The sequence below is a fragment of the Humulus lupulus genome, chromosome 5 (genome assembly GCF_963169125.1).
Source record: "Humulus lupulus chromosome 5, drHumLupu1.1, whole genome shotgun sequence".
NCBI lineage: Eukaryota > Viridiplantae > Streptophyta > Magnoliopsida > Rosales > Cannabaceae > Humulus > Humulus lupulus.
Window position 1 is genome coordinate 42,326,078 of NC_084797.1, and position 72,089 is coordinate 42,398,166.

At 41.6% G+C, this 72,089-nt stretch overlaps 1 protein-coding gene, 1 long non-coding RNA gene and 1 other non-coding gene across 5 annotated transcripts; 2 read left to right on the forward strand and 1 right to left on the reverse strand.

Moving 5' to 3' along the window:
* Positions 1–24,334: 24,334 nt before the first annotated feature.
* On the reverse strand, positions 24,335–24,440 carry LOC133781233 (small nucleolar RNA R71). The gene has a single exon (XR_009870020.1). It is a non-coding gene; the product is annotated as a small nucleolar RNA R71 (small nucleolar RNA).
* A 6,163-nt stretch (positions 24,441–30,603) lies between these two features.
* Positions 30,604–35,801, forward strand: LOC133834784 (uncharacterized). 3 transcript variants are annotated; one of them, XR_009893433.1, is made up of 10 exons: positions 30,604–30,792; positions 30,892–30,959; positions 31,262–31,336; positions 31,485–31,576; positions 31,676–31,908; positions 32,182–32,372; positions 32,455–32,543; positions 32,837–32,899; positions 33,492–33,558; positions 35,735–35,801. It is a non-coding gene; the product is annotated as an uncharacterized LOC133834784 (long non-coding RNA). The 3 variants fall into 3 exon arrangements; XR_009893432.1 differs by having other exon boundaries at positions 31,715–31,908; positions 32,833–32,899; XR_009893431.1 differs by having other exon boundaries at positions 31,715–31,908.
* Positions 35,802–36,222: 421 nt separating this feature from the next.
* Positions 36,223–38,799, forward strand: LOC133834783 (uncharacterized). The gene is made up of 6 exons (XM_062264532.1): positions 36,223–36,319; positions 36,413–36,490; positions 37,398–37,459; positions 37,964–38,057; positions 38,182–38,322; positions 38,426–38,799. The coding sequence occupies exons 2-6, from the start codon at positions 36,437–36,439 to the stop codon at positions 38,450–38,452; spliced, it is 378 nt and encodes a 125-aa protein (XP_062120516.1). The 5' UTR covers positions 36,223–36,319; positions 36,413–36,436; the 3' UTR covers positions 38,453–38,799.
* The last annotated feature ends 33,290 nt before the right edge of the window (positions 38,800–72,089 follow it).

The window sequence follows — 72,089 nt, forward strand, 5'->3', positions numbered from 1 at the left end:
TTTATGGTGTGGAACGTTGACCTAAACTTTGAATTCTCTCACTTTGAAGAAGTTGTATTCCAGCTTGTTGTCGAATGGGCTGCCAGTTTAGTGTGGTACTTTCGTAAGTCCGTTTCTTTCTTTTTTGTGAGTCCTTTTTTTTTGGGAGAACTTTTTCATAAGTTCTTTTTGGTGAATCCTTTTGTTTGGCTGACTGTCTTTATTAAGTCTGTGTTAGCCCTTTGGGCTTTGACCACTCATTTTTACTTTTATAGTGGTTGTGAGGTTATATTGGCCTCCTGAACCTTTGTCGTCCTCTTTTGATATTGCATGTAAAGAACTTTGATAAGCCTTTCCTTTATGAGAAATTGATTATGTCATTTTGACATGATGACAATAGTCTTTTTGGTGCACCTTGACGACATTTTCTTTTGTAAGGACATGTTAACCCTTTGAGTTTTTGTTGTCCTTTTATAATTTTTGCGCTCTCTTGTTATTTTTACAAGTGTCTTTTTTAGGACCTTTTTTGGCTAGATGACTTGGTGGCCATTCTAGACTTATTGGTGGTCGTTGTCCTTGAGGCCTAACCCCTCATGGAGGTATTAGCCTCTATTAGGAGATTATCCTTGTGGAAACTTTGGCTCCATTGATTGTTAGGACTAATGCCCTAAAAGCATGTAAACACATTTTATTGGTTTTAAATAAAAATACAATTTTATTATATTTTGTTGTTATAATTATTGTTAGAATTAATTATATGATAATATCGAGAAAATTCCCAATTCATTCATGACTAAATGATCTTGTTTTAGTACGAGAGAATTAAGATCATATATAATGAATAAAATAGTCAATAACATATAAAAGTATGAAATCTTTAATAAATGGTTACTAGTACAGTTTGTTAAGCATTCGAGATTCGAGTAATCTAGATTCAGATTACTGATGTGGATAGACATCTTAGTAAATGTGTTGTATATAATAGAGATTATATCTGACAGGACCGATGAGAATTAATTATCTTTATAAACTTATCGTTTGACATAAAGATTTAATTATTATCATGATAGACTATCATTTGTAGATCAGTCTAAATCCTGAGTATTCATTAACTCTGTTTGTGTTTATTGGATCTTTTGATTGACTCGTTAAGGTCTCTTAGAATAATGAGGCTAAATACGTTTGTTTTGGAGAATCAATATCATGGATGACTGGGAACATGAATTACAATATTGGAATCCATGCTTTCCTAACGATTCGAATATTGGTTCTCTTAAGGGTTCATTATGGAGTTACATAGTTATTGAGCTCAAATCTATAATTAGATTATAGATTTATTATTCGTTAGTTAATTGATTGTACTTAAGGATTAAGAGGAAATTAGAGGGGTAAAATGGTAATTTTGACCAACTCTAATTAACAACCCAATAATGGAAGACATAACTACATTTATTGATTTATTATTCATATTTATAGTTGAGTAATTATGGAATCAATAAATAATATTATTTGATTAAAGAGTTTGATTAATAATCTGGTTTATTGGGGCTTCATATTATAGGTCCATGGTTCCCAAATCACCTCTTTCCTACACTGTCAAGGGTAAGGATGTCAAAAGAAAGATTTGTAGAGAGAATGACTAAATTCCAAAGGAATTAATTTTCCAGAGCAAGGAAATAATTATGTGATAATTATGAGTAATTTTTTTACATGTGAATTAGTTCATTATTTAACTATATAATTTTTATTTTGAACAGCTATAGGTTAAAATTAATATTTTTTTTTTTGGAATAATATCAAGTGAGAAAATAATAAATATCTTATTTAGAATATGATAATTATTTATTCAATTTAAAACTAATATTTTAAGATAAAGTTGATTTTGAATGAACTAATATCTATGTTGGGATAAATATATTGTCTTAAAAGTTGATTAAACAACAAATGAAAAAATTAGGGAAACCCTAATAGGGTTGGGCGACACACACTATACATCATAGTGTGTGTCGCCAAACTTCGGAATTTTTATCCCTGGGATTTGAATTTTGAATTTCAAATAAATTTGTTTGATCATTTACTTTATTATTCTTTTAAAATATGACTTAAAGAAATAATTAAATATAAATATCTTATCAGTTTTAATTTGAATTTTACTTTTAATTAAATAAAGATTATTTAATTAGATTAAATGATTTTTATATTAGTCAGAAAGTGCGTGACTGTCAGAACAAGCTTTTAATTTTTTTTATGAGATTAAAAATACAGACTCTCTCTCGAAAAACGATAGTTTTCTCTAAACCTAAAAACTATTCTAAACCACTTCTCTTAGTCAAATCTCTAAAGATCTCATGTGTTAGGTACACCTAGAGAGTCAAATAACTCAACCTTTGGAATCCTACGTGCCCACACATGTCCTTGTGTGCTTGTGGATTGGTCTGGAAGACCAAGGTGTGAGCTTTCAAATTACTGGATAGGAAGATCATTGATTTTATACAAAAAGATTCAAGGACACTTGATAGGCTACAAGAGGTAATCATTGACATGTTCTGTATGTGATTTAATGTTTATATACGCATATGATCTTGGCTGATATTAATATTTATTAAAATGGGTTTGTATATTTTGTTGTGTACCTTTGATTTGATCATTTAATGCCAATAATTGGTACCAGAGCAGTATATACCTATATATTAAGTACTGTGTGGGTTTCTTGCATTTGTTATATGTTTGTTGATATGTATATTGAATGGATGGATATGTTTTTTGAATGTATGGTTGAATGATGGATCGTTAATTATATGGTGTTATTGGGTTAGGAATTTGAGTTTCTAGATCTTGTGTAAGCCATAAAGGGCAAAGGATTTTTTGTAAACTTTATTTTTAAAATATGTAATTTTAAAAAAAATTTGCACACAATGAAAAGGAGTACTCGAGACAAAAGCCAAGACAGCGGCCCAATCCCTCCCCAGCAACATGCGTGCAGGCACAAACCCGAGCCTCTGTACCCACGCCTTCTCCATGCCTGGCTGCTGCCTGCCCAACCGCAGCCCCGAGGCAACCTGCTGCACTGCGCCCCTTATGCGTGCCATCCATGCACGCATGCTTTGGCTGAGCTCCTGCTCCATGTATGTGCAGCAACTGTGACTCCTTAGCCGCACCCTGCCGAGCCCTAGTGGCCCCTCCATGCCGCTAACCCTAGTGATCTAGGGCACCATTCTTGGTGCCCAAGTTAGATCCGAATTTTAGGCCATTATCTTTTATTTAATTAATTTAAATTATTTGAATTTAAAAGTTTAATTATCTTGTTATATTTTTTAATAGAAAAATAAAATATCTTTTAGTTGGTTAAGACTTTATCTGAAGTTTAAATAATTATTTGAATTTGATTCTTTAATTATTTTAATTCAACTAAATTAAAAAGATGAGAAAATGGTGATTTAATTAAATTAATGTTGATGCTCAAAATCCCATGCTTGTAAATGATCCAAAGAACGTGGTTAGGCCCCCATGCACCTACACCTTCGTTAGATCCTCGGGTCGTCACCCTCTCGTGAAGCCATTGGGCGTGCCCAAGAGGTGAGCCACGCGAGGCCCTCATCCGTGCCCAGAAGGCGAGCCACGCGAGGCCCTCATCCGTGCCCAGAAGGCGAGCCACGCGAGGCCCTCATCCATGCCCAGAAGGCGAGCCACCTGAGGCCCTCATGTGCTTGCGCCCCCGCAAGGCCCTCTAGACATCACTCTCTCGCGAGGTCGTCGGGTGCACCCAGGAGCTGTGCCACGCAAGGCCATCGTGCGCGCTGAGGATTTTCACCACGTGAGGTCCTCGTGCGTACCTAGGGGACGAGCCATGCGCGACCCTTAAGTACATGCGCCCCCGCGAGACCCTCGGGCCATCATTCTTACGCGAGGCCCTCATGCGTGCCTAGGGGTTGTGCCACGCGAGGCCGTCGTGCGCGCCCAGAAGATGCACCACGTGAGGCCATCCTGCGTGCCCAGGAGGCGAGCCACGCGAGGCCCTCACGCGTGCCACAGAGATGCGTCGCGCGAGGCCCACATGTGATTGCACCTCCGCGAGGCCCTCGGGCCAGCATATTCTTGGGAGGCCATCACACCATGCCACACCACCAGGAGCACCCCGCAGGACCTCTCACGTCTAGCCCCCTTAGCCTGGCCAATAAAGTTTAACTTTCATGCATATCTTTTGGAATGTACTTGCAAACCTAAGGGAGTCAGCGTACGAATATGGTACCCCTGCCAGAAAAGTAGTGGGAACGCCAGGAGAGGGGGGCATGGCATATGTGTTTGTGGTTAGATGTCAGATTCGACACCACTACCACCTGCACCACTCCTCTGACATTCGTACGGTCGAGTAGTGGAGACATCCTCATGGTACCTAGCCATGTACTAGTACCAACACCACTACCTCTGAAACCACTCTCCTGACAGTGTACTTGCGTACTGATTGGTCCCCTGGACCACATTGTATCAGGGGCCACTAGAGCCCACTATAAAAGAAACACCACTTCCACTTGGAAAGGGGTTGGAAAAATTACTGTAGCATTGCACCATAATCAATACAAATTGAGTTCACCATTTTTCTTCTGAAATTATTCTTGGAGTTTCTACTTAGATTTCTAAAGCTTTTCTTTTGATAATCCCTACGTTACTGTTTTTATAACTTAACTTAGTTGACGAGTTCTCACTGTCAACAATTTGGCCCTGTCTGTGGGAAGAATAGATTGCAAGTCACTGTTCTTCTGTCGATTCCGATAAGAAAAAATGTCGCGATGTTCGAGATGGTTGACAGAGTGGCGTGAGGTGGAAGTCCACCTTGACGGAGATCAGCTAAAAGAATCCATGAGGGATCCTCCTCCACCTGCAAACATGGAAGCGCCAAGGGAGGTTGAGGTTCCTAGAGACAAAAGGGAGGCCTCGTCTCCAGCAGTCCCACCTAAGGATGATCGCCCAAGGTCGGCGACTGCCCTGGCAAGGGGCACCGATGAGTTCCTGCATCCAAAGCCGCCGCAGGTGCCAAACCACGGTCGACAGGATCCAGGCCCATCGAAGCATCGGGCTGACAAACACCATCAGATCCACTCCTTCAGCTCAAGCTTGAAGTCATAATTCTATGAGGACAAGATACGAGAACTTCACCGCAATAACCAGAGGCTAGAGACCACATTGGAAAACATGTAAGAAGTGCTAAATGGGTTGTTGCAAGGGAGATCAAATGTGACACTCCCTAAGCGCAAAGAGAGAGACTAGAGGGAGGCAGAAACCACTGTCCCAGTAGATGATGGAAAGACGCGACTCTCCACTAGTAACACCCCCCGAATGAAGCAACACAAACATCCCGGACAACTGAAGCAGGCCCAGAAACCAGAGCCGAAGACCAATGCTGCCCCTCGCAACGATGACGAAGTCACCTCAAAGAGAGCACCCTCAGATTTACGGGAGGAGCTCAACAAGAAGAGGGCAGGTAAAAGGACCACGCTCCCTATGGCGCCTCGAGAGGGCAAAGGAAAGGGGGATCTTAACCTGTCCGCTTTAAGAGACTCCCTAAGCAAGAGGAGGTAGGACCTGGACACAGAAATGAGGAGCCTGCGAAGCAAGATGATCACCGCCTCCGGAGGTCAAGCTTTTGAGGAAGAGTTTGACCACGAGTCACCCTTCATTAGGGAGATCCAAGCCATCCGACTCCCAGCACATTTTAAGGAGCCCCATATGACCCCCTACGAAGGAAGCACAGATTTGAAATACCATCTGGATGCATTTAACGATCTGATGAAACTAAGGGGAATTAGTAGCGAGGCCAGATGCCACTGCTGTGTTGTCACATTGAAAGGACCTGCGTACAAATGGTTCAAAAGACTTAGACTGGGATCCATCAGGTCCTGGCAATAGTTCTCCGATGAATTCCTCCAACAACACCATGCCATGCGGGACTACACGACTCCAGGCACCAGCCTTTCCAATGTGAAGCAAGGATAAAATGAGAGTCTAAAAAGCTATATGCACAGGTTCAACATGGAGGCAGCTAAAGTGGGGAGCCTGACCCGCCGAGAGGTTAAAATGGCCATCACAACTGGAGTGTGCCCAGGAAGAATATTATTGGATAACATGCTCAAGAGGGAGGTCATAGACATAGATGATTTCTACGAGCGGGCGCAAAAGTATATTCACGTGGAAGATGGTCACGAAAGCCTCAAGGCTGGAGAAGACCAAAATTCACGGAAGCCCTCATTCCGAGAGAACCAAGGGAATGCTAAGAAAAAGAGGGTCTATGAGGGGGCAAGGGATGATCGACCCCGAAAGCACCAGCGCTCATGCGAGAGAGCATATTTTCATTACGAACGAAAAGCTGGTCCCTTTCAGAAGGCCCCCACCGATGAAAAAAGATCAGTCTAAGAGAGACCCCAGCAAGTATTGCCAGTATACAAAGATATAGGCCACACAAGTACGGAATGCAACCATTTGAAGGTGGAGATTGAAGAGCTTATTCGTAGGGGGAATTTAGGAAGATATGTCTGCAAGGAGAACCATAGGCCAGAAGAAGGAGCATCCCCACCAAGGGCGCGAGAAGTAGCCCCAGAAGTGCAAGGAGAGGTCAGGACCATCTTTGGAGGACCAATTTGGGGGCGAATCGAGGAAGGAACGAGATAGATATGTCAGGGAGGCCAGGTGAAGCCCACCTCCATGCGTCCTAAGTCTAGAGCAGCACCCCCCGAAGAGTTTCAAAGGTGAAAATGACTCAATAATTTTCACCAAAGAAGAAGCTCGAGGTGTGCACTTCCCCCATAATGACCCCCTACTGTTGACAGTCCAGCTTGCTAACATGAGGGTACATCGGGTCTTGGTAGATAATGTGAGCTCTGTGGACATCTTGTATCGACCAGCACTGGAGAAGATGGGAATGAGCCTCCGCCACCTAAAGCCTTGCGCTACGTCTTTGTATGGATTTATGGGAGATTCGATACAGCCCCTGGGGCCAATCGAGTTGACCTTTACTATGGGAGAACAGCCTAGACAAACCACCATAATGGCAAACTTCGTTGTGGTAGATTGTGCCTCAGCCTTCAATGCGATATTAGGGAGACCTTCCCTGAGAGAATTGAAGGAGATAACTTCAGTGTACCATTTAGCTATGAAATTCCCAACCCCCAGGGGAATAGCATGCATGAAAGGAGAACACAAGGAAGCAAGGGAATGCTACAACACATCCCTTTGCATAGCCACAAAGCCAACAACACCTATGGCGATGGTTGTGCACGAACGCGCAAACCCAAGCGAGTTAGACCCACGAGTCATAGAAGAGCCTAGAGCTAAACCAGTAGAGGAAGTGGAGAAAATGACTCAATAACTTTCACCGAAGAAGACGCTCGAGGTGTGCACTTCCCCCATAATGACCCCCTACTGTTGACAGTCCAGCTTGCTAACATGAGGGTACATCGGGTCTTGGTAGATAACGTGAGCTCTGTGGACATCTTGTATCGACCAGCACTGGAGAAGATGGGATTAAGCCTCCGCCACCTAAAGAATTGTGCTACGTCTTTGTATGGATTTATGGGAGATTCGATACAGCCCCTGGGGCCAATCGAGTTGGCCCTTACTATGGGAGAACAGCCCAGACAAACCACCATAATGGCAAACTTCGTTGTGGTAGATTGCGCCTCAGCCTTCAATGCGGTATTAGGGAGACCTTCCCTAAGAGAATTGAAGGCGATAACTTCAGTGTACCATTTAGCTATGAAATTCCCAACCCCCGGGGGAATAGCATGCATGAAAGGAGAACACAAGGAAGCGAGGGAATGCTACAACACATCCCTCTGCATAGCCACAAAGCCAACAACACCATTGGCGATGGTTGTGCACGAACGCGCAAACCCAAGCGAGTTATACCCACGAGTCATAGAAGAGCCTAGAGCTGAACCAGTAGAGGAAGTGGAGGAAATAACGGTCATGGATGAGCCGTTGAGGAAATTGAAAGTAGGAATAAACCTTGCCGATGACATGAAGGAGAAACTAGTAGAGTTCTTAAAAGCCAACCTCGATGTATTTGCCAGGAGTCACGAGGATATGTTAGGGATAGATCCAGGGATCATGTGCCACCACCTGAACATCGACCCCAAAAGCAAGGCCGGTTAGGCAGAAAAGGAGAGCACTAGACCCAGAAAGATAGGCAGCCCTAAAAGAGAAGGTCCACAAGCTGAAGGTGAACAGGTTCATTCGAGAAGTGTTTTACCCACTATGGGTGTCGAACCCAGTGCTGGTTCCAAAGCCCAATGGAAAATGGAGGACGTGCGTGCATTATACCATCCTCAACAAGGCCTGCCCTAAGGACAGCTTCCCGCTTCCTAGGATTGACCAGTTGGTGGATGCCACAGCGGGACATGAGCTACTTAGCTTCATGGACGCGTATTCAGGGTATAACCAAATACCAATGAACCCTGCTGACGAGGAACATACTTCGTTCATAATTGACAAGGGGTTGTATTGCTATAAAGTGATGCCCTTTGGTTTAAAAATGGAGGAGCCACTTACCAGAGGTTGGTGAACAAAATGTTGGCAAATCAAATAGGAAGGAACATGGAGGTGTACATGGATGATATGGTAGTGAAGATGAAAAAAGCGGAAGAACTCACTAGCGACCTCCTGGAGATGTTCAACACCCTACGCAAGTACAGAATGAAGCTGAACCCACTCAAATGCACCTTCGGAGTTTCGTCTGGAAAATTCCTGGGTTTCATGGTGAATTCCCGAGGTATTGAAGCTAATCTTGAAAAAATCAAGGCCTTGCTGGAAATGAGCCCACCGCGGAGCAAAAAAGAGGTGTAGTGCATGACAGGGAGAGTGGCAGCCCTCAATAAATTCATCTCTAGGTCGACTGACAAATGTCTTCCTTTTTTCAACATCCTGAAAGGGAAAAACAAGTTCGCTTGGGATGACGAATGCCAGGAGGCCTTCACCAAGCTGAAGGAGCACCTTGGAAGGCCACCCCTTTTGGCCAAGCCAGAAAAAGGAGAGAAGTTGTATCTATATCTAGCCGTATCTGAGCATGCCATAAGTGCTGCCTTGGTCAAGGGTGAGATGAAGCACCAACACCCGGTCTACTATATGAGTAAGCGGTTAGTAGACGCGGAGACCCGATACCCGGGAATAGAGAAGTTAGCATATGCCCTGGTAGTGGCTTCTCGAAAATTAAGGCCCTATTTCCATGCTCATGCGATTGAGGTGCTCACCAACACCCCCCTGCGTCAAGTCTGGCACAAGCCAGAAACTTCAGGAAGATTGCTAAAGTGGTCAATTGAATTGAGTCAGTTCGACATCACCTACACCCCAAGGACCTCCATCAATGGGTAGGTACTTGCAGACTTTTTAGTCGAGTTCACAAAGGGGGGCGGGGGGAAATAGAGGAGAAGGAGCCAGCACCTGAAGAGGAGAGGCACCCCGAATAATGGAGTCTCCATGTAGATGGGGCGTCTAACAAAGGGGGGGGGGGGGGCGTGCTGGCATAGTGATGACAGGACCTGAAGGGCACAAAATGTATTGTGCCTTGAGATTTGGATTCGAGGCTTCGCATAATGAAGCAAAATATGAGGCGCTGCTGGCTGGCCTAGGACTAGCTAAGGAATTAAAGGTATCCCACTTGCATGTCTTTAGTGACTCACAGCTGGTGGTGTTTCAAGTGAAGGGCGTATACCAAGCCAGAGGTCCCAAAATGGCTGCATACCTTTCCAAGGTGAAGGAGTATTTGGACCAGTTCGAAAAATACACAATAGAACAAATCCCCAGAGAGCAGAATATGAACACCGATGCACTTGCGAAACTCGCCTCCACAAGAGATGAAGACACACTTGAGTCTATACCGGTGGAATATCTCCCCAAGCCAAGCATAGATGAAGAAAGGATCAACATGATCAAGAGCTCCGAGGAGACATGGTTTGCCCCCATTAGGAGGTACTTGAATGACAGGACCTCACCATTAGAAAAGAAGGAGGCCCACAGACTGGCTTACAAGGCCGTCCAGTACACCCTAGTAGACGGGATCTTGTATAAGAGAGGCTTCTCTACCCCACTCCTGTGGTGCATTGATAGGGGAGAAGCGTCAAAAATTTTACAACAGATACACGAAGGGGAGTGTGGGAACCGTGCTGGGGGGCAGTCCACAGCAAAAAAGGTTGTCCGCCAAGGGTACTACTGGCCTACCATGGAGAAGGACGCGAGTGACTTCGCGAGAAAGTATGACAAGTGCCAAAGACATGCGACTTACCAGCAGCAATCCCCAAATGAGCTGGTGAGCATGACTAGCCCGTGGCCCTTCGCTGTTTGGGGAATTGACTTGATATGGGCACTGCCAACAGGAAGATGAGGAGCCAAGTACGCGGTGGTAGCGGTTGACTATTTCACCAAGTGGGTGGAAGCGGAGCCCTTATTCAATATAACGGCTAAGCAGGTCACCACCTTCGTCAACAAATATATTGTTTGTAGATTTAGGGTACCCTACAAGATCATCTCCGACAATGGAACGCAATTTGAAGGAGGAGTGTTCGAAGACTACTGCAAGGCGAAAGGGATCAGGAGGAGTTTCTCCACAGTAGTACACCCCCAAGCTAATGGGTAGGTAGAGGCCATCAACAAGATCCTGAAAAGGAACTTCAAAACTAAGCTGGAGAAGTTGAAAGGGGCCTGGGTCGAAGAGCTCCAAGATGTACTCTGGGCCTACAGGACCACCCCCCTTTCCACCACTAGGGAAAGACCTTTCGCCTTGGCCTACGGCTGCGAGGCTGTCATTCTAGTAGAAATGAAGGTAAGGCAAAAGTTGGGATCCTGCCTCCACACACCATAAAGGGCGTGCTCTATGGACCTATACTCAATAGCTGTCTTATCCACCTCTAAGGAAGTGACTCTCTTCTACGACACGGCTACATCGGCCCTAGCAACCTCGAGTTTGGCCTCTAAAGAAGCGACTCTATCCTGCGATGCAGTCGCAATAGCTTTGGCACCCTGGAGTTCGCCCTCTAGGCTGGTAACTTTGTCCTACAGCATCATGGCTTTAGAAACCGCCTTCTGCTTCCTTTTTAACGAGATAGAAAGTTTTGCCCGAGCCTTTTTTAGCTTAGACTTTGTTTCACCAAGCTCTCTCTCGAACTCCTGGACCCGGGCCGTAAGGCGGTCCCTCTTGGTACTCGACGCAGAAAGATTGAGAGCGGAGTCGGCAAACCGTTGAGCCACAGTGTAGGCCTGCACAAGAAAGTTAACAACAGCAATGATAAGTAACAAAAAAAAATGTGTGTCTATGTATCTATATATAATAAGGTCGACACAAGATGCATGAACTCACCCAAGCAGTAGTGCGCGTTAAAGTCTCCCCAAGGTCCGACAGGGAAAAACTCCCAAGACCATTCCAGTCAGATTCAAGGAGGTCCAAGGAGATTTGGATGTACCGTCGCCCATAAGAGGTCGCCATGCGACTCACCCAGGGCGCCCCTTTCGAGCCAAGGGCACCTGGCTGGGTAAGGACAGATGACCCGCTGGCCGAAACGGGAGGAGGCGCAGGAAAGTTGGAAAAGTGAGGCCCCGGTAGATCAGAAGGGGGTGCAGGAAAATTAGCAAAATAAGACCCCGGTGGACCAGGGTCGAGGGGAGCCTGATGGAAAGCGCCATAGTCCTCGAGGTCGGGGCAAACAAAATGCCCCGGAATGGCATGCTGTTCTTGGGATTGGGAGGCTATGTCCGGGTCAAAAGAGACGAAAGGAGGGCATCCCCCAGGAGACAAGGACAGCTGGTGCGGTCCCCAGCATTCAAGGGAGGCTTCCTCCGGCACATCCTCAGCCCCACCTTCATCCGGCCAAGGCTCAGCCGATGCCGCCTTCATCTTCTTGGACCCAGGGATGGTCCATCGTAACCTTGGATCTACAACTAGTGACAGCTTGTGGAGGTTCAGATTTTCCACGGTGAATAGGTACGCAGCCTTTTTCATAGCAGGGTCAGCGTTGATAAGCTTATTCATAGCTTTCGCTTCCGACCCAGCAACTACGGGTTCGACGAATTGCTCTGCATAATCCACACCATGGTTGACACAAACATAAGTCATGAAACAATAAGTTACAAAAAAGAAGAAGAGAGAAAATGTGGCTTAGGATACTTACTGGGAGTGGCACGGAAGTGCTCGCGAACAGAGAGATGGCCTTTCACGAAGAAAAATTCTTGCTTCCAGGAACCCGGGTTGGACACTGAGCCCTCTATCAAAGGGACCTCATTATTGGCTTTTTGCAGGTAATAGAAGTCCTTGGACTTGGGAGAGGGCATGAGATTGTATAGGAAATGCACCTGTAGTGCCGTAGGAGCATGTTTCACAAGTTCCGCAAACGCAATAAAAAGGCAACTCAAGGTCAGCCAACTATTGGGTGCCAGCTGAAGTGGAGCAAGGTCAAAGTAGTTGATGACTGCAACAAAGAATGGGTGTAATGGGATGGTACCACCCGCCTTCAGGATGTGGTCACTAAGGGCCACGAAGCCGGTACCACAATGAGGAAGGTTCGCTTTCTTCAACATGCGAGTCGTTATGGCCCTCTTCCACATGTATGCACTTGTGTGCTCTATTCGACCCCTCATTGGCTGGGGACTTTACATGGTACTCGCTTTTTCCTGCTTTTAAGTTTGCATGGCCATCCTCCACGCGAATATACTTTTGCGCCCTCTCGTAGAAGTCATCTAGGTCAGTGACTTCCCTCTTAAGCAGGTTATCCCACAATTTGCTTCCCGGACGCACTCCGGTTGTGATGGCCATTTTTAATTCCTTGCGGGTCAAGCTCCCTACTTTGGCTGCCTCCATGTTAAACCTATGGATGTAACCCTTCAGACTTTCGTTTTCTCCTTGTTTTACATTGGCGAGGCTGGTGCCCGACATTGTATAATCACGCACGGCGTGATGCTGTCGGAGAAACTCATCCGAAAGCTGTTGCCAAGACCTGATGGATCCTGGGCGAAGTCTTTTGAACCATTTGTACGCAAGTCCTTTCAATGTGACCACGAAACAGTGGCATCTAGTCCCGCTGCTGATCCCTCTTAACTTCATCAAGTCATTGAATGCGTCCAGATGGTACTTGGGGTCTGTGCTCCCCTCATAAGGGGTCATATACGGCTCCTTGAAGTTGGCTGGGAGTCGGATGGCTTGAATCTCTTTAGTGAAGGGCGATTCATGATCAAACTCATCCTCGGTGGTTTGTCCTCCGGGTGTGATGACAATCTTGCTTCGCAGGCTCCTCGTCTCTATATCGAGGCCTTGCCTCCTCTCCTTCCGGGAATCTCTCAACATGGAGGGGTTGACATCTTCCTTTCCTTCGTCGTCTCAGGGGATAGTAGGAGGTGTAGTTCTCTTGTCTGCCGCTCCCTTGTTGAGCTCTTCTCGTAGACCTGAGGGCGTCCTCTTTGAGGTGACCTCGATGTCGTTGTGAGAGCCAACATTGTTCCCTTGCCTTGGCCCCTGAGGTGGCCTCAATGGTCTGGGATGCTCATGTGGCTTCTCCCTGGGGGTGTTATTGGTGGAGTGTCTGGTCCTCCCGTCGTTTACCGAGACAGTGGTTTCCTGACCCTTCTCTTTCCTCTTGGGCAGGGTCACGTTCGACTTACCTTGCAACAGGCCATTCAGCACCTCCTGCATGTTCTCCATGGTGGTCTCCAGTCTTTGGTTTTTACGGTGCAGCTCACGAATCTCCTCTTCATAGAAACGAGATTTAGAACTCGAGCTCACGGAATGGACCCGAGGTTGTTTGTCATGTCTACGCGTCGAGGGGCCCGGATCCTGCCGGCCGGAGTTCAATATCTGCGGTGGTTTGGGAGAAGGGAACTCGTTGGAATTCCCTGGTGGTGCGGTAGTTGTCCTTGGAGGATTATCACCGGACGAGATGGCCGGTGACGAGGCCTCCCTGTCATTCTCGTGAACCTCAGGGTCCCTTGGGGGCTCTACGTCTCGGGGTGGAGATAGATCCTTCATGGAGGCCTTCAGCTGGACTCCGTTTAGGTGGACCTCCACCTCTCGTGGCTCCCTGAGTCGCTTCGAATGTCTTGGCATTTCTTCTTGCCGGAAGTAATGGTAGAACAGTAGCTTGGTGCTTACGTTCCCACAGACGGCGCCAAACTGTTGACGGTGAAATCTCGTCAACGATTAAAGGTTAGAAAACTAAGATTTTTATAGTAAGGGTGGCTTAGAATCAAGAGGAAAGAACTTCAATCAATAGAAAAAACCAGAGCAACAATGGAACAAAGATCATGTATTTCTAAAATGTCCCCTCATACACTCAGTTTTCCAACCCCTTAGCCTGAGGGGTTAGAGCCTATTTATAGGGGGGGCTCTATTGGCCCAGGATACAAACAAGTCCCAGACCACAGGGACGTACACAGGTACTCTGATAGTGTAGTGGCTCAGGGCGTAGTGGTGTCTACCCTGATGGTGTCAGAGTCGTGGCCCAGGACAAAGTACTGTCGGCTCTGGCGTATGGTCGGGGGTGTCCAAGTGGTACCACTACTCTTCGTATGGGTCCGTACCGCCATTACTCCTCAGACGCAGATCATAGGGTCGTGCCTCTGTTCTCTCCACAACCGTACGCCCCGTGTCAGCGCACGTGTTCCGTACTCGGTCATCCTCATCAATCCCCTTTCAATGCTCCATGTTTGTTTAGCATATCATCAAGGTTCCTCCAAGTGATCCCGTGCCTATGTCAAGGAGGCTTCAACCTATGCATTTCCTGAGAAGTCAAGGCGCCAGGGGTCAGGGACGGCTTATGCGGATCGCATAGACACGAGGCTCGCAGCATGAGCATCGTGGCAAGGCCACACCCTCGCATAGCGAGGCTGGCCCTTTTCCCTCAGGTATAGGCATGGGTCGGGCGTCGCAACAAGGTAGCACCCTCGCATAGCGAGGTTGCCTCTCCTCCTCCCGGGTGCAGCGTCGCGAGGCTAGGGGCACGGATGCCACAACAAAGCCCCACCCTCGCATAGCGAGGGTGCCTCGCGTAGCGAGGCTGACCTTCTTCTCCTGAGTGCAGGCGGGGCTTGATGCCTGATGGAACGGGGCGCACGCGGGCGACCAGCTGGGGACCCTCGCATAGCGAGGGTGAAGTTTGGATTGGCAAGCGGCCGAAGGCCCTCGCCTAGTGAAGGTGACTCTCTTATCCCAACTCCCTCACCATCATGTGACGCCCTTTTAGGATGTCTCATAGTTTAGAGCTTCACTTGTGAATAGGATTCATAAGGGAGGAATTTCCACATTTACAGAAACCGCCATCTGCTTCCTTTTTAACGAGATAGAAAGTTTTGCCCGAGCATTTTTTAGCTTAGACTTTGTTTCACCAAGATCTCTCTCGAACTCCTGGACCTGGGCCGTAAGGCGGTCCCTCTTGGTACTCGACGCAGAAAGATTGTGAGCGAAGTCGGCAAACCGTTGAGCCACAGTGTAGTGCTTCACAATTTCCCTCAGTTTATTTTCTGACACATGTGACACCAGGGTGGATGCCATTGAAGGAGCATCGTCCGGTTCATTGGTGGATACCTGTCGTCATGCCCTCGACATATCTGCAAAACCAAAAGAAAAAGGTGAGGAAGAAACAGAACACTTGACCCTTAATTTTCTCTTCCTAGCAAGAGTCTTCAACCGGGGCACCGGCTGCGGAAGCGCTAAGCTAGGGAAGATCGAAACTAAGGGCTGAAGAGAAGCAGAAGCGGCCCCATGACAATCATCAGGTGAGGATGGGCCAGAGGGCTCAGGCGAAAGATGCCCCTCCATAAACTCCAACTCCCCCTGCAAATCTAAAAGGGTCACCCTAAGGCTCGCTACATGGTCACTAAGGTTAGGGGGGAAAGGTGCTCCGTCTCCTCTCAACACCGAGTCAATTTCACTCTCCACCACCCAAATTTTACGCCTAAGTTCAGCCATGTGCTCAAGATAATGGATACGGGCCTACCTTAAGGAGTCATAGTCTTGGTAAGGTTTTTCCTCAGGGGACTCTGAGTCTGAAGACAAGTCAACAAACTCAACCCCCGGAGGTATGCCGAACGGACCGTCACTGGCCATGAGACCTCCTTCCGAAAGCAAAAAGGGGTTCACGTATAAATGAGAGGATTGCTACAAAACACAAAGGAATGGGCTTAAAACCTCTAGATACAAACGCCCTAAATGATCCACTACAAGGTATAAACAAGGGGGTATGCCACTGGGTTAACTCATGGCAAGCTCAGGCCAAAGTACCCCACCCCGAGTAATGCTAATTTGGATCCAATGAACATAAGGGAAAAAGGAAATATACCTCAAGCAGGTAAAATGGGGCGTTGTCGTGGTCAAAAGGAGGTCGAGGGCAAAAAGAGCCATCACAGTCAAATGGAGGAAAGTTGTAACGACCCAAAATTGCTAATAAGGCTTAAGGGCCTTGATTAGTGTGCCAGGAGGGCATTAATGGAATAATTGTGATTTAAATGAGTAATTATATGTTTAGTAATGTTTATATGATAATTGATGATATTAGGTGGTAATGTGATATGGAATAAATATGTGATATATGTGAGAACCACATTATTATGTGGACAAGTTCGCAGAGCACGACTCGAGATGATTCTAGGGTCAGATAGCGGGAGAAAGCACAACGAAACTTAAGATATGACTTTGGATAAGTCGAGGGTATTTTTTAGATAGCGGGTAGCGATTTGGACTATCGGGTCATGAAAATAAATATGTGGAGATATATTTGAGGTTAGGATGTCTAGGCGGGAATATTGAGGGATTTTACCATTTTGGCCTCGGGGACGGTTCCGGCACCCCGAGCCTTGGGATTAACTTAACGAGTAAGACAGACATAAGGAAGTCTTTAGAAAACGTAAACCGACCTTATTTTCTCAGCCTTATCTCTCTATTCTCTCTTAAGGAAAATAAGGGGAAAACACAGAAATCTAAGGAGAATTTGCTAGAATTCAGCTGGAGTTTAGAGGATTGAAGGAGGGTGATTTGGAGGCTTAGCTCAAGGATTTATCAAGAACTAAAACAAGGTTAAGGTAAGCTTTTAATTTTTCTTCTCTGTGGTTAGAATTCTGGGTTTTGGTTAAGTGTTGAAGCAAATATGGTTTTGATGTTTTAAGGCAGGATTAAGGAGGAAACTTGGGGACTTAGCTTGGCTTTGGATTGGTGAAGTGATTCAACAGAAAAGGTAAGTTTTAACTCATGGTTTAGAGGTTTTAAATTGGGTTTGAATGGCTGGTTTGAGTGTCTATAGCTCTTAAGTTTCAGAAATTGAAAAGAGAAGATTAGTGTGTGTTAGGCTGTGTTTTCTGTGGAATTATGTTGTTTAAGTAATGCTAAAGGAGTTGGGATTAATTGGTTGTGAGTTGGGGAGCTTTGGTATGATTTAAGGTGAGGTTTGAAGCTTAGAAATGATGGGTTTTCTGGGCACAAATGGGATGGTCGCGGCTCTGTTCTAGAGCGCTGCGGCCCTAGGTTGTAAAAGGGCCAAGAAGGCTCGGCCAAGGGAGGGCGTCGCGGCGCCCAAAGCAAGGGCCGCGGCGCGTGTGTGGTTCAGCATGGATGTGGATCTGTTTTGAGGCTAGGGCTGTGGCTAGGCTTCGGGGGCCGCAGCCCTTGGTTGCACACATGAGTTTTTGAGGGTTTTAGGCACGGGAAAGTGGTCTAGTGTGCTCGGGTTTGGTTTCACCATCATGGTTGGTAGAATTTGGAATCCCGGGAGCTAGTTTTGTAACTGGAAACCTATATTGGAGTATTAATGGAACCCCTATACTTTGGTTGTGACTAGGTGATAAAGGCTTAGGCTCGGGAACGGATTGTGCTTGAGAGGCGTTGCTCGTAATTCAATAACTGCATAGACTAAAGGTAAGAAAACTACACCTGTGTAGGTAGATAGGATGGGACTATGTGTTCCCTATATTAGAATGTATTGTTATGTGAATATGTTGGGACTAAGAGTTCCCTATAATTGTTTAAATGTCATGAGGTGGTATCATGCCACGAGGACAAGAGATAAGCGGCCTAAGGGTGCCTAAATCAATATTTGTGCACATGGCGCTGCTAGAACACTAGTATCCGAGGATAGCTTATTAATCACTGAGCTTGGTTAAGCTGGCCGGAGTTAGTGGGTATATCACTGAGATTGGTCTAAGCGAGCCAAAGACAGTGAATTTAATAGAGGGTGCGGCATGCGGGCATTAACCCTAGTTATTGCTTGGTATAGGTTCTATTGTTTATTATGGTGTATGACTTGATGAGTACCTGGAGTTGAATTATTGGTTATTGTCCAGTGAGCTGCCTTGAATGTATTTTATGGTGTGTTGGTAACTGATTAGTACCTTGTGATTATTTGGATTATGCCCAACAAACTGTTTAGCTGCTATAACTGTTATATTATGATGTTATGTTTTCTTGCTGGGCCTCGGCTCACGGGTGCTACGTGGTGCAGGTAATGCTAGTTGGTCATGGGTTGGAGAGCTCTGGGGGTGAGGTGTACATAGTCAGCTGCTCGGCCACCACAGTCGGGGGAAAAGTACAGGGACGGGAACTTAAACTGTGAATGTTGCCATTAGAGTGGCTTGCTGGTTTATTTGTTAACAAGAATTTTATATTTACGTTATTTAAACCCTGTTTTGGGATCCCATGTATCAAACATGTGTTTTAGTAAAACTTAGTTGTTTATAACCAAAATTATTTTTGACCTAACTTGCTTACGTCATTAGTTACACATTTTGAGTCAAATGACTTGACTAACAAGTCTTTCACTATTCAAACACACAGTGTAACGGTCTTGGTTATCCAGGGCGTTAGACAAGTGGTCGAAAGTACGTGTCTGCAAAAATAGACAGAAAAGATGTGTTAGCCTTCAAATATATGAAGGGACATAAATAGACCAAAAATTAGCCCAAACATATATAAAAAATAAATAAAAAAAGGGAGGAAACTATAATAAAAGTGAGGATGTGGGGGATTGAACCCCTTACCTCTTGAAAGGAGCAAAAGTCTAAGTACCACTAAGCTAAGAAGATTGAGTGTAACTAATAGACTTGGCATGGGAACCTATTTAGAAGAATTAAAGAGAAGAGTCTACCAAAGCACCTAAAGGTCCTCTCCTAGACTGGGGGGCAAGTGTTGATGCTTAAAATCCCATGCTTGTAAAAGATCCAAAGAACGTGCTTAGGCCCCCATGCGCCTACACCTTCGTTAGATCCTCGGGTCATCACCCTCTCGCGAAGCCATTGGGTGTGCCCAGGAGGTGAGCCACGCAAGGCCCTCATGAGCTTGCGCCCCCGCGAGGCCCTCGGGACATCACTCTCTCACGAGGCTATCGTGTGCGCCCAAGAGCTGTGCCACGCGAGGTCGTCGTGCGCGCTATGGAGCTACAACACGCGAGACCCTCGTGCATTCCCAGGGGGTGAGCCACGTGAGGCCCTCAAGTACATGCACTCCCGCAAGGCCCTCGGGCCATCATTCTCACGCGAGGCCCTCTTGTGTGCCCAAGGGTTGCGCCACACGAGGTCGTCGTGCGTGCCCAAGATCTGCGCCACGCGAGGCCATCGTGCATGCCTAGAAGCTACGCCACGCGAGGCCCTCCTGCGATCCCAGGAGGCAAGCCACGCGAGGCCCTCACGCGTGCCCCGGAGATGCGCCGCGTGAGGCCCACTTGTTCTTGCACCTCTGCGAGGCCCTCGGGCCAGCATATTCTTTGGAGGCCATCACACCATGCCACACCATCAGGAGCACCCCGCAGGACCTCTCACGTATAGCCCCCTTAGCCCGGCAAGCAAAGTTTAACTCTCATGCGTATCTTTTGGAATGTACCTGCAAACCTAAGGGAGTCAATGTACAAATATGGTACCCCTGCCAGAAAAGTAGTGGGAACGCCAGGAGAGGGGGGCATGGCATATGTGTCTATGGCTAGATGTTAGAGTCGATACCACTACCATCTGCACCACTCCTCTAACATTCGTACGGTCGAGTAGTGGAGACATCCTCATGGTACCTGGCCATGTACTGGTACCAACACCACTACCTCTGAAACCACTCTCTTGACAGTGTACTTGCATACTGATTGGTCCCTTGGACCACATTGTATCAGGGGCCACTAGAGCCCACTATAAAAGAAATACCACTTCCACTTGCAAAGGGGTTAGAAAAATTACTGTAGCATTGCACCAAAATCAATACAAACTGAGTTCACCATTTTTCTGCTACAATTATTCTTGGAGTTTCTACTTAGATTTCTAAAGCTTTTCTTTTGATAATCCCTACGTTACTGTTTTTATAACTTAACTTAGTTGACGAGTTCTCACCGTTAACAATAAATTAATTAGAAAGTTTGTTTCTAATTAACAAGATGTGCCTGACAAAGTTCCTAAAGATTAGCTAGAATGACTAAAGGAGAGGAGAAGCATTCATGGAGAGTCTTGAAAGCTATATAGGCTACTTTTGAAATTTTATTTCTATTTTTTCAGAGGTTGTAAATTTAGAAATACCCAATGGTACTCAGTTCATCATTTATAGTTTATTTATTTATTTATTCTATTTATGTAAATAAATGTTCATTGATGTTTGATTGATAACTAGAGCTGTAAATATGGGCCAGCTCGGCTCGGCCCACATTTTCGTGCCTCCAAATAATTTGGGCTAGGCCCATATTCAATACGTGCCGGTCCGGGCCGGCCCATTTTTAAAAGAGTAGGCCTAGCACTGCCCATGGGCCCGGCCCATGTCGTGACGTGCTCGTGCCGTGTCAGGCCCAAGTCGGGCAGGCCCACTTTCCTTATTCGGGTCGGCCCACTTTCTATATTTGGGCCCACTTTTAAGCACATTTTATTATAGCCAAAAAATGTGAGGATGGGGATTTGAACCCTACACCTCCTCTTTAACAATCAATGGACTTACCACCAATCCAAATACATTTCTTTGTTTAAATTATAATTTTAGATATTTTTATATTCATTTTAACAATACTTTACACAAAATTATATCAAAGATAAATATTAGAATTTGAATACCTACTAATAAATGCTAAAAAAATTAATTCACAAATCTTAAAATAAATTAATATATTTATAAAAATATAAACATTGAGAAAAACAGGACTTCTATTATCATTTTAATTTATAGATAAAATAAAATTTTATTTTCATTATTAATGTCAAAATATCGGGCTTTTTATCGTGTCGTGCTTTCGGGCTAGTTTGTTCGTGCTTTCGTGTCGTGCCTTCGGGCTTGTCTTGTCGTGCCGTGCTCAGGCCCATGTCGTGTCGTGCCTTTCCGTGCCAATTTTCAATTCGTGTTGTGCCTGGCCCAAGCCCATATTTTTTCATGTCGTATCGTGCTCGTGCCTCTTGGGCTCGTGCCTTGCTAGAAAGCCCGACCCGTATTTACAGCTCTAAACATGATCATGCATTAGTCCATTACATGCCATTCATGAAACCCCACACAGGTTCTCATTAATTATGCATCTTTTAGAAAATTGATTATTTAGGATTGTCCTATTTGTTTTTATGAATTGTTTTGGAGAAACCAATTGCATGTAAACTACTAAGTTTTAAATTAGTTAAAACTTGGTAACTCACACCATAATAAAGGCAATAGATTTTATAGGCCTTTAAGATAACCAACTTTATGTAAAAAGCATTTTAGTAAAGTTACATGAATGTAATGGGTAATTATCTAGATCACATTAATTATAAAAACATGTTCTTTTATAATTATAAATGTATTTTGTAATTAATTACATTCATAGGGTTATTAATAAACTATTAATTAATTTATTAGTTTAATAAAACACATTTAATTGAAAATAGTAAGTGGGAGAAGGTGAACATCTCAATTTGACATATGGTCTCCATTATTAGTACAACACCGTGAGATATGAATAGGGCCTTGAGGCAGCTTTGTTTCGTTCCCCCTAAGGATGGTTTCTAGACATATTAATACCAAGGTTGGCTTCTTACGAAGATAGGAAGAAGTGATGTATTTTAGGCTTGACCGATCCTAAGGCGGCACTCTCTAAGTTAAGTCATGAATTCTGAAATAATGGGATACACTTATAAAGATGCAATTAAACTTTTGCGGTGGATAATTGCATCTTGACCAATCCAACGGTACTTTATATTTGCAAGAGAAAATACGGAGTTATTTTATGTTTTAAATTATAAAGATAAGATTGTCTTATAAGCTATCTGAATTTAACTTGACCGACCCTAAGGCGACACTTTATTTGTTGGGTAGTTTTATCGTGGAAAAGTAAATGTTTGTTTATGTGTTTTAATTGTTGCATTCATGTATCATGTTTACTTTCCAAATAATTGATATTTTTCAAATAATAATATTATTGTATTTTATTTATTTTCAGTCATAAAATATTGCCACCCAATTATTTTTCTTTTATGTGCCCGATAATCCATCAAATGATAGATGATCATATAAGTAAAGTAAAACTAAGTGAAGAGGATGAAGGAGGATGGACATATTAAACATTGTTTGTCTTTCTGGAAAAAAAGCTTAAACATATTTATAATGAAAGACGACCTCCTCCTATCCCATCACGGGATGCAATGAAAGAGGAACATGAGAAATATGCTAACTCGATGAGATCAAATCATATCGAGAGATTTTACATTCTCAGAACCATGGAAGAAAAGCTAAGGGAAAAGTTCAAACACATTGAATATGCTTGTGACATGTGGGACGCTGTCTATGAGGATATACAGACAAGACCACAATTGTGAAAAAGGTAGACATTATTTACCTTTACCTTAGAATTATTAGTGGATTATAATATATAACATTCTGAATCTTTGATTTGGATAACTACTAATCATATATTTTTTTTCTTCTTTACAGACACTTGAGCAATTCAGAGGAACTTCCAGATGGAGACAAAAAGATGAAAAGGAAGAGAGGAAAGACATCTAGTTCAAGAAAACTTTGAAGAAAGTCCATTTATTTTAAAAGTCTTTAGTTTTATTAAAAAGAAAAACTTTATTGTTGTCTTAACAATGTTTAGTTTATTTTTCCTTTTAGTTATCTTGAATTTTATTGTATGTAATGACTTCAGAATATTTTATTTATAATTTGATTATTCTTAATTTATCTTTAGACATGCATTTGAATATTTGGACAGTAATGCTTGCATTAAAATGAACGAACGCTTAATAATTCAGAATTTTTTAAAGTAGCAAACCGCAAGGTAAGAAATGACAAAAAGTTTCGAATGAGGATGACACATATCTTTGGCATCTTAGACTTGGTCATATAGGTCTAGATAGGATAAGCTGGTTAACAAAACATGGACCTTTGAGAGAGATAAGAGTTAGAACTCTTCCAGTTTGTGAATCTTGTCTATAAGGGAAAATGACCAAACATCCTTTCTCAGCGAAAGGCAATAGAGGCAAAGAACCTTTGGAAATTGTACACAGCGATGTTTGTAGTCCAATATAGAATTGATTAATAAAATTAATAGAATGAAAAGTTGACGAAGTTAATACCCTTGGTCTTTTCATTATTGATTTTTATCCTTTGATTAATTTATTTGTTTTTAGTTAATGAAATTGTGTTTATAGTTAGATCTATTCATCTTGATTTTACTTGCCAAATAGAAATTAAAGAACGATTATTAGTAAATGGTCAATAGTCTATGCGGGACGATATCTGTTCTGCCAGAATTTATTACTTGACACGACCACGTACACTTGCGTGCATATTTAACAGATCAAGATTTTGGCGTCATTGTTCGGGACTTAATATCCAATATCAAAATTAATTATTTTCTATTTTAATTTGGTTTTTATATTTTACACTCATTCGGATCGAGGGTATATTGTGTTTTTGGAATTATTGGTATATGCGGGGAAGTAGACAAAAGGAACTCATATCCATAGAACTTGAAATTGAGAGAACGTACAGAAAAAACATAAAGATAAAGAAAAGGTTCGATTTCACCATGGCTGAGAACGCTAATAAGGGTGTGAACAACAATGCAAATCTAGGTAATGCAGCTGAAGCCGATCCGCCATTGAGAAATTATGTACTCCCTATTGTTACGGGGATACATTAAAGTATTTGTCCTCCAACTGAAGAGGCGAATCATTTTTAGAAAAAACCCTTGATCAAACGAGGATCCAAATTTGCATATTACCAACTTGTTAGAGCTGTGTGCAACATTCAAAATGAACAGGGTGAGTAACGATGTTGTCACATTAAGATTATTCTCATTTTCGTTAAGAGACAAAGCTAAGAGTTGGTTGAATTCATTACAAGCCAAATCTATAGTTACTTGGGAAGACTTGGCTCAGAAATTCCTTGGTAAATATTTTCCTCCTACCAAGTCAGCCCAATATAGAGGAGAGATCAATAACTTCCATCAGCTGGATGGGGAGTCCTTATATGATGCGTGAGAATGTTTTAAAGAGCTTCAAAGGAAGTGCCCGCGCCATGGAATAGAGAAATGGCTCCTGGTGCATATATTTTACAATGGTTTAGGGGGAAATACAAGGGCAATTATTGATGCAGCATTGGGAGGAGCATTTATGAGAAAAAACGTTAGTGAAGAATATGAATTACTGGAAGAGATGGCCATGAATAACTGCAATTGGCCCATTGAGCGTGAGAATAAGAAAATTGCAGGAGTCTTAGAGGTCGATCCTATTGCTTTACTGACTGCTCAAGTGGCATCTCTAACCAAGCAATTGCAGCAGAATAACCTCACCGCACCAGTAAGGGAAGTACAGAATGTCATGAGTTGTGAGATTTGTGGGGGACGACATTCTTATGAGCAATGCCTGAGCACTGCTAGTTGCTCGTACTACAACAAAAACCCATTTCCATAACACAAAAATTTAACACTTTTAAAAAAAGTATTATAATATATATAAGTGTATATGTATATAGGTGGGACTTATTGCAATTTTGCGCCTAATTTTCCCCAGCCCCCCAAAAATTTTCCCACGTCCCAATAGACCAAAAAGAAAAAGAAAAAAAATCCATTTTCACACGGTCCCAGTCGGTCCCTGATTCCTCTCTCTCTCTCTCTTGTTTGTCTGTGTTTACCCCCGCTCTCTCTCTCTCTCTTCGTTTCTCGACCAATCTGCCTAGGAGGAGGACGATTAAGCTTACTCAGGTACGTTTTCCTCTCTTCGTGTAAATGTGTATGAATACCCATTTTCAAGTTCGACATTTTCAAGTTCAATATCGTTAGAGTGATACGAACCACACCAACGATTGTGGTGAAACCCGACACCAAATATGGCAGCCACCAAGAACACACGAAATTGGAATGAAGAACCGCGACCCAATGCTTAGCCAAGCACGAACCTTGGTATGAGGAAGACGCCACAAACGGGGATGGGAATCCGTTTGATAAGTCAGGTTGAACGCCACAAGGAACCCCTTGATAAGTTCTAATAGTTTCTTCAAGAACTCAAGAAGAAAAACTCACAAATTTCATTTAATCATAATCTGCCTTTCCCAAACGTTTACAAGGCCTAATATAGTCGAAAATTACATCAAAGACAAGCCCCTTTGTCTTCATAATGAAAACCGAAAATTACATCAAAGACAAGCCCTTTGTCTTCCTAATGAAAACCGAAAATTACAAAAAAAAGACTATTGGACTCACACAAGTCAAGTGTTTGACTTTTCACAAAATAAACAAAGACTAAATAAAAAAACGTGATTAAAATAAAAAAATACAAGATGCCAAAATCCAATAAGACTCATTACAAGAAGCTAAATATTGATCAAGCTCCTAAACTGGTGTCCTCATCATTCCCCCCCTCTTGAGAAAGATTTGACCTCAAATCGTCACCTGCATCAAAAGGACTCAAATCATAAACATTAAAAGGAGCACTAACAGTATACTGACCTGGTAAATCGAGTCTGTAGGCATTGTCATTGATCCTTTCTAGCACTTGAAATGGCCCATCTCCTCGAGGTAGCAATTTGGAACGTCTTTGTGCTGGGAATCGCTCTTTCCTCATGTGTAACCAATCACCGAGATCAAAAACCTGCTTGTGACGACCCTTGTTAGCATCAAGTTGGTTAGTGTTTAAAAGAGCCTCCTTGTACATGAGCTTAACCTCACTTTTTTTTGCATAAAAATTATTTTGTTTTCTCTCTAATTTTCCCTCATTGATCGAACTCTTCTCTTTCTTTTCTCTCTCACTTGATTCGACCTTTTTATCTCTGTGTCTCTCTTTTTTCTCACTCTCATTCATCTTTTCACTCTCCTTCTTTTGCTCACTCAATTTTTTTTTATCACTCAATTTTTGCAACCTCACTTGGTCTTCATATACTTGCTTTGGCGTCAATGGAGCTAGAGTGATAGTTCGTTGACGGAACGTGAATGAGTACTTGTTGGTGAAGCCATCATGCTGGACTCGCCGATAAAATAGCCAAGGCCTTCCTAGAAAGAGGTGTCTAGCTTGCATTGGAACCACATCGCACAATACCTCATCCTAATATTTGCCAATTCGAAATGATACCAGAACCTATTTTGTAACCCTCACTTCACCACTATCATTCAACCACTGCAACTTGTATGGACAAGGATGTTTAAGCGTTGGGAGCCCCAGCTTCTCAACCATGGAAGAACTAGCAACGTTAGTACAACTACCTCCATCAATAATCATACTACATACCTTGGCTTTCACATGACAACGAGTGTGAAAGATGTTCTCCCGCTGCACCTCTTCTTCCTCTTCTTTTGCTTGCAAATTTAAGGCTCATCGTGTGACTAGTGCAAGCATCTCACCAGATTCTGGCCCATACTCTTCATCATCTATAGAAGCATCTTCCAATGGTGGCATGTCAGCAAGATCATCTTCATCTTCAGAATCTACCTCGCCATTTTCTCGAATCACCATAACTCTCTTGTTTGGACATTGGCTAGCTATGTGTCCTCGCCCCTGACATTTGAAACACTTTATCTCACTAGAATGGGATGAAGTAGGGGCTGTTTTACCTTGAGGGGTCGTGGCTGGTTTTGGTGTAAAGGATGAAGTAGGTTGGTCGTCTTTCTTTGGATAGTTCAACCTCCAAGGTGTTGTACTTGGATTGTGTGGGCTCGGTCTTGGCTTTGAACTTGTACTACCCTTCTTGAGCTGCCTCTCAACTTTGATTAACATATGCACCAAATCTTCCAATTCCACATAATGGTGTAGCTCAATTGGATTAGCAATCTCTCAGTTCAACCCATTCAAAAACCTTGCCATTGTTGCCTCCCGATCCTCTTCCACATTGGCTCTAATCATAGCCATCTCCATCTCCTTGTAATACTCATCAACACTCTTGTAACCTTGACGAAGACCTTGCAACTTAACGTATAGATCTCAATAATAATGAGATGGTACAAACCGTCTCCTCATCACCCTCTTCATAGCCTCCCAAGTGTCAATGGCACAATCTCCATTTCGCCTCCTGTTGATGCATAAATGATCCCACCAAACAATAGCATAATCAGTAAATTCAATGGCAGCTAGTCTTACCTTCTTCATGTCAGAGTAGTTGTGACAATCGAAAACCAACTCCATCTTTTTCTCCCACTCAAGGTATGCTTCAGGATCACTCTTCCCCTGAAATGCTGGAATTCTCATCTTGATATTTCCTAAATAATTATCTACCTGGTTCCTAGCTTCTCTATCCCGACCATACCTCCTATGGTTACCCGCTGACATCCTATCAAACTCTTCATCAGAAACTACCCCTTCCAAATCCCCTTCATTCTCATCCTCCCTTTGGTGTACCCTATGCCTCCGTGGCCTCCGTTGTGTTCCCTCTTCTACCCTATCCAACCTCTCATGTATTTGTTCACACTCCTCCCTCAACATCCTCCTCATCTCCCCCATTAAAGCTTCAATTTGTAGATTTAGAACTGTAGGTGGTGGAGTGTCATTGCCTGCATTTCTTTCTGTATTTTGTGACATGATTGAAAATCTGCAAAACAATAAGGTTAGAACAGTTATAGAAAAAGACCTCACCACACTCCCTCACGTGTTTTCACTAAAAAATTGTCACTCAAGTCCACTCGTGTTTCACTCAATTTTGATGGCTTTTACCCTCAAATAAGTTCACACCTCTGCCTTTTTCCACTCGTATTCTTCTTTTAGCTCTTTCAAAACTAATCAAACAGTAATATGGAGGATTCAAGCAGAAAATCCAACCAAACAAACCAAACGAACACCGATGAAAAATTGGTGAAAATGATGATTTTTTGGAACACTTGACTGGGGTTTTGGCAAAAAGGCCTTTAGACCATAGGGAAGAAGAATAGAACAAAAATTTTTAAGAGAGGTTTCTAGACTTTTTTTTTTTTTTTGGTCTCGGATCCTCTTGGTTTTCTTTTCTTCTTCTTTCTTTCTATTTTTTTTCCTCAAATGCAGGTACAAGACACAAGAAGAATCAGAATTGGTGGAACTACAACAATTAGAAAACAATACAACTCGGATTGCACAAAAGAACAAGAGTAACTCATGCAAAATTCAGATATTTCACAACAAGAACAAGAGACCTCAATCCCAATTTTGGATTTCACAATAAGAAAAAGAGAACTCAATCCCAATTTCGGATTTCACAATAAGAACAAGAGAACTCAATCCCAATTCGGATTTCACAGCAAGAACAAGAGAAAAAATTCGATCCCAATTCAAATTTTCACAATAAGAACAAGAGAAACTCAAAGCCCTAATTCACGTTAAGCACCCTAATTCACGATTTCAGAGAAAAAAAACATTTATATAGATTTTCAACAACCCTAATTCAAACGCACCAATTGAACAAAGAACTCTATGAAACAAGATTTGTGGCTCGGATTTCACAACAAATAAACAAGGACAAAGAACTCAAAACACGACTAGATGATGATTTTTTTTTATTTCAGCAACCCTAATATTGAAAAATGAATTGAATAGAAAACACAAATGAAAAAGAATAGGCCAAACCGGATGATCCTAATCTCTGATACCAACTGATACGAACCACACCAACGATTGTGGTGAAACCCGACACCAAATATGGCAGCCACCAAGAACACACGAAATTGGAATGAAGAACCGCGACCCAATGCTTAGCCAAGCACGAACCTTGGTATGAGGAAGACGCCACAAACGGGGATGGGAACCCATTTGATAAGTCAGGTTGAACGCCACAAGGAACCTCTTGATAAGTTCTAATAGTTTCTTCAAGAACTCAAGAAGAAAAACTCACAAATTTCATTTCATCATAATCTGCCTTTCCCAAACGTTTACAAGGCCTAATATAGCCAAAAATTACAACAAAGACAAGCCCCTTTGTCTTCCTAATGAAAACCGAAAATTACATCAAAGACAAGCCCTTTGTCTTCCTAATGAAAACCGAAAATTACAAAAAAAAAGACTATTGGACTCACACAAGTCAAGTGTTTGACTTTTCACAAAATAAACAAAGACTAAATAAAAAAACGTGATTAAAATAAAAAAATACAAGATGCCAAAATCCAATAAGACTCATTACAAGAACCTAAATATTGATCAAGCTCCTAAACTGGTGTCCTCATCATTCTCCCCTCTTGACTTGGATCTTTAGTCTTGGTGTCCTCATCATAGAGGTTGCTTCTACTCTCTCAACAATATATACGACCCTTTTTCTTTTCCAAGCTGAGATGTTTGAGTAGATTTTCATGCACTTAAATACTTATCTGGGATTTTTATTTTTATTTTTGGGTTTTTTATTATTATTATTAACTTTTTATATTAACATGCATAATATGGGAATTGATTTATGAAATTCGGGTTAGAAATCTTCATATTAATTTTCCCCGAAATCAAATCCATCTCACGGCCCTCACCAGCCTTCTTTGTCCCCTCGTTCGTCGTTTGTTAGCGTCCATCTCGACGTTACTCTTTCTCCCCTTTGCAAATCACGTTGGCTATGGATTTTTCTTTCTCTTCTTAGTTTATTTTCATTTTTCTGTAATTTGTCCCATTTTTGTGTCAAAATTGGCTTTAGGGCAAGCTTAGTTTCTTTCTCTCCCTCAAATCAATTCATGATCAAAGATATCCATAAAATTTGGGTCTATTGCTCTCTTCATTTTGGGAAGGCTCAAACTTTTTATTATTGCCAGCTCCATTTTGGGAGCTCGCGTTTATAGTTCAGTTTTCCTTATATGAGTTTATGTACTGATACCTCCATAAATATGTGAGCTACTTTCATACCTCATCGTTGATCTTTCTTGTATGGCCGAGAAGAAATTTCAATATGAAGTCGTAAGAGTTTCAAAAAATTGTGGGAAGGTCAAATTTGAGAAATAATGGTGTTGCTTGGATAGTAGCTTATGGGATTTTAGATTTTCCATTTTTCTTTGTGCTCTTTAATTTTTAATTTTTTAAATATACTTGATGTTATTTGCTGGGACTCTATTTGAGGTGTTTGGGAAAGTAAATTTTGATTTGTGATGATTCGGAATTCTGTGGTCAACTTTTGAGATAAATTTTGTCATTTTTCTTATGCTTTACTTTGGCATGTGGAGTAGTTATGTATGCAGTTATATTATAGCTCTTACGAACTTAATTTGGTAGTTAGAGGATCATGACTCATTCTCGTTGGGTCAGCTATCAGAAAAATATAATTATCCTTAACAAAAGTTTTTCTTGGAAAGGATCTGTTTTCATGCCACCTCAAGTACACAATCAAGGGCAATCACTTGTAATGCCATTGTCATCTAATCAGGGCCAAACTCGACAACAACTACTATCTCAGAATGTTCAGAATTCTGCTGCAGTTATATCAACCACAGAGACCTCTTCTAGAGACATCATCAAGTATGTTGTTTCCTTGTATAGTTTTGCATTGTTTTAAAGGTTTCTATAATTAGCAATTTTGCATTTCTCATATGATATTATGTGAACATCCTTTTGTAGCATCTGTTGATTCAGCTGCAACTGGACATGCGAGTGGAGTTGATTGGCAAGAAGAGCTTTACCAGAAGGTAATATGACTTGTTCACCAAACTAATTCCACCTATCAAGCTAGGATTCTGTAGCTGTTATGGAAGTAATTAAGATAATTGTGGATGACCATGAATGTGAAACATACATGCAGTAATAAACTATAAATATCTGATTGGGAGGACAGAAAAACGATGAAGACATTATGTGAATGACAGAAATTATAGTTGTTATTATATTTCATAAAAGCATATACTATGTAGCTAACTGATGCATGTTAATTTAAGTTATCGGCACTTGAAAAAGTTAAAGTTAACTGTTTTTTTTTTCCATTTGTGGGCAGATCAAAACAATGAAGGAACTGTACTTACCTGAACTTCATGAATTGTATCAGAAAATTGCTGGCAAATTACAGCAGGTACGTTCTCATTTTTACTTACAAGGATCTGTTAAAAAATATATGAAATTTAATTAAAATAAACAAATAAATGAAAACCCATAGTATAAAAGTAGATTTGGGAAAGAAATTGGCACCCCAGGAATATCAGCCTCCCCTTTGCTTGCAGAGTTTATTGGTACTGATGGCACTCAAGGAAACACTTCGATATCTGTTTTTGGCAAGTCAAGCATTACAGAACAGCCACTCTTAATGAAAGCGGTTAGTCATTGCTTTTTCCTTTCACTTGATAATGTATTCATTTTTGGTGGTTCCTCATTTGTTGTTGGTTAATGATTTATAATAATCTCTGGTTTCCAGGTAAAATCTATGTCACCTAACATTGAGTGCTTCTGTCAGGGACATTGGCTTTGTTGTCAGCATGGTTGATAGGTTTGCAGGATCAGCTCCCACGACGGAACTAACGGGACAAGGAAAATGAAGCGCTACACTAGTGCCGTGCCCTTAAATGTCGTATCATCAACAAGTAATGGTTCGAAATATCAGAACTAGAGTCAACTGCAAAATCTGGTATCAAGAGGTGTAAGTTAGAGGTATTTGTCTTTTGCTGAAATGGATGTTTGTATGAATAGGACCTATTTTAAACATGGTTCTAGCTTCAAAGATCCATGTTTGACATTCAGCTCAATCTTAGATCTGATTTAGTCACTTGACTGATAGTGGAAGTGATTTTGGTGACTTTCTGATAGCATATACTGAGACACGTAAAGATATGCTTATTATGAGTGTGCTGTGCTGAGAGTTCATTTTATCATATCCATTAAGAAACTTATACATGTGAAGTGACTATGGTGATCTTGTTGCAGGCAATTCATGCTCTTAAAGATGAAATTAGGGAATAAATCAGCGTCTTATTGACACTGTTATTGATATTAGTGAGGAATCAAGTGTTGTAGCAGCTGCTGCTGAAGGAGATGAAGGGACCATTGTCGAGTGCTCTTTCAGCACCGTGGCACTCAATCCAAACATGAAATTGCAATATGCTTCAGCACAGATGGTGGGTTCTCAAGAATGATGAAGGGATTTTATCACCCATATGTAGTATTTTATGTGTTGACTGTTCTTTTAATGTTTTGCAGTCTCCAATACAGCCATTAAGGTTGCTTGTCCCCACAAATTATCCCAACTGTTCCCCAATACTATTGGACGTATTTCCAGTGGAAGTCAGGTAAGGGAAAAATCACACCAAATCCTCTCAAATAACACGGAAAAGTTTTCAATTGTTGTTGTGATAGTTGATGTGTATCTCTTGGAGAACTTTTTGTTCAGAAAAATGTAGTTTGAAAAGCTATTTGTGACATAAGAACTTTCATATTCCAATTTGGCTGAATATAAATGAAAATGAAACTTCTCCAAGCTCAATTCTTTGAATATAAATGAAAATAGTATGCCTCTTTTTTCGTTTTTCTTTTTGGCTATGTAAGGTTTAGTTATGATTGTTAAATTGATTTATGAAGGTAGGCTGTCAATCTCACTGTAACTTTGTCTTGAAGAGGAAAAACATACCGTCTACGGGTGCATAATGTCAATATCTCAACTAATTTTGACAGGAATTCGCCACAGTAGTTAGTTGTGTGAGCGAAAAGCAATAATTTGATTCAAAGTTTTGATTTTGAATTTTTCTTGGAAACGTTTCATCTGGGTATCAGTATAATTTCAATTTTAATCACCATAATTGCTTAATATGGTTTTTTTTTTCTGGGTTATTGATCTCTTATGTAATTGAAGTTAATTTTATTGCCTCTGAACTTATATTTATGTGAATTTCCATTTATTAATGCAGCATTTTGATTCATATCTTGTTAATGAATTTTCATAATTTAATCTGATAAAAATCAATATTTTAGCTGGAGTTTATACTGCTTTTATTCATATTGTTTCTGATAGTTTTTAGTAAATTCTCTTACATGGTTAAATTGTGTCTACTGACTGCATAGTCAATGCATTACTTCATAAGACCACTCAAGATAGTTTTATATGTAGTTAAGGAGTCTAATTAGTTAGCATCAGGATTAGGACTCCTAGTGAGACTAATTACGCTCTTGGGCTTTCATTAAAATTTTCAACCTTTATTTTTAATACTTGTGCTCTGTAACTGTAAATTTTCTATATATAGGGAGCTTTGGAAGACGAACTATCCGCAGCAGAGCGCCAGCAAAAACCTTAGACACAGTATTAAGATGGTAAGCTAAAGCTTTACTACGTAATCATGAGGTGGTTATCCTAACTTTTCTATTGAATATGATGGTTGATTTAGTCACCATATTTCAGCACAGGAAGATGAGAATTTACAATAATATCTATCTATTACTGATGTATTATTGGTAGAGAATTGTAAAATATAATAAGACAGAAATAATACATCAGTAATAGATATTATTGTATTATTGGTAGAGAATTTTACAGAGATTTGAGCTTTAACAAGTTAAATGGACAGATTCCAGACTCTCTTTTCAAAATTAGCTCACTCTCTTATCTGTAATACATCTTTAGTTTTCTCTCTTGGGTTAACATGCTTGTACCATTTGGTTAACTCTTTTTGTCTAAAAAAAACTGTCATTTTTTTTGGCAGTAACTTGGTTGGCAACAACTTTACAATGAATGGCTCAAACAACAGTTAATTTTCCTCAGTATTTTAGAATAGCTTCCTTCATTTTTGCTCTTATTTGTACTGCACTTAATAAATATGTTTCAAGTGTCTACTGCTTAAAACTTTTTTCTTGGATTGGTTGCTCAATATTATATAACCTCCTTCTTTTGTCTAAATTTATTCTTTGTTCCTTTCAGTCTTCTTCTTATAACAAAAGTCACTTTTAACAACAGATGAACATAAGACTAATGGAAAAGTATTATAATAGATATGAATATATATATATATACTCAACTTTTTCTTGCTTGCTTTTATTTAATATCTAAAACTTATAAACCCATATAAATTAGAGTGACAGAGAGATAGGGAGAAAGAAAAAAAAAGAGAAATCAGTATTCTTTCTTCTGTTGTTTTATTTTAGAGAGCTTGATTTGGTTAATTTTACAATAAAATCTCAATATCTTTGGTTTTTTATATATTAGCTTTATTTGATAAGAATAAATATGTATGTTTTAATCAACAGAAATGTGGTATTCATTTTCTTATTATTTTTTGTTTCATAGTTGGATGAATGATTGAGATATAGTTACTTCATTTGCTTTAAGAATCAGAAACTTATATGTATGGTATTTACAACACTGAATCTTTTTTTGTTTGTCCCTTTAAAAATCATAAGATTTGTGCATTGATATGGGATAAAACGCTAGAAAGATTAATAAATAATTAATGTTTTCTAATTTAAAAATCATAATTCTTTTTTTTAATCTGCTTTGTGGGTCAGTCATAATTATTTTTCAGAAAATTTTGGTGAGAGTTTACGAATTCGTTCCATTCTGTGTTAGTTTGGGTGTTAGATTCACTAGTTGTTTCCTTAGTTAAGAGATATTTTTGGAAGCAATTAAATATGTGCATTTTAGATTCTAGAATGCCAAAATAATGGTTGGTTGTCTGGATTGTTGTTATAAAGCTGCAATTTTACACATTATTACAATTTTAATATGTGATTTTGATAAATTGCTTAATGTTATAATGTGAAAATTAATATTTGGTTTTATCACATACACTGTTATTGATACAGTTGATGCCCATGTTCTTACTCTCTCTTTTCTTGGGTTTTGTTATGCTGCATTTATTTTCTGGATGCCTGCTTAATTTAACTTCTATTTATTTTCCCTATGCAGATGAAAACGGGATATGTTTCTCTTGTTTTATGTTTAAACATTAGTGTTGATCCTTCTATTTCTTTGAAACTCTTTTATGTGGTTTAATTTAAGGTCAATCCTCATAAAACTAATTGGTATTAATTATCTATATGGATCAATAATCAAATATCTTAGAAACTGATTCTCATTTGTGTCTATATATTATCTTGTGATTTGTCTTTGTCTTGGTCATAGAAGTGGACGCTACTTAGAGACCAAACAAATATATTATATATTTTTTTCATATATGTGTTAGTCTGAAGTTGCCACCTTGATTATGTAAATCTTTTAGGATATCAACGATAGTCTTTCAAAGTACTTTGTTTAATGGTAGAGGACAATGGATTTTGACATAGCAATTTTTTATTTTTTTTAAATATTGCTCTCTTTTTGCTCAATTGATTTGATCCTTTGTCATCTAAGTTCTAACCAAAATTAACTTAAATTAAAAGAATGAGGACTGGTTTTCTTTAGTTTATTATCATTGTTTTAGAAATGATTTTGCATTTATTTTTTTCTGAGTGCCTACAGAATTCAAATCCCTTTACTTCTATCACTTATTTTCAGGTTAAAACCACAGAAAACCTGCTCAACGTGAAACTAGCACAATGCCACAGTGGGCTGGTTCTTGCTGGTAGCGTTTTCTTTTCCAATCTATAGTAGCTAGCCTTTTGTTGTTGTTCTCAACTGTAACACATTTAGCCTCAATCACAATTTAGTTGCTTGAAAAAATTACTGCTGCTTTGTTATAGAGTGTTAGTTATAGAGTGTTAGTTATAGAGTTTGATATTATTATTACTTGACTTGGTTAGGCCATGCCCTTTTAATATAAATATCTTGGTATATTTGTTGTTTTCAAATATCTGACTATATAGTTTGCTGAGTATATTTTTGGATTTGACATTTGATCTTGTTTGTGATTATGTTTTATGGGTTTGAGATTATTTTAGTTTCAGTTTTTTTATCCTATTTTTGGATTTAAACTTTCGGTGTGCTATGCTATAAAATCTTGAGTTTCTTGCAGTATTATTTGAGGTCAGGGGATGTAAATTTGGAAAAACATGTAAATATAACCACACTAGAGGAAAGACTTCTGCAGCACCATTAGCACCAGTTCTAGAGTTTAACTTTGTTGGTCTTCCAATCTGAGTGGTATAACATCATTGTTCTGTCTATGTTTTAACCTTTCAACATATAAAAGCTGCAATAGTTGCTTGTGGTCATCTTATGTGGTTTATATCGCAGGGTGAGAAAGAATGTCCATATTACATGCGATATCCAGAACATCTGCCATTTCTATCAAGGTCTGCTGCTATTTTCCGGGTAAGTTATTATTGTACCAGAAATTCTACTCATTTCCATGCTTATTTAAAGGGTAGCGATGATACTAAGTTTTGAAGATTGGGAGTCTATTCAAAGATTTTAGTTTGCATTTGACATTAGTTGCTTCTGCTTGCAAACTCTGGTTTTATTAATGTACTTTATCGTTTATATGACTTCAATCTGTTACTTTTTTGCTTGAATGATCCGTTTTTTTTAAGAAAAAATTATTTGGTGGTTGCTTTTTGATGGATGCGAAACTATGTGATAAGTTTGTCTAAAACAAGTAGGAGAACTATTAAGAAATAGCTTAAGAATCATGTTTCAGTGATGATAATAGTAATCACCCTTTCCCTTGTCATATTTATTTTTATCATTCAAGTGATGTTTTTTTTATTTTAAATATGTACTGGATACTTTTCTCCTAAGGACTGTGAAATTGATTTATATTTCATGTGATACAGTGGGTTCTTCAATAGTACCAATTTTTAACAACATTTAAGAATTCTGTTCATGTTATCTTTATGGTGGATGGATCTTGAGAGCTCTCCACCACATATATAATTATATTTCAAGCTTACACACACACATATATATTTAAATATATACATATATTGATTGAAAATAGTTTATTAAAAAATAAGATACTGTTTTTTAATTGAATTTGGCAGCAATTTCTGCTTTCTTCTTCTTCTTTTCCTGAATTTTCGTTGGAGTTATCAATTTAAGTGTTGATTAGATGTGTATTTTTTTTGTTTAACTTATCCTTTTTACATATTTATGACATTACCCATTTAGACAGTAGGGATTCTTTTTTGGGGGAGAAAAATATGTTGTATGTGTCATGAGTTTCTGTAATTTCCATAGGCTCTCACAAATAGCATCTAATTTTCTGATTTGTAATGCACAGGAGTGTTTTGATCCTATTGTAGCAAGATCTAGTCATGATTTGATTCCTGTTATGGTGTATGGGTAAGCAAAGTTAGCCAATTAGTTTTTAATTTATGTGATAATATATTGGCAAGCAAAGAATCTTAATTTATGATGTCTTTTGCTTTGGAAATTTGCAGAAGAAACATTTCTGGTCATTGGATGAATGTATTGTGTAGTTTTAACTGTGATGTACTACGCCTTTTCTAATATTATATTGGGCAATGTGTTATGTTAATGTTCTTTCTTTAATTGGTTACTGATACGAGTATAATACCTTTCTTCTGCAAATGCATCCATCCACACAGGTCTATGTGATAATATATTGGCAAGCAAAGAATCTTAATTTATGATGTCTTTTGCTTTGGAAATTTGCAGAAGAAACATTTCTGGTCATTGGATGAATGTATTGTGTAGTTTTAACTGTGATGTACTACGCCTTTTCTAATATTATATTGGGCAATGTGTTATGTTAATGTTCTTTCTTTAATTGGTTACTGATACGAGTATAATACCTTTCTTCTGCAAATGCATCCATCCACACAGGTCTATTGTTGTATCAGCTGGTCTTCTTAGGATATTTGGTCGTGAGGTAGTCGAGCTTCCCATAGTGGCAATAACTAGAGAACACCAAGGGAAAGTAGGAACAAATGAAACTTTGATTTTTTTTTCTTCTTCTTAGTATTTTAGTTTTCTTTTCGTTAATGTTAAGAAGCAGAAGAAGAATAACTACTAAGTTGGTATATTGTGGTTTGTTATAATAGGGCTATTTCCAAGTATTATTTTCATGTACAGAGAAGTTGTTGGTTTCCCTGAATGTGGAAAAAATTGTGCTTCCTGCTGCTGAGGAAGTAGAGTCAATCTGGACAAACAAGTTTGGATTCACAAAGATGAATGATGATCGAGTAAGTGTATATATATTTCATGACACCATTAAAATATTTTGTTTGGTTTTTAGGTCTTACAAATAAAAAATGAGTAATGTGGTTTGGTTGTAAATTTTTTCAGCTGTCAAATTATATGAGAGAAGTGTAGTTTACAATTTTCAAGGGAACATCCATGCTGGAAAAGGCAGTGCAGCAGCAACAACACATAATAATACCACCAGAATAGCTTAGCATACATTGAAAGATGGGGTTCCTCACTTGGTTGTCTACACTGCATTCTTTTACTTCTCAGTATCTTGTTTTGTCCTAGCTATAATCCTCACATCACATTCCTTTACTACCCTGTGCTGGACATATCGAAATCATCATTCAAGGCTTATATGTTGAATATTTAAGACTACTTGAGTACTTTAAGAACATTTTGTTGTTGATGACAGTGTTGAATGTTTTAAACTAATTTGTGTATTGTTAATATAATGTTGAATGTTTTTACTATTTGTTATTTGAAAATCAATTTCATTTGATGATGCTAGTATATATTAGAAAGCTAATTTTAATTATATAAAAAATTAAAATATAATAGAATAAATTAGTGTTATATAAATGAATATATAATGAGAATTTAAACTTATATAAATATTAAAATAATACGAAAAATGTGTTATAATATCTATTACAATAACGCTTTTTATAAGTAAAGAATTTTGTTATGCAAACTTCATTATATAACACAAATAATGTGTTATTCTAAAGTGTAGTATAACACAAAAAATGTGTTACACTAAAGTGTAGTATAACACAAATTTATAAGTATTGAAATGTGTTATATAATCGACTATAAATAATATAATTAAACACTTATCTATTTATTAAAATAACATAGAAAGTGTGTTATCGTTGACAGTATAATAACACATCTGTATAACAATGATAAAGTGTTATGTAAAGTACCCTGACCTACGATAACATAGTCGGTCTTAACACATCAAAAAGTGTTATGTTATGTTTTAATAACACATTTTTGGTGTTATTAAAAGCATTTTTTCTTGTAGTGTCGACAGACGTGAATAGTATGCCTTTGGAACATGCACAGGTTATTGGTAACTTTCCAAGGCCTGCACCAACACTTACTCAAATTCATATACTCCTGCGTGGAAAAATCACCCTAACCTGTCTTGGAAAAATAACCAAGGGTTACAACCGTAGTATCCACAGTACCTACCTCAAAAACCACCTCATCAATTGACTTATGGACTACACTCAAGGCCCTATTATGACCCAAACCCACGCCAATCTCATCCACCACAACATCTTCCAATGAACTAACCATCACTACGCCAGACCAATTAAATCAATTCCTGATAGAGAAAAGGTCTTTAATCAAGCATTTGGAGACACAAATGGGTGGGTTTGCTAAACTACTTTCTAGTTGACAGCAAGGAGATTTGCCTAGTTCCACAGAGTTAAATCCCAAAGAGCAATGTCAAGTTGTCATTTTGAGGAGTGGGAATAAGTATGATGGGCCTACAGTGGATGACAAGGGAAAGAAGACAGAGGATCAACATGTCACTAGTCCAGCACAAGAAGAGGTTACTCAAGACCTTCCAAAGACAGAGAAGTTGAAATACACCAAGCCTACACCAAGGAATCCTTATCCTTAACGGTTCCAAAAGGCTAATCTTGACAAAAAATTCTCCAAATTTCTTGAGGTATTTAAGAAACTTCACATTAACATTCCTTTTGCAGAGGCTCTAGAACAAATGCCTAGTTATGTGAAGTTTATGAAAGAGATATTGTCTAATAAGTGAAAAATGGAGGATTATGAAACTGTGGCATTAACAAAGGAGTGTAGTGCAATTATTCAAAAGCAACTTCCTCAAAAGTTAAGAGAGCTAGGAAGCTTCACTATACCTTCCACTAGTGGAAACTTTCATAGTGACAGGGCTTTATGAGATTTGGGTGAAAGTATTAATTTAATGTCGTTGTCCATATTTAGACGACTTGGCTTGGGAGAAGCTAGACCCACTACTATTATTCTTCAACTGGCTTACCGTTCATTAACACACCCCCGAGGTATGATAGAGGACATTCTAGTAAAGGTAGATAAATTAATTTTCCCAACGAATTTCATTGTATTAAATATGTAGGAAGATGAGGACGTGCCTATTATATTTGGAAGACTATTTTTAGCCACAGGGCAAGCTTTGATAGATGTCTAAAAGGGTGAGTTAAGGCTCAGAGTACAAAGTCATGAGGTAGTTTTTAATGTCTTTAAAGCCTTGAAATATCCTTTTGCTAGTGACAGTTGTTTTAGTGTTAGTTTATTGGAGGTATAGGGTGAAGGGGTCAAGTCTAATGAGGATCCACTTAAGTTGAGTTTGGTTGCAAGTTCTGAAGAGTGTGATGGTATTAAATCTAATGAATATGTTAAGTGGTTGAACTCATCGAGGAAAGTTTATAAAAAGGAATATGAGGAATTGAGGCAAATGCCTAAGAGACCTCTCCCATCTATTGAGAAGCCACTAGTTCTTGAGTTAAAGACTTTTCCAGATCATCTTAAGTATGCTTATTTGGTTAAGAATGACACTCCCCATGTTATTATTTTAGCTTCGTTATCTCTGATTGAAGAAGATATGCTACTTAGAGTGTTTAGGGCTCATAAGCTGGCAATTGGGTGGAGTTTGACAGATATAAAGGGTCTAAGCCCTTCAATGATGATGAAACATATATTAATGGAGGAGGATAGTAAGCCTAGTATCGATGCTCAAAGGAGGCTTAATCCTTCAATGAAAGAGGTTGTAAGGAAGGAAATCCTTATATGGTTAGATGCAGGGGTAATTTACCCAATATCTGACAATGCATGGGTTAGTCCTGTTCAGGTGGTCCCAACGAAGGGTGGCATGATGGTGGTTAAGAATGATAATAATGAACTCATTCCAACTTGTATGATGACGGGGTGGAGAATTTGTATAGACTACCGTAAACTAAATAAGGCAACCAGGAAAGACCATTTCCCCTTGCCTTTTGTAGATCAGATGTTGGAGCCATCCATATTACTGTTTCTTGGATGGGTATTCGGGACACCATCAGATCCCCATCGCATTGGAAGATCAAGAAAACACTACCTTCACGTGTCCTTATGGATCATTTGCATTTCGGAGAATGCGATTTGGGTTATGTAATGCTCTAGCAACCTTTCAAAGATGTATGCCTATCTTCTCATATATGGTGGAAAAAGGAATAGAGACCTTTATGGATTACTTTTCAATCTTTGGGGCCTCTATTGATGGATGTTTGGCTAATTTGGAGAGGGTTTTGAAAATATGTGAGGAGTCAAATTTAATATTAAACTGGGAGAAATGTCACTTTATGGTGATAGATGGAATAGTTTTGGGCCATAAAATTTCACGCCATGGTATTGAGGTAGACAGGGCCAAGATATCTACAATAGAAAACTTACCCTCCACCAGTGTCTGTTAAGGGGGTTTGTAGTTTTTTGGGCCATGCTGGATTTTATAGGAGGTTTATAAAGGACTTTTTGAAAATTTTAAAACCCTTATCTACTCTACTTACGAATGGTATGGGATTTAACTTTGATGTTGAATTTGTAAGGCCATTTAACACACTGAAGGAGAAACCGGTGTCTGCTCCAATTGTTTTATCACCGAATTGAGAACTTCCATTTGTGTTAATGTGTGATGTGAGTGATTATGCAGTAGGAGCGGTTCTAAGACAGGGAGTTGACAAGGAATTCTGAACAATTTAATATGCTAGTTGAACCTTGAATGATGCTCAATTAAATTGTGCAACTAATAAAAATGAATTACTTACAATTGTCTTTGCATTGGATAAGTTCAGTCCATATTTAATTGGTGACAAGGTGATTGTTTATAAAGATCATTTCGCTATTAAGTACCTTATGACCAAGAAGGATCTAAACCTCGCTTGATTCGATTGGTCCTATTGTTGCAAGAGTTTGATATGGAAATTTATGATAACAAGGGGACAGAAAATCTAGTTGCAGATCATTTATCTAGATTAGGAAAAGGAAAAGAGCATAATCAGAAAGAGGAACAAACTGATGAAATTTTTTTGGATGAACAATTATTTTCCATTGAAAGTGAAGAAAAGCTACATTGGTTTGCGACTTATGTCAATTATTTGGTAGCTAATGTTGTGCCTCTAGACATGTCAAGCCAACAACTCAAAGTTCTATTCGGAAATCAAGCATTATTATTGGGATGAGCCCATTCGCTTTCGTCATTGTGCTGATCAAGTAATTAGAGGATGTGTCCCACAAGAGGAGGTGATTTCCATTCTTACTCATGGTCATACTTTAAATTGTGGTGGTCACTTTGGAGGAACAAGGAGAGCAACAAAATTTTTGCAATGTAGGTTTTATTGGGCTACGTTATTTAAAGATGCTAGTGCCTTTGTCAAGAGTAGTGATCATTGTCAAAGGACCGATAACTTATCTAGAAGAGATCAAATGACGATGACTGGAATTCTGGAGGTTGAGTTGTTTGATGAATGGGGAATATATTTTATGGGGCCTTTACCCTCTTCTTATAATAACAAGTACATTTTGCTGGCAGTAGATTATGTTTCTAAATCGGTGGAAGCTACTGCAACTCCTACTTGCTTGATTTATGATTTTGATTCAAAATTTGAAAGATGAGAATTGAATATGCTATTGTTATATATATATAGGTTACATATTGGACGAAAGTACCTGTATGGCTTGTGTAGCAATTAGGTTTCTATGCTTAATGCCTGCTATATGTGTAAGTTTATCACATAGATGTAGAAAACCTGCATATAGGTTGAGATCTTATATCTTGAAAAAAGAATAGGAATCGATTTATGTTACCCTGCTTTTAGAATAGGAAGAAAGAAATTTAGAACTGATTAATAATGTTAATATAATGAAAAGTTGATGAAGTTAATACCCTAGGTCTTTTTATTATTGATTTTTATCCTTTAATTAATTGTTTTGTTTTTAGTTATTGAAATTGTGTTTATAGTTAGATCTATTCATCTTGATTTTACTTGCCAAATAGAAAGTAAAGAACGATTATTGGTAATTGATCAATAGTCTCAGTGGGACGATATCCGTTCTTTTAGAATTTATTACTTTAGATGACCACATACACTTGCGTGCATATTTTACAGATCAACGATGAATATGCACCCATGTTTCAAAACAGTGATTCAGGGTTATGCCACACAAGTATTGAATGATCTTACTGTTATTGGCACTTAGTGGATATCCTCCTCCACCAAAGGTTTCCTCACATGTGGGCGGGAATTCTTGTCAACTAAAGTTAAAGAATGGTTCTACATTGTCCGCAATTTTTTTATGCTGATCATGCATACTTCCACAGTCAATATGGAGCGAATTATAATGCCCCAAATTTCCTAATAAGGTTTAAGACATTGATTAGGAGGCCGGGAGGGCCATAATTGATTTATTGTGTTATTAAATGATAATATGCATGAACCTAGTTTTGAGTAATAGGGTGATTTTCATATTTTGGCCATTTCGGGCATATTTGGCATATATGTGATATGTGTGTGGTGCTTTATTATTGTTTTTTTATGCCATGGTTACTCAACACGAGACGATCCTAGGAGGTAAGCTAGTGGAAAAGTCACAATGGGATTCATGCTTGACTTGGAGTAAGTCAAGGGGTATTTAGAGCATTACCGGGCTATTGGGTAATGGGAATAAATATTTGGTGATAAATTGGGAGTTAGTAAGATCATGGGGAAATTTTGGAGGTTTTGACTATTTTGTCTCTTGGGGTGTTTTTGGGACCCCGAGCGTTAGGATTTGGTTGAGGCTACTTAAACTTGAAGTAACCTTTTAAGAAATAAAAAGAACGTTTTAGGAAGTTCTCTCTCCCTCAAAGTTTCATTTTCGTCCCCCAATCACATTTTCAAAGGAAACTTGAGTTCTAGGACTTGGATTCAAGCGAGGATCAATCCATAGTGATCCTAGGAAAGATTATAAGCTTATTAGCCCGAGGATTTAGTTGGAAACAACTCAATCAGAGGTAATTCAAGTTTAAAGTTTTTAAGCTTGAATGGGACTTTGTGTTTTAATGAATTTTTGATTGGTTTGAGACATAGGTTTTGGGGGTTTTGGACCATGGGGATGTTTAGGAACTTTTATTTTTAAGTTTGGAGATGTTTGGATAGGTTTCTGGAAGGTTTTAAAAGGTTAAAAATGGGGAAGAATGTTTGGTCCGAGGTTGGGCCGCGGCCCAGGCTTGAAGAAGCAGGTGGAGGTTCTGTTTGGCCTAAGGACCACGACGTTTGCCAGGAGGGCCGCAGTTCTTGGTGCTGTTTATGGCCAAAATGTTTTTTTAAGCTTGGGAACTCAAACCTTAGGCCTCGGGATCGTTCCTACTACCCGGTTTAGTGAGAATGGATGTCTCGGAGGCTAGGTCTTGGTTCCGGGATTTGTTTTAGGACTTGAACTCATTGGATCACCATTTGTGGTTGTGACTAGGTTGTCACTAGAGGCTTGGAAGAAGGATCGTGCTTATGGCTCATTTATTGGTAACCTGTGCTTGGACCAAAGGTAAGAAAACTGCACCCTATGTATATGACATGCATGGTTATTCTTAATGCATGCTGGATGTATAAATGTGGCATGCCTGGTTTTTCTTGATGCATGTTGGATGTTTAAATGTGACAAGCATGGTTATTGTTGAGGCATGTCAAGTGATTAAGTGTGATGCATGTGTTTCACGAGAAACATGTGATTAGGGCATGCTATGAATATTGAATATCAGATTGTTCAGAGCATGAGCCTCTATGTTTATGCATGGTCCTAATTATGCTAGAAATTAGTAAGTAAGCAAGTTGAATGCCTTATACATATGATATATGTTTTGTAGCATTGCTTACTTTTTTATGGCACTGACTAGTTAGGGTCGGCACCGGTCACGCATTACTGACCTAAGAGATGGAAAACGGCATAAGCATCATGAACACAGAGCTGATAAAAGATTAGATCTAATCGATATCAGCATTGAATGACTCTAGGAGCATTAATGCTGGACCGACCCTATGGTTGATGAAAATTGTAAGCGCTTGACTTGGCTAGGACTAGTTACTCAATGCTAGGGCCCAAGGCCTAGGTGACTGTTTGTCATGTGGCAGGTAACGGAACCCACCTTAGTGAACGGAACCCACCTTAGTGACTACTACAATTGTCATACTTTTATTTGGGGCCAAAAGCCCAGGATGATTATTAGGATCATCAGTTGATGGTGTATATTCATCATTACGTGAACTCGTTTGCCTGCTTGAATAGGGCTATATTTTCTAGACGTGTGCCTTGTGATTTGATGACCTGTTATTACTGTTCATGAGCATATTGAGTTTTCTTGCTGGGCTTCGGCTCATGGGTGCTATGTGGTGCAGGTAAAGGAAAAAGAAAGCTGGACCATCCTTGAGTTGGTGAGCTTAGGTGGCGATGTGTAAATATGCGGCGGCTCAACCGCCACGACCGAGGGTTGTAAATATTTTCTTGTAATAAACCTTTAAATTATATTTTTGGGAGCCCAATGTATACAGTAAATGTTCTAATGAAACGTTATATCTCAACCAAAATTTTTAATCCCTAAATTGCTAATCATACATAGTTACACGATTTTGGCCAAATGACTCGATTAGCGAGTTTAGCACTGTTTATAAGGCACACTGTAATGGTCGTTGGAGTTTAGGGTGTTACAACTTGGTATCAGAGTGAGCCAAGATTTATGGTTCCTGAAGACAAGCCGGGCATGTACACTCGTCACTTAAGATAGCTTCACTCAGGGAATGGTAACTATTTTTGTTGTTATGTGCTTAACTGCATTAATATAATGTAAATTCTTTACCTGCACATTGTATTAGGGAGCATGAGATTCTGATAGAGCCTAGCTCTTGACTATATGATTATATGCTCCGTGAATATATATATGAATGTGATCATATGATTACCTGCTCCATGGATGTATATAATTGTAATATTTGCATGCCGGAGTTGGAGGCATGGTGTGAATGTTTGAAGAGCAGGGATCATGATTGATGTATGAATACCATGGGCATGTGTTTTAGCACTGCAAGTGGTTTGTGAATGTGGTGTGGTAAGATTGTTCCTGTGGGGAAAGCTCTTGATATGCTCATCATGATTAATGGGTCAAGTTATTGAGTGCAGATTCAATCAGTAGGTTTATATCCAAGGCAGATTATGAGGCCTGGTAGTGGTTATACTGAGGCTGGGAATTACAGCCAAGGTTTTAGTTCTTCATTTTCTCCTTTGAACTTTTAGCAGATGTTTACAGATTAGCAATCAAGATTACAGAGGCGTGAGGAAGAGATTAGGTGTCTGAAGTAACAACAGAATCTATTGGGGAGCACCTCTTCCTTGGTTATGCCAGGAGTGGCATTAGTTTTGGCTCAGCCTAGGGTTGAGATCAGGTGGTAATTTCTCTATGGAAGATTCCAGGAGTATTACCCTCCAATCTTCAAGGGAGGCCTAGATCCATTCAGAGATGAGCAATGGATGGCCATGATCAGTTCCATTCTGGATAGTATGGGGCTGGTAGGTCACGACAGGGTGGTTTGTGCGACATATGTATTATGGGATGATGCCCGGACGTGGTGGGAAGTAGTATCCCAGACATGAGATATAGCTATGATGGACTGGAAAGAGTTTAGGCAGTTGTTCAATGAGAAGTATTATTGTGATGTAGCCAAGACTGCTAAGATGAATGAGCTTATGAATCTTGTTTAGGGAAATTCAACAGTAACCGAGTATGTTAACAGATTTGGTGGGTGGTCCAAGTCTGCTTTTGACATGGTACCCACAGATGTAGTTCGGAAGGAAAGGTTTATTCAGGGGTTGAATCCCAGAATAGTTCAGGGCATTAGATTTGCCCCAGTGCCTGAAATCTCTACCTATGCTCAGGTGGTAGAAAATTCTCTTATTGTTGAGAGCATAAGAGATGAGAAGAAGAGTTCTAGGGAGCACAGAGCTCAGATAGTGGTACCTCCACTTATTGGAGTAAGCAAGAATGAAAGTTGGAAGACTCGTCTAGTATGCACTACGTGCAAGAGGCGTCATCTGGGAGAATGTCGAGCAAAGGCATGTTTCTCATGTAAAATGTTTGGACATCATAAGAAGGATTGCCCAATGCTGAGGAAGGATGAGAAAAAGGGGATGGACAATTCGACACCAACTCGAGTGTTTATTCCGAGGCAGTCATAGACTGAGACTAGTTCCTTAGGGGTGGCAGGTCAGCTTTCTGGTTCTGATTTTGTATTATGCTGATTGGTTTTGGTGGCATTCTATTCCTTTGTTTGTTGCATATAGAGGGTCATAAAGATGATATGCAGATCACATGGTCATGTTGTGATGGGAATGCAATATTGTATTGGTGATTTAAGAGATAAGTTAGGTTATGATAAAAATGACTCATTAGTGGTTTTGATAAAGCTAGTTATGACTGAGTTTGGTATGATCTAGGATATGGATTGGTTAAGTAAGTGTGGAGCAATTTTAAATGGCAAGGAAAGAATAGTATCTCTTGGGCTTGAGATCAGAAAGCCTTGTGGCAGTTGGCACTATGCATAGCTTTGGTATGCTGATGACATATGTATTGAGAGCTAGAGCTTTATTGCAGGGGGATGCATAGAACTCTTAGCTAGTGTTGTGGATACCACTTAGATTATGCCAGTGGGATCAGGATAGACTGGATTAGTCTATGAGTTTTTGGAGATGCTTCCAGGGGATTTGCCAGGGTTTCTTTATGTGAAAAGAATAGAATGGTAAATGGATTGGTGCAAGGAATGGAGTTAGATTTAGGACACTGTTTTGAATGGCTCAGCAGAGATGTAAGAATTAAAGGTTCAGCTAGTGAGTAAGATGGTATTCTCTAAGGTGAATCTTGGATCTGGTTATTACCAGCTAGAGATCAGGGAGAAGGATATGTAGAAGACTGTTTTATATCAGATAAAGGCACTGGGAGTGCTGAGTAGGTTTTGAGAATTTGTTTAATGCCAAGTGCTTATGAATAAGATGAACACTGCATGCAAAGGTTTATTTGAATGAGATTTGTGATGGTCTTGGACGATGGTATTGAGGTGTATTCTCTGCGAAAATTTGCCAAGGTCAAGGAACGCCTTAGGGGCAAGAGTTTCCTTGGGTTGTAAGGATATTACAGGTGCCTTGGAAAAGAGTTCTGAGTCTTCTTGCAGATTAAAATCAGGTAGTAGGTGGTTATGACATCTTAGTAGCAAAAGAAGTGATTGCTTATGCAACATGTTGGTTAAAGTATCTCACCAGAACTAGAGTAGAGTTTCTGGTGGGCCAGGTGGCCAGCTTTATGTTTGAGATTATCATTTCAGAAAGGATTAAAAGGAAAGATGACTAAGTGAACCATAGATAGGCTAGATTGAGTGGGAAGTCTTAGCTGGATTAGCTAAGGGTGTTACAGTGTCAGGTGTGAATTTATTGAGGTATAAGGATCAGATTTGGAATTCGATGGACATTGAGGTTAATTGGGAGATTCTGGATGAATCTCATGCTACTCTCTTATTCTCTTCATTTAGGCATCATGGCAGTGTACTAGAGTCTGAAACATTTTATTGATGGCTTGGGATGAAGAGGGACATAATGGAATATGTAGTAGAGTTCTTAACCTGTTAGCAGGTCAAGACAGAGTATTAGGAATTAGTGGGGCCATTGCAGCCTTTGAGTATTTTATAATGGAAACAAGAAAGTATCGCGATGGGTTTCGTGGTGGGATTGCCCAGGTTAGTAGGACAGCGTGAATTGGTTTAGGTCACTATGGACCAGTGTTTTAAGTGAGTTTATTTTTGTCAGCAAGGATGAATAACACAGTTGATCGGTATTCAGATCTCTATGTGGGAGAGAGATAGCGCACCTTCATGAATTTCAAGGTCTATCTTATGAGATGAAGACTCTATTATTACTTCCATGTTTTGGGAAGGGTTAAGGAAGGCCATAAGTATATAAATGGAATTCAGTACAGTTTATTATTCTCACATTGATGGTAAATCAGAGAGGGAAAGGGAAAGCTATCCAGGATTGGAAAGGTACCTTATGAGATGAGGTATGTTTGAAAATGCTTAGCACCAGTTCATTAGAATGAGATGGGTGGGATGTTATATCTGGATCCTGAGGTGGTTCAGGGGACCATTGAGACTATTAAAGGTTAGAGCTTCGATGCTCACTTCTCAGAGTAAGAGGGGAAGTTTTACTTAATTGAAAAGCAGGAACATAGAGTTCTAGGTAGAAGATTGTATCTTCCTTAAAAGTATCACCATAAAAGGGGTGTGGAGTTGAGAGAAAGTTGAGCCCTAGATTGTTATGATAGTTTAAATCATGGATAGGATCAATCAGGTTGACTTTGGATCTACCTTATCTTTGGCATTGGTACTTGTATACTGTGTATTTTTTATTTCCATGCTGAGGACATGGGTTGAAAGAACTCATTAGTTGAGTTATGAGAATCTGGAGATTGAGGCTAAGTTATCCTGTAAAGAATAGCCAGTTCAGATATGAGACAAAAAGAATAAGGTTCTGAGAAACAAAGTTATACCTTGAGTTAAGGTATGTCACAGAAACAGTGAGGTCGAGGAAGCGACCTGAATAATTGGAATCAGTTGTGCAGAATTTATATTTTGAGCGGTTCAGATAAATTTTGAGGACGAAATTTCTATAAGGAGGGGATATTCCTAATGCCCAAATTTCCTATTAAGGCTTAAGACCTTGATTAGGAGGCCGGGAGGGCCATAATTGATTTATTATGTTATTAAATGATAATATGCATGTGAACCCATTTTTGAGTAATTGGGTGATTTTCATATTTTGGCCATTTTGGGCATATTTGGCATATATGTGATATGTGTGTGGTGCTTTATTATTGTTTGGTTATGCCAGGGTTACTCAGCACGAGACGATCCTAGGAGGTAAGCTAGTGGGAAAGTCACAACGGGATTCATGCTTGACTCGAAGTAAGTCAAGGGGTATTTAGATTATTACCGGGTTATTGGGTAATGGGAATAAATATTTGGTGATAAATTGGGAGTTAGTAAGATCAGGGGGAAATTTTGGAGGTTTTGACTATTTTGTCTCTGGGGGTGTTTTCGGGACCCCGAGAGTTAGGATTTGGTTGAGGCTACTTAAGCTTGAAGTAACCTTTTAAGAAATAAAAAGAACGTTCAGGAAGTTCGCTCTCCCTCAAAGTTCCATTTTCATCTCCCGATCGCATTTTCAAAGGAAACTTGAGTTCTAGGACTCAGATTCAAGCGAGGGTTGAGGCATAGTGATCCTAGGAAAGATTAGAAGCTTATTAGCTGGAGGATTTAGTTGGAAACAACTCAATCAGAGGTAATTCAAGTTTTAAGTTTTAAGTTTTTAAAGTTTTAAGCTTGAATTGGTCTTTGTATTTTTATGAGTTTTTGATTGGTTTGAGACTTGGGTTTTGGACCATGGGGATGTTTGGGAAATTTGATTTTTAAGTTTGGAGATGTTTGGATAGGTTTTTGGAAGGTTTTAAAAGGTTAAAAATGAGGAAACATTGCTGGTCCAATGTAACGCCCTGGATAGCCAAGATCGTTACACTGTGTGTTAATTAAGTGCCAGACTTGCTAATCAAGTCATTTAGATAAAATCGTGTAATTGAAACTATTGAGGAACTAGGGTTAAAAGAGTTTTGGTTTCAAAAGCCACATTTCCATTAAGAAACATTGTTCACTAACACGGAATCCCAAAAATATTAGTTTAAAGGCCATTTACAAGAGTTACAAGGTTCAAATACATAAACCAGCCATACTAAGGCAAAACGAGCAGTTAGGTAATCCCTGTCCTGACTCACTCCTCGACCATGGCGATCGAACAGCTGGCTATGTACATTTCACCTCGGAGCTCTCCATCTCAGGCTTGGTCCAGCTTGCCCTTGCCTTTACCTGCACCACGTAGCACCCGTGAGCCAAGGCTCAGCAAGAAAACACAATAACAACAAAGCATAAGCAATTAGCAACAAGTCAATATCTCACATCGCATTACATAATCTCAACCATGTCATCAATCGGTATAATCAGGTATTTCAAATAATAAGCATATCAATTCACGTCATTTACAGTTTACAAATGATAACTAGGGTTGGCGCCCTCAGGCTGCCCCCTCTGTTATCCCGTTATCTTTGGCTACCAGTGGCCAATCTGCGCCCTGTGCGCTAATATCATGTACGGCACTCTTAGGCCGCTTTTACATGTCCCATGGCGTAATACCATCATTGACACGATACAATTCTCGGGAGCACTTTGTCCCATCACAAACATACAACCGGATGCAGTTTTCTTACCTTTAGCTTTCAGATGAATTAGCTACGGGCGACACTCCTTGAGCGCGATCCGATCCTCAAGTCCTAGCTAGACACCTCAGCTGTAGAATCGATTCTCCATGAGTCCCCTGACCTATCTTCAAAGTTTCAAGCCTCAATCCCACCTTAAATTCCAAAAACCATAGATATTTAAGATTCAGCCATTTTCTTTGAATTCCTAACCTTAGAAACGAAAATTCAATACTTACCTTAACACTAGCTCAGACCTTGATCAGTTCTTGAGTTAATCCTCCTATTTACTCCCTTCAATTTCCTAAAACACAGCTCAATTCCAGCTATTTCCTCTCAAATTCAGAAGTTCTTCCTTAGCCAAGAGAAAAGAGAGAGAAAAAGAGAGTTAGGGTCGGTTTGTTATTTCCTGTCTAATATTTTCCTAAGTCTTCCAAGTATACCCTTATTTTATTAAACTAATCCCAAAGCTCGGGGTGCCGGAAGCGTCCCCGAGGCCAAAACGGTAAAATCCCCCAATTATCCCGCCTAGACATCCTAACCTCAAATATATCTCCAATTATTTATTTTCATCACCCGATAATCTAAACCACTACCCGATACCTAAAATACCCCTGACTTGTCTAAAGTCAATTATAATGCCCCGTTGTGACTTCTCCTGCTATCTAGCCCTAGGATCGCCTCGAGTCGCTGGCTGCAGATTTATCCACATCATAATGTGGTTCTCGCATATACCACATATCATATTACCACATAATATAATCAATTATCATATAAGCATCATTAAACATATAATAACTCATTAAATCACAGTTATTCCAGTAATGCCCTCATGGCACACTAATCAAGGCTCTTAAACCTTATTAGTGAATTTGGGTCGTTACATCCAAGGTTGGGCTGCGACCCTGTTCTTGGGCGCTACGACCCAGGCTTGAAGAAGCATAAGGAGGTTCTGTATGGCCTGAGGGAAGTGGCACTTGCCAGGAGGGTCGCAGCGCTTGGTTCTGTTTATGTCCAAAATGATGTTTTAAGCTTGGTAACTCAAACCTTAAGCCTCGGAATCTTTCGTACTACCCGGTTTAGTGAGATTGGATGTCTTGGAGGCTAGGTCTTGGTTCCAGGATTGGTTTTAGAACTTGAACTCATTGGATCACCATTTGTGGTTGTGACTAGGTTATCACTAAAGGCTTGGAATAAGGATCGTGCTTGTGGCTCATTTATTGGTAACCTGTGCTTGGACCAAAGGTAAGAAAACTACACCCTATGTATATGACATGCATGGTTATTCTTGATGCATGTTGGATGTCTAAATTTGACATGCCTGGTTATTCTTGATGCATGTTGGATGTTTAAATGTGACATGCATTGTTATTGTTGAGGCATGTCAAGTGATTAAGTGTGATGCATGTGTTGCACGAGAAACATGTGATTAGGGCATGCTATGAATATTGAATATGAGATTGTTCAGAGCTTGGGCCTCTGTGTTTATGCATGGTCCTAATTATGCTAGCAATTGGTAAGTTAGCATGATGAATGCCTTGTATTCATATATTTGACATATGATATATGTTTGGTAGCATTGTTGTCATGTCCCAAGTCCAGGGACCATTACGGTGCATATTGCAAACAGTGCTAAACTCGCTAATCGAGTCATTTGGCCATAAACGTGTAACTAAGTATGATTAGCGGTTTAGGGATTAAATTTTCTGGTTAAGACGTAACATTTCATTAGACCGTTTATTGTATGCATTGGGATCCTAAAAATATAATTTCAGAGTCTATTACAAGAAAGTATTACAACAGGCCGTTCTAAGCGGCAAAACAGGGTTTAACCCTAGTTCCTCTTTCAAACGCCGGCCAGGTATTGGTCGAGCAGCTGCATATGTACACGTCATCACCTAAACTCTCCAACTCAAGGATGGTCCAGCTTTCTTTTGCCTTTACCTACACCACAAAGCACCCGTGAGCCGAAGCCCAGCAAGAAAACATGAATATGCTCATGAAAATAATATCAGATGATGTCATTACATAACACAGAGCTTATAGCTCTAAAATGATGAGTGACTGATGATTAAGTCACTAGCCATCAGGTGAAGAGGTGACTAATGAGTCACAGTCTGGACAGGTGACTAATGAGTCATGCTCTCGTTAGCTGACTAATGAGCCACACTCGGGATAGGTGACTAATGAGCCACGCTCGGGATAGGTGACTAATGAGCCACGCTTTGGATAAGTGACTAGTGAGCCATGCTCTGGATAGGTTACTAATGAGCCACGCTCTGGAGGTCCCATACCCTCCTAGCCATGTGACTTGTGGGTCACCTTAGCCTTTTCCGGCTCTGGCTCTAGATTTCTAGCCTTGGGCTAGACAAGCGCTTTTAATATTCATCGAACTTGAGGTCGGTCCGGCATTACTGCTCATTTGAGTCATTAGATGCAGATGTCGATTAGATCTAATCTTTGTTGACTTGCGTTAAACACGCTAAGGCCGTCCTGACTTATGAGTCAGCACTGTGTTACCAGTGCCCAGTACCACTGCCGAACCTGACTAATGACTCACAACTTCACAGTTGATACTAAAACCTTTGCAAATTCTGACTAATGAGTCAGTACCATGCACAAGTAAGCATTGCAACCAAACATATGTCATATGTCGAATATTCAAACGTAGGGCATGCAACATGCCTACTTAACAGTTGCTAGCACAATTATAATCATGCACAAACATAGAGACTCAAGCTCTGATCAATCTCACAGTCAATACTCATGGCATGCTCTAATCACATGTTTCTCGTGCATCACATGCATCACACTTAATCATCCAGCATGCTTGAGAATACTCATATGAAAATGAGCAAGATTTCCAAGCATTCAATATGCTATCAATATTTACATTTAAACATCCAACATGCATAAAAAATAACCATGCATGTCATACATGGGGTGCAGTTTTCTTACCTTCAGTCCAAGCACAGGTTACTGACAAACGAGCTACAAGAACGATCCCAATCTCAACCCTCTAGTGATAACCTAGTCACAACCAAAAATGGTAATCCAATGAGTTCAAGTTCTAAAACCAATCCTTGAATAAAAACTTAGCCTCCAAGACATCAATCCTCACTAATCCGGGTAGTAGGAATGATCCCGAGGCCTAAAACCATGTTCCCGGGGTCAAAACACGCAAACGGGCTCAAAAGCCTGCCTGAGCCGCGGCCCTGGAACCTTGAGCCGCGGCCCCCAGCCAAATCTGAAGAAGGGGTCGTGGCGCCTAATGCATAGGGCCGCGGCGCCCAGCAGGAACAACTCCTGCCACAAGCTTCATCGAACTAGGGCCGCGGCCCAACTTCAGGGCAGCCATTTTCCTTCGTTTTTAACCTTTTAAAACCTCCCAAAAACATGTCTAAATATTCCCAAATCATCAAATCAAAGTTCCCAAACTTCCCAATGGTCTAAAACCACCAAAACTTGAGGCTCAAACAAACTAAAAACTCAACGATTTACAAAATCCAATTCAAGCTTAAAACTTTTAAAAACTTAAAACTTGAATTACCTCTGATTGAGTTGTTTTCAACTAAATCCTCTGGCCAATAAGCTTCTAATCTTTCCTAGGATTTCTATGCCTCGATCCTCGCTTGAATCCGAGTCCTAGAACTCAAGATACCTTCGAAAACGCGATCGGAAGACGAAAAGGGAACTTTTGGGGAGAGAGAATGTACAGAACGCTCTTTTTATTTCTTAAAAGGTTACTTCAAGCTTAAGTAGCTTCCAATAGAACCTAGTGCTCTGGGTCCCGAAAACACACCCGGGGACATTATAGTCAAAACTTCCAGAATTTCCCCTTGATCTTACTAACTCCCAATTTATCACCAAATATTAATTCCCATTACCCAATAACCTGGTAATGCTCTAAATACCCCTTGAATTACTCCAAGTCAAGCTTAAATCCCGTTGTGACTTTCCCACTAGCTTACCTCCTAGGATCGTCTTGTGCTGGGTAACCCTGGCATAACCAAATAATAACAAAGCACCACACCCATTTCACATATATGCCAAAAATGCCCGAAATGGAAAAAATATGGAAATCACCCAATTAATCACAAATGGGTTCACATGCATATTTAATACACTTAAACATGCATATTATCATTAAATAACCCAGTAAAGAAATTATGGCCATCCTGGCCTCCTAATCAAGGTCCTAAACCTTATTAGGAAATTTGGGGCATTACAACTATCCCCTCCTTATAGAAATTTCGTCCTCGAAATTTATCTGAACAGCCCGGAATATGAATTCCGCACAACTGATTCCAATTTCCCAGGTCATTCACTCGACCTCAATGTTTCTGCAACATACATAGAATCAAGGTATACTTTGTTCCTTAAAAACCTTATTCTTTCTGCTACAATCTGAACTGGATCTTCCTTTCCGGAATATTAAACCCTAACATTGAGATTCTTATGACCTAACTCATGAGTTCTTTTAACCCATGTCGACTACATGGAAATACATAACCCAATGTATAAAACTGATAGTGCCAATGCTAAGGTCGATCCAAAGTCAACCTAATCAGTCCTATCCAGGACTCAAACAGTTTTACTAATCTAGGCTCAACTGGCCCCTAGCTCATCACCCCTTTCCATGGTGATTCATTTAAGAAGACACAACTTTTTACCTGGAACTCCATGTTCTACCATACCTTATTTCATAAGGTACCTTTTCAAATCTGGAAAATTCTCCCTCTGATTATGATCAACCTGAGAACAATCAATTGTACTGAATTCCATCTATATATTCATTGCCTTCCCTCACCCTTCCATAACTTGGAAGTAACAATAGAGTCTTCATCTGATAAGATAGACATTAAATTCCCAAGAAGGCACACTATTTCTTTCACATAGAGATCTGAACACTGGTCTATTGTGTTACTTATTCTTACAGACAAAAATAAACTTACTCACAACACTGGTCGACAATGGCCCAAATCAATCATGCTGACCCACTTTCCTGGGCAGCCCCACCGCGAAACCCATCGCGATGCTTTCTTATTTCCATTATACAATACTCAAAAGCTGCAATGACCTTACTGATTTCTGATACCTTGTCTAGATCTGCTAACAGGTTGTATACTGACATGATTCCTGAATGAAGAGAAAAAGAAAGTAACATGAGATTCATCCAGATTCTCCCATTTAACCCCAGTGTCCATCGGATCCCAAATCTGATCCTTATATCACAATAAATTCATACTAGACACTGTATCACCCTTAGCTAATCCAGCTAAGACTTCCCACTCAACCTTTCCTATCTGTGGTTCACTTAGTCATTCTTCCTTTTTATCTTCTCTGAGAAAGCAATCTCCAGCACAGAACTGGCCATTTGGCCCACCAGAACCCTACTCTAGTTCTAGTCAAATCCATTTAACCAACATGTTGCATAATCAATCATTTCTCTGTATCACCGAGGTGTCCTAACAACCTGTCAATTGATTCTGATTTGTAAAAAGAAACTCAGAACTCTTTCCACAAAACACATATAATACCATGCGCGTCCAAGGACACTCCTGCCTTCTAAAACGTTCCTTAACCCCGATAATTCTCCAACCAAGAATATACCACGATACCATCATCCACGAAGATCACAAATCCCATTCAAATAATCCCTTGAATGCTCTGCTCATCTGATTCATCAAAACAATTTGACATTAATCAAATCCTTAAAATATAATCTAGCACTTCCTAGTGCTCTTATCTGATATAAACACAGTCTTTTGCATATTCTTTTCCGGTAGATCCCTAACTAGTACTAACCAGATCAAAAATCAACTTTTGAGAATTCCATATCACTCAATATCTAAGCCTCGAATTCTTACAAATATACTAAGCATACTTGAGAGGAATTTCACAAAGCCCTTCACATTCTTGCCTCAATTTCCAGATAGTATCCTAGCAACATGGAGAGGAGTTAGCATCGCGGACGTAGAGGAGACTAGCGATGAGGACATCGATGGTGACAATCATTGATAGGAGGTAGTGTTCTTTGCCTTATGTTTCATTATTTAGTTTGTATTTGGACTGTATCTTGTTCCTGTAATTCATTGTTGTTGTTGTTCTTTGTTGTTTTGTGTTGGGTAGCAATGAGGACATTGCTCTCTCTTAAGTTTAGCGGGGGGGTGGGGGGGAGGGGGGGGGGGGGGGGTGTTTTTTTTAGTTGCCATTGTGTCGTCTTAATTTCTTAAAATTTCTTGTCTTTAGTTTTAGATGTTGCCTAGGGTTGTTTTTGTTGAGTCTAGAGTCTAGGTTGTATTGGAATAAATTCTTGTAATGGTTTCGTTTATGTGTGGGGTAACTCGATGATAAAATTTTAGAAAAAAAAAAACAAAATTGCAATATTTGTTAACTCTTGTGGATTAGTAAGCCTTTAGTACTTAGATTTTTTGGTGCTAATTCAACCATAGCGAGATTTTCTTCCAATTGAGTATGCATAGTTTTACCATTAAATCCCTCACCCTAGATTAAACCAAGTATTCATGAAGGTTTAAGATTTTAGAATTGACTTGATAATTACCTTGAGGCTATTTTTGATAGCCAGTCCCTTTTTGAATATCCTATTTTTATTTCTCACCTAACCTTAGGCTTAGTTTGTCTTGGATATTATTTGAGATGAGTTTCGGGGGAAGTGAGGAAAGAGTATCTTGGTTCTTGGGAAGTTCATAATTGCAAAATACTATACACTTGTATGCTCAAAAACAAAAGAAAAAATAAAATAAAGAAAATAAAAAAATATATAGAAAATTAAAAGAAAAAAAAGGAAATATGCATATATCTAGTTAGTGTCAATAAAAAAAATGTTGTTTATAGTTTCATTGTAACCATATTTGAGCATATAAGTGTAGTATTCATAAAAAGAGAGAATTAAGTGCTATTGATGGGACCTGGGTCGATGAGCTACCCAATGTGCTTTGGGCCTATATGACCACACTGCTCTCGACTACCGGTGAGACCCGTTTCACTTTAGCATATGGATGCGAGGCTATCATCCTGGTTGACATTAAGATTAATTCTTTCAGGGTACAGGTATACGAGGACCAAGTCAACTATACGAGGCTAAAAATTTAGACTTGTTGGAAGAAAGAAGAGAAAGGGCACAACTGAGAGTGGCAATATACCAACAACAAGCTACGAGGTACTACAACTCCAGGGTTCGAGATAGAGCGTTCAGAGTATCAGACTTATTGCTGAGAAAAGTACTCCCCAACACATGAGACCCAGGGGCAGGTGTACTAGGGATGAACTGGGAAGGACCTTAACAAGTCGCCCAATTGATACCACCAAACACTTACAAACTAGCACATTTGGATGATACCGTAATACCCAGTAAGACTTTCGCATCCAATGCAAAAATATATGTACTTAGTTTGTGTATGTTATGTTAACATCAGTATACAAGAATCAAAGAGGTTGCCCAGATAACCTCACAACAGATGCAATGTTGTTATACATACCTATGTAATATGCCTACTATAAATTGCAGATTAAGTATTTGTTCGGAGCAACATTTTCAAAGTGCTCGATGGAATAAATTTCACCAAACACATGGGGGCAGGATAGGAGGCATATATATATATATAAATAAAAGAAGAGAAAACTTATAGCTACCCTTATGAATATCAAGAGAATTAAGAAGCTTCACAAAGACAACCTCCTACAAAAGGCTGACACCCCCACAGGGGGTGAGGCTTCAAGGAAGGTATCACCCAAAAAGTTGAGAACGACCATCGAGTTGTCTAGTTAAAAGGGTCCTAAAAGGGACCCTTGTAAAAATAGTGTTGACGGTGAGAACTCGTCAACCAAGTTAAATTTGAAAAATAGAAATGTGAATATTATCAAAAGAAAAACTTCAAAGATCTAATTGGAAACTCAAAGAACACTTGCAGAAGGAAAATGATGAACTGAATTTGTAATTCTTATGGTGTAGTGCTACAGTGTTTTTTACAACCCCCTTCCATGTGGAATTGGGTTCCCTTTATAGTGTCCTCTAATGGTCCCTGATACATTGTGGTCCAAGGGACCAGATGGTACACAAGTACAGTGTCAGGAGAGTGGTCCCAGGGGTAGTGGTGTTGGCTCCAGTACATGGTCAGGTTCTGTGGGGATGTCTTCACTACTTATTAAGTACATTTTCAGGGGAGTGGCAACAGGCGTAGTGGGGCTGGTGGTGGTGTCGGCTCTGACATTTTGTTAGAAGCATACAGGATATGTCCCCTCTCCTAGTACTCCCACTACTTGTCTGGCGTTTCCCCTCTCCTAAAGGTCGTAGCCCGTAGAAGATTGTTCTGGTATGATCTCTTCAAATTATATTTGGATTTTTACCTCTGAATGTTGAGGTTTCTGTAGGTCTTCATAGGAGACACTATCTTGAGGTGTAGGGTGGGAGGCACCTGGTGCATGTAAGGGTCGTGGGACGAGATGGGGCTCTTGGGCCCTTGGCGCGAGACGTCCGAAGCACTTTGAGGCCACTCACGAGATGTGAGTGATAGGCACATGAAATAGGTCTCGCAAGAGGCCCCTGGTACGAGGTACGAAGTGTGGCCTTGCTGGGTTCGTGAGGTGTAAGACGCCTCTTCTTGCGAGGCCATCCGGAGCGCGCACGCGAGGCATGAGATGCCTCCTGTCGCGAGGCCATCCGGGACAGCCGTGTGAGGTGCTGCCTTGCTGAGTGCGCGAGGTGTGAGACGCCTCCTGTCGCGAGGCCATCAGGTGCATGCGTGCGAGGCACGAGATGCCTCCTGTTGTGAGGCCATCCGGGGCAGCCGCGTGAGGCGCTGCTTTGCTGAGTGCGCGAGGCGCGAGATGCCTCCTCTTGTGAGACCATCAGGCACACGCGAGGCGAGGCCTCACTAGGTGCACTAAGAGGAGGCTGGTATGAGACAATGGTGGCCAGAGGCCATTGCGGCTCAACCATGTAATTAGGCGCTTATGGGACCTTGGCACTTGCTTTGGGTCTTCTACAAGCATTCAATTTTGAGCATCCACATTTGCCCCCAAGTCTAGGAGAGGACCTTTAGGTGCTTGATTAGACTCTTCTCTTTGATTCTTATAAATAGGCCTTCATGTCAAGCCTTATTATTTACACTTCATCTCTTTAGCTTAGTGGCATTTAGATTTTTGCTCTTTTCAAGAGGTAAGGGGTTCAATCCCCCACAACCTCACTTTTGCTAATGTTTCCTCTTTTTTTTATATATATGTATTCGAGCTAATTTTTTGTATGTTTATATCCCTTCACATATTTGAAGGTTAACACATCTTTTTTGTTTATTTTTGCAGACGCGTACTTTCGGCCACTTGCCTCTATTTGACCGTGACAGCACTTTTGGCCCTCGACCTCCTTTCGACCACGTCAACGCCCAATTTTACTTGCTTGAGGTATACTTTTTTCCTCCCTTATGTTTATTGGGTTCCAATTAGCTCCCCTTGGGATAGGGTACTTTGTCCTGAGCTCGTCATGAATTAGCCTTGATGCATGCCCCTTTATTCCTACCCCGTAGTGGGTCATTTTGAACGTTTGTACCTAGAGGTTTTGAGCCTATTCCTTTGTGTTTTGTAGCAATCCTTCCATTTATACGTCAACCATTTTTGCTTTCGGGATGAGGTCTCATGGCAAGTGAAGGTTCGTCCGACATTCCCTTGGGGGTTGAGTTTGTTGACTTGTCTTCAGACTCAGAGTCCCTTGAGGAAAATCCTTACCATGACCATGACACCTTAAGGCAGGCCCGTACTCGTCATCTTGAGCACATGGATGAACTTAGGCGTAAAATTTGGGTGGTAGAGAGCGAAATTGACTCAGTGTTGAGAGGAGACGGAGTACCTTTCCCTCCTGACCTTAGTGACCATGTAGCGAACCTTAGGATGACCCTTTTAGATTTACAGGGGGAGTTGGAGTTTATGGAGGGACATCTTCCGCCTGAGCCTTCTAGCCCATCCTTGCCTAATGACTGTCATGGGGCCATTCCTGCTTCTCTTCAGCCCTTATTTTTGATCTTCCCTAGCTTAGCGCTTCCGCAGTCGATGCCCCGATGGAAGACTCTTGCTAGGAAGAGAAAATGGAGGGTCAAGTGTTTTGTCTCCTCCTAACCTTTTTCTTTTGGTTTTGCAGATATGCCGAAGAGAGGACGACGACAAGTGTCCGTTAAAGACTGGGACGATGCCCCCTATTGGCATCCACCCTAGTGTCCCATGTGTGAAAATAAATTGATGGAAATTGTAGAGCACTACCCTGTTCCCCCGGAGTACACATTATACACCCCTTCGGACAAGTGTTGGGCTGACTGCACTAATACTAGCTTCGTGGCCCTTAGCGAGCATATCCTGAAGGCGCATGGTACATTCCCATTACACTCGCTCTTCGTTGTAGTTCTCAACTATTTTTCCTCGCTCCACTTCAGCTGGGACCCAACAGTTGGCTGACCTTGAGCTGCCTCTTTATCACGTTTATGGAACTTGTCCATCGTGCTCCTACGGCCGAAGAGGTGCATTTCTTGTACAATCTCATGCCCTATCCCAAATCCAAGGGCTTTTATTTCCTGCAAAAATCCAATACTGAAGTCCCTTTGATAGATGGCGCAGTGTCCAACTCGAGGTTCTGGAAGCAGGACTTTTTCTTTGTGAAAGGACCTTTTTCTGTTCGTGAGCGCTTCCGTTCTACTCCCAGTAAGTACCTCGAGCCACCCTTTCTTCTCTTTTTTTTTTTAAACTTATTGTTTTATAACTTATGTTTGTGTCAACAATGGTGTGGATCGTGCAGAGCAGTTCGCCATACCTGTAGTTGTTGGGTCGGAGGAGAACGCCGTGAAAAAACTCATCAGTGCTAACCCTGCCGTTAGAAAGGCTACATACTTATTCACTGTGGAAAAACTCAACTTTTATAATCTGTCCCCAGTTTTAGATCCCGGATTGCTGTGGACTATTCCTGGGTCAAAGAAGACGAAGGCTGCCTCGGCTGAGCCTCGTTCGGGTGAAGGTGAGGCTGAGTGTGTGTCGAAGGGAGTCTCCCTTGGACACAGGAAACCTTACCAGCTATCTTCATCCGCTGGGGGATGTCCTCCCTTTGTCCCTTTTGATCCTGACATGACATCCCAATCCCAGGATCAACAGCCATGCCGGGGCATTTTGTTTGCCCCGATCCTGCAGACTTTGATGCTTTCCCTTAGGCTCCCCTCGACCCCAGTCCATCGGGGGCTTACTTTCCCGATATTCCTACATCCCCTCCTGATCTTCGCAGGGCTCATTTTTCCGATCTTCCAGCGCCCCCTCCGGTTTCGGCGAGTAGGTCGTCTATCCTCACCGAGCCAGGTACCCTTGGCTCGGAAGGGGCACCCTGGGTGGGTCATATGGCGGCCTCTTATGGGTGGCGGTATGTCCAGATCGCCTCAGGCCTCCCCGAATTTGATTGGAGTGGCCTTGGGAGTTTCACTATGTCGGACCTTGGGGAGACTCTCATGCGCTCTACTTCCTGGGTGAGTTTAGGCATCTTATGTCGACATCATATCTTTTTATTCTTTTTTTTTTGTTACTTATCACTGTTGTTGTTATCTTTGTTGTGTAGGACTATATCGTGGCTCAGCGGTTTGTCGAATCAGCTCACAACCTTTCAGCGTCGAATACCGAGAGAGACCGTCTTGCTGCTCGAGTCCAAGAGCTCGAGATGGAGCTTGCCGAGACCAGGTCTAGGCTAGAAAAGGCCTTGGCGAAAATTTCTGCCTCATTAAAAAGGAAGAAGAGGGCGGTTGCCCAGGCCATGATGTTGTAGGAAAGGGTCACTAGCCTAGAGGGCGAACTCCAGGGTGCCAAGGCTACCGCGGCTACGTTGTAGGAGAGGGTTGTTTCCTTAGAGGCTGAACTTGATGGTGCTAAGGTTGTTGTAGTTGCGTCGCGGGAGACGGTCGCTTCCTTAGAGGCGGACAGGGCAACTATTGAGTATAGGTCCATAGAGCCCGCCCTTTATGGTGTATGGAGGAAGGATCCAAACTTCGATTTTTCTTCCTTTGGCGAGCACACCATCGTCCGGGCGGCTGGGTGGAACGCCTGTGGTAGGAAGCCTTGAAGTCATCATTTCATAATTTCTGTCAGTTAATCCGCTGTGGGTGTATGCTCATTCGAGCCTTGTTGTGCTTGTAATAATGATTATTTTTAAATCTCATGTTACCAAGACTCTCTTTTAATATATACATATGTAGTTATTCATCTCTTGTTCCCCTTTTTTATTTATCAGGCTAGAGGTCCTTTGGAGCCCATGTGAAAGGGTTCAACGGTTCCTTTTTTTTGGTGCCTCTTGATTATTTTTATAAGGATATATTGACCCCTTTGGTTCTAGCTATCCTTTTATATATTTTTGCGCGCACTTATTATTTTTTGCGAGAAACATCCTTCTCGTCATTATTCATAGTACTATTTTTGCAAGGGCCTCTTTTAGGACCCTTTTTGGCTAGACGGCTTGGTGGTCGCTCTAGGCTTATTGGACCTTTTGGCCTCCTTGATGTTCATAAGGGTAGCTAATCCTTGTGAACATCAGGAGATGCCTTGCAAGATCTCCTCCCTGTTTGTGTAGGGTTCACCATGCATTTTTTCTAAAGAATTCATTTAAGGCCCTGATACAAGGGGTCGTTTTGGGTTCCTCCTTATAGAGGGTCCTTTTTAGGATCCTCTTGATAGAGGGTCCTTTTTAGAATCCTCCTGTTAGGGGGTTCTTTTTTAGGGTCCTCCTGATACAAGGAATACTTTTAAGGATCCTCCTTTTTAGGAGCCCTTTTTAGGATCCTCCTGTTTGTTGTATGCTTTGCCTTCATGGGCCACTATTCCCCCCAAGTGTGTGGTGAAATTTATTTCGGCAGGCGCTTTGGTTGATGCTTGCATAGAGAAGAAAAATAACACGCGAAGATGTGAACAGTTTCATTCATAGTAGGCAGGTTACAACGATATATATATATATATAAAAAGTTTACATCTACTTGGGATGTTATCTAGGCAACCTCTTTGATTCTTGTCTACTAAGCTAACATAACACGTAACAAACTAAGCATAGATACTGCTTGCATTGGATGTGGAAGTCTCACTGGTAGTACTTCTTGAGGTGTTCCGCATTCCATGCTCGAGGCACGACGGTGCCGTCCATGCGCGCCAACTTATAGGTGTTTGGTGGTATGCACTGAGCGACCTGGTAGGGTCCTTCCCAGTTCGCCCCCAGTAACCCCGCCCCCAAGTCTCGCATGTTAGGGAGTACCTTCCTCTATACTAAGTCTCATACCCTAAACTTTCTCTCTCGCACCCTTGAATTGTAATACCTCGCTGCCCGTTGATGATATGTGACCAGCCTTAGTTATGCCCTTTCCCTCTTGGCTTCCAGCAGGTCCAAGCTCCCGACCAATGCTGTGATGTTAGCCTGGTCATCGTATGGTTGCATGCAGAATGAGCTAACATTCATTTCTACCAGAAGGACAGCTTCACAGTCGTAGGCCAAGGTGAAAGGTGTCTCCCCAGTGGTGGAACGGGGGGTGGTCCTATAAGCCCAGAGCACATTTGGGAGTTCCTTGACCCAGGCCCCTTTCAACTTTTCCAACTTAGTTTTCAAGTTCCTATTCAGGATCTTTTTGAAGCCCTCCACTTGCCCAATTGCTTGGGGGTCTACTACCGCGGAGAAACTCCTCCTGATTCCTTTTTCCTTGCAGTAGTCCTCGAACACCCTTCCTTCAAATTGCGTTCCATTGTCAGAGAAGATTTTGTAAGGTACTCCGAACCTGCAAACAATATATTTGTTTACAAAGGTGGTGATCTGCTTAGCCGTTATGTTGACTAAAGGCTCCGCTTCCACCCACTTAGTGAAATAGTCGACCGCTACCACCGCATACTTAGGTCATCCTCTTCTGGTTAGCAGTGCCCCTATCAAGTCAATCCCCCACACAACAAAGGGCCACAGGCTGGTCATGCTCACCAGCTCATTTGGTGACTGTCGTGGGTAAGTCGCATATCTTTGGCACTTGTCACACTTTCTCGTGAAGTCACTCGCATCCTTCTCCATGGTAGGCCAATAATACCCCTGGCGGACGGCCTTTTTTGCCATGGACTGCCCTGGAGCATGGTTTCCACATTCCCCTTCGTGTATCTCTTGTAAAAATTTTGACGCTTCTCCCTTATCAACACACCGCAGGAGTGGGGTAAAGAAGCCTCTCTTATACAAGATTCTGTCTACTAGGGTGTACTGGGCGGCTCTGTAAGCCAGCCTGCGGGCCTCTTTCTTATCCACGGGCAAGGTCTCGTCATTCAAGTACCTCCTAATGGGTGCAAACCATGGCCCCTCGGAGCTCCTGACCATGTTGATTCCCTCTTCGGCTATGCTTGGCTTAGGGAGATATTCGACCCGTATAGACTCAAGCGTGTCTTCATCTCGTGTGGAGGCGATTTTCGCGAGTGCATCGGTGTTCGCATTCTACTCCCGGGGGATCTGTTCTATCATGTATCTTTCAAACTGATACAAATACTCCTTCACCTTGGTAAGGTATGCCACCATTTTTGGACCTCTAGCCTGGTATTCACCTTTCACCTGAAACACTACCAACTGTGAATCACTAAAGACGTGCAAGTGGGATACCTTTTACTCCTTTGCTAGCCGTAGGCCGGCCAACAACGTCTCATATTCTACCTCATTATTGGAAGCCTTGAATCCAAATCTCAAGGCGAAATACATCTTGTGCCCTTCAGGTCCCGTCATCACTATGCCAACGCCGGCTCCCCCTTCGTTAGATGCCCCATCTACATGGAGGCTCCATTCTTCGAGATGTCTTTCCTCTTCGTGCGCTGGTCCATTCTCCTCTATTTCCCCCTCCTCTTGGGGTCGGTATGTGAACTCGACTATAAAGTCTGCAAGTACCTGCCCATTGACGAAGGTCCTTGGGGTGTAAGTGATGTCGAACTGACTCAATTCAATCGACCACTTTAACAATCTTCGTGAAGTTTCTGGCTTGTGCAAGACTTGACGCAAAGGGGTGTTGGTGAGCACCTCAATCGCATGAGCATGAAAATAGGGCCTCAATTTTCGAGAAGCCACTATCAGGGCATATGCTAACTTCTCTATTTTCGGGTACCGGGTTTCCGCATCTACCAACCGCTTACTCACATAGTAGACAGGGTGATGGTGCTTCTTTCCCCCCTTGACCAAGGCGGCGCTTATGGCATGCTCAGATACAACTAGATACAGGTACAACTTCTCCCCTTTTTCTGGCTTGGCCAAAATGGGTGGCCTTCCAAGGTGTTCCTTCAGCTTGGTGAAGGCATCCTAGCATTCTTCATCCCAAGCGAACTTTTTGTTCCCGTTTAGGATGTTGAAAAAAGGGAGGAATTTGTCAGTCGACCTGGAGATGAATCTATTGAGGGCTGCCACTCTCCCCGTCAGGCATTGCACCTCTTTTTTGCTTCGTGGTGGGCTCATTTCAAGTTGGGCCTTGATTTTTTTTTCAGAATTAGCTTCGATACCTCGGGAATTCACCATGAAACCCAGGAATTTTGCTGATGAAACTCCGAAGGTGCATTTAAGTGGATTTAGCTTCATTTTATACCTGCGAAGGGTGTTGAACATCTCCATGAGGTCGCTGGTGAGCTATTCCTCTTTCTTTGTCTTCACCAGCATATCATCCACGTACCCTTCCATGTTCCTCAGTATTTGATTCGCGAACATTTTGTTCACTAACCTCTGGTAAGTGGCACTTGCATTTTTTAAATCAAAGGGCATCACTTTAAAGTAGTACAACCCCTTGTCTGTTATGAACGAAGTGTGCTCCTCGTCAGCAGGGTTCATGGGTATTTGGTTATACCTTGAATATGCGTCCATGAAGCTAAGTAGCTCATGTCCCGCTGTGGCGTCTACCAACTAGTCTATCCTAGGAAGTAGGAAGTTTTCCTTAGGGCAGGCCTTGTTGAGGCTGGTAAAATCCACGCAAGTCCTCCATTTTCCGTTGGGCTTCGGGACAAGCACTGGGTTCGACACCCATAGTGGGTAAATGAACCTGTTCTCCTTTAGCTTGTCAACCTCCTCTTTTAGGGCCGCGTATCTTTCTGGGTCTAGTGCTTTCCTTTTGTGCCTCACTGGCCGCGTATCCTTCGGGTCGATGTTCAGATGGTGGCACATGACCGCTACGTCTATCCCTACCATATCCTCGTGACTCCATGCGAATACATCAAGGTTGGCTTTTAAGAACTCTACTAGTTTCTCCTTCATGTCACCGACAAGATTTTTTCCTACTTTCAACTTCCTCAACGGCTCATTCATGACCATTATTTCCTCCAATTCCTCTAACGGTTCAGCTCTGGGCTCTTCTGTGACTCGTGGGTCCAAGTCACTTGGGTTCGCGCCTTCATGCACAACCATCGCCATAGGTGCTGCCGGTTTTGTGGCTGTGCGGAGGGAGGTGTTATACCATTCCCTCGCTTCCTTCAGCTCTCCTTTCATGCATGCTATTCCCCCAAGAGTTGGGAATTTCATAGCTAAATGGTATACATAAGTTATCGCCTTCAATTGTCTTATGGATGGTCTCCCTAATACCGCGTTGAAGGCTGAGGCTCTATCTACCACAATGAAGTTTTCCATTATGGTGGTTTGTCTGGGCTTCTCTCCCATAGTAAGGGCTAACTCGATTTCCCCCAGGGGCTGTATCGAATCTCCCGTAAATCCATACAAAGACGTAGTGCGAGGCTTTAGGTGACGGAGGCTTAGTCCCATCTTCTCCAACCTAGGGCGATACAAGATGTCCACAGAGCTTCCGTTATCCACCAAGACCGGATGTACCCTCATGTTGGCAAGCTGGACAATCAACACTAGGGGGTCATTGTGGGGGAAGTGTACACCCCGAGCATCTTCATCGGTGAAAGTTATTGAGTCATTTTCACCCTTGAAACTCTTCGGGGGGGGGGGGGGGGGCGATTCTCTAGACTTAGGACGCACGGTGGTGGACTTCGCCTGGCCTCCCTAGCATATCTATCTCCTCCTTTCCTTGATTCGCCCCCGAATCCTGGTCCTCCAAAGATGGTTCTGACATTTCCTTTCACTTCTGGGGCTACTTCTCACGCCCGCAGCGAGGATGCTCCTTCTTCTATCCTATGGTTCTCCTTCCGCACATATCTGCCCAAATGGTCCCTGCGGATGAGTTCCTCAATTTCCACCTTCAAATGGTTGCATTCCGCAGTTGTGTGGCCTATATCTTTGTGATACTGGCAATACTTTCTGGTGTCTCTTTTAGACTGGTCTTTTTTCATTGGCATGGGCCTTCTAAAAGGGACCTGGTTTTTGTTCATAACGAAAATATGCTCTCTCGCATGGGTGAGGTCAGTATAATAGGTGTAAGGGCCCTGTCTACGCTCGTCAGAGCGCTGATGCTTTCGGGGTCGACCATCTCTTGCCCCCTCATAGACCCTTTCTTTCTTTGTATTGCCTTGTCTCTCCCAGATTGAGGGTTATCGTGAATTCTGGTCTTTTCCGGCCTTGATGCTCTCGTGACCATCTTCCACGCGAATATACTTTTGCGCCCGCTTGTAGAAATCATCCAAGTCTGTGACCTCCCTCTTGAGCATGTTATCCCATAACTTGCTTCCTGGGCGCACTCCAGCTATGATGGCCATTTTCAGCTCTCTGCGGGTCAGGCTCCCTACTTTAGCCGCCTCCATATTGAACCTGTGAATGTAGCTCTTTAGACTCTCATTTTCTCCTTGCTTCACATTGGCGAGGCTGGTGCCTGGCATCGTGTAGTCCCGCACGACGGGGTGCTGCTAGAGGAATTCATCAGAAAACTGTTGCCAAGATCTGATGGACCCTGGTCTATGTCTTTTGAACAATTTGTACGTAGGTCCTTTCAATGTGACAATGAAGCAATGACATCTGGCCCCGTTACTAATTCCCCTCGACTTCATCAGGTCGTTAAATGCATCCAGATGGGTTTTCGGATATGTGCTTCCTTTGTAAGGGGTCATATGGGTCTCCTGAAAGTTGGCTGGGAGCCAGATGGCTTGGATCTCCTTGATGAAGGGCGACTCATGATCGAACTCTTCCTCAAAGGCTTGACCTCCGGAGGCGGTGATGGCTTTGCTTCGTAGGCTCCTCATTTCTGTGTCCAGGTCCTGCCTCCTCTTGCTTAAAGAGTCTCTCAAAGAGGATGGGTTAGGATCCCCATTTCCTTTGCCTTCTCGAGGTGCCATAGGGGGTGTGGTCCTTTTACCCGCCCTCTTTTTGTTGAGTTCTTCTCGTAAATCTGAGGGTGCTCTCTTTGAGGTGACCTTGTCATCGTTACGAGGGGCAGCTTTGGTCTTCAGCTCTGGCTTCTGGGGCTGTTTCGGTGGTCCGGGATGTTCGCGTTGTTTCGTTCGGGGGGTGTTACTAGTGGAGAGTCAGGGCTTTCCGTCGTCTACTGGGACAGTGGTTTCTACCCCCCTCTGGTCTCTCTCTTTCTGCTTAGGGAGTGCCACGTTTGATTTCCCTTGAAACATCCCATTTAGCACCTCTTGCATGTTTTCAAGGGTGGTTTCTAGCCTCTGATTCTTGCGGTGAAGTTCTTGTATCTCGTCTTTGTAGAATTGGGACTTCAAGCTTGAGCTGGTGGAGTGGACCTAAGGGTGCTTGTCAGCCCGGCGCTTCGATGGACCTTGATCCTACCGACCGGGGTTTGGCACCCGTGGCAGCTTTGGAGGCAGGAACTCATCGGCGCCCCTTGCTAGGACTGCCGGGGACGAGGCCTCCCTTTCGTCTCTGGGCACCTCAGGCTCCCTTGGGGCCTCTATGTTTGTAGGTGGAGGAGGATCCCTCATGGAGGCTTTTATCTGATCTCCATCAAGGTGGACTTCCACCTCGCGCGAGTCTCGCAACCATTTCGAGCGTCGCGTCATTCTTTCTTATCGGAATCGACGGAAGAACAGTGACTTGCAATCTATCCTTCCCACAGACGGCGCCAAACTATTGACTGTGAGAACTCATCAACAAAGTTAAATTAGAAAAATAAAAATGTAGAGATTATCAAAAGAAAAACTTCAAAGATCTAATTGGAAACTCAAAGAACACTTGCAGAAGGAAAATGATGAACTGAATTTGTATTTCTTATGGTGTAGTGCTACAATGTTTTTTCCAACCCCCTTCCATGTGGAAGTGGGGTTCCCTTTATAGTGGGCTCTAATGGTCCCAGATACATTGTGGTCCAAGGGACCAGATGGTACACAAGTACATTGTCAAGAGAGTGGTCCCAGGGGTAGTGGTGTTGGCTCCAGTACATGGTCAGGTTCCGTGGGGATGTCTCCACTACTTATTAAGTACATTGTCAGGGGAGTGGCACCAGGCGTAGTGGTACTGTTGGTGGTGTCGGCTCTGACATTTGGTTAGAAGCATACAGGCCATGTCCCCTCTCCTAGTACTCCCATTGCTTGTCTGCCGTGTCCCCTCTCCTAAAGGTCGTACCCTGTAGAATATTGTTCTGGTACGATCTCTTCAAATTATATTTGGATTTTTACCCCTGAATGTTGAGGTTTTTGTAGGTCTTCATAGAAGACACTATCTTGAGGTGTAGGGTGGGAGGCATCTGGTGCATGTAAGGGTCGTGGCGCGAGATAGGGCTCTTGGGTCCTTGGCGCGAGACACCCGAAGCACTTTGAGGCCACTCACGAAATGTGAGTGATAGGCATGCGAAATGGCTCTCGCAAGAGGCCCCTGATACGAGGTGCGAAGCGTGGCCTTGCTCCGGTGCATGAGGCGCGAGACGACTCTTCTAGCGAGGCCATCCGGAGAGTGCACGTGAGGCGCGAGACGCCTCCTCTCACGAGACCATCAGGCGCACGCGCGCGAGGCGCGAGACGCCTTCTATCACGAGGCCATCTGGGGTAGCCGCGAGAGGCACTTCCTTGCAGAGCGCGCGAGCTGTGAGACACCTCCTCTCACGAGGCCATCAGGCACACACGTATGAGGCCATCCGGGGCAGCCGCGTGTGGCGCTGCCTTGCTGAGCATGCAAGTCACGAGATGCCTCCTCTCACGAGGCCATCAGGTGCACGCGCGCAAGGTGCAAGACGCCTCCTGTCGTGAGGCCATCCAGGGCAGCCGCGTGAGGCACTGCCTTTTTGCGCACGCGAGCGGCAAGAAGCCTCCTCTCGCGAGGCCATTAGGCGCATGCACGCGAGGCGCGAGACGCCTCTTGTCGCGAGGCTAGGGCAGCCGCGTGAGGCGCTGCCTTGCAGAGTGTGCAAAGTGCGAGACGCCTCCTCTCGTGTGGTCATTAGGCGCATGCGAGGCATGGCCTTGCTAGGTTCGCTGAGAGGAGGCTGGTGCGAGACAATGGTGGCCCGAGGGCATTGCAGCTCAACCACGTAATTAGACGCTTATGGGACTTTGGCA

Bases quoted from the DNA above. Each gene is read 5' to 3' on its own strand.
- LOC133834783 (XM_062264532.1), top strand. From the start codon at position 36,437: ATGCGATATCCAGAACATCTGCCATTTCTATCAAGGTCTGCTGCTATT. The intron at 36,491-37,397 runs GTAAGTTATTAT...TGTAATGCACAG, and splicing joins GGTCTGCTGCTATTTTCCGG to GAGTGTTTTGATCCTATTGT. The intron at 37,460-37,963 runs GTAAGCAAAGTT...CCATCCACACAG, and splicing joins ATTCCTGTTATGGTGTATGG to GTCTATTGTTGTATCAGCTG.